The sequence below is a fragment of the Astyanax mexicanus genome, chromosome 2, assembly GCF_023375975.1.
Source record: "Astyanax mexicanus isolate ESR-SI-001 chromosome 2, AstMex3_surface, whole genome shotgun sequence".
NCBI lineage: Eukaryota > Metazoa > Chordata > Actinopteri > Characiformes > Acestrorhamphidae > Astyanax > Astyanax mexicanus.
In genome coordinates this window covers 60,048,944-60,111,572 of record NC_064409.1, presented here as the reverse complement: position 1 = coordinate 60,111,572, position 62,629 = coordinate 60,048,944, and the positions used below count along the sequence as shown (strand labels likewise).

Here is a 62,629-nt window from a genome sequence, read left to right as displayed (position 1 = left end):
CCATCTAAAGTTGTTCTTTTTTCCCAGCAGTGTTGTCTTATTAAGTATCACAATAAAGAATAAGTAATAATCAGTTCTCAGTTATCTCTTATTTACAGCATTACAGCAGTAGTTCTACAGTCTTCTTTTAGCATTAGCATTTGATTACATGACTGTACAGTGGAATTGGGTATAGGCAACAAACTGTTAGCATTGGTTAGTTTGTGAAGCTAATCTATATAACTTTAAGTGCTGTGTTGACTTTACGATCATTTTATTTGAATATATGTGAATAGTCTGTTTATTTATCTGTCATTCTGCAAGCCCTCGCTGGTTTAATGTTGCTGTTTATACTGGTCCATGTGAGCTGAGATAACGCACACACAACTCATTCTTGTGCATGAATAGCTTAGCTCATCTCCGACTTCTGATCAAGACCAAATCCGACCTCAGGAGACCCCTGCAACTCCAGCCTGGAGTCCATGGTGTTCTTTTCTCAATAGCACTCAATTGTTTGTTCCGCTTGTTCATTAGCACTGACCACTGCACACATTCCCCAACCACTGTTGGCCACTCAGCTAGCTTGTCCTGACCACACTCTCCATGCTGCAAGTGAAGTGGTTACGTCACTGAACATTGTCTCCAGAGTCTTGGTCAATGGCCAGGTCCTCAACAGATCTGTCATTATGAGCTTGCTGTATTTATAGCTAAAGCATTTCCTTCATTGGCTCTGTGCAGGATGTAGCTGCCATCCATTCTCATGGGCTGTTTAGATTCAGCCTACTTTGGGCCCATACGGAGAGTTTAACCACGGAGTCAACGTGGCAGTGTTAAAAACAAACAGAGGAAGGGGCATGGGAAATAAATGATGCTCTTATTGTTGTGTCTCCTCAAATGTTCAATTACTTCCTGTTTATCAGTTTGCTTTCTAGCACTCGTAGGTGTCTCACTGATGTCCTTCGTTGGAGATAGACAGCCCACATACTTAACCTTGGCTCACTGTAACAGTCTGCCCCATGTGCAAGCGGTTCTGCAATTCTGTAAATTCTGTTTTAAATCCGAACAGTAAGCATTGTATGAGTATGTAATAATTAAAACGCTAAATTGCAACCTTACTAAACCTTACTGAAGTCCAGTGATTACCTGTTCAACAGAAAAAAAGCTTGCCCGTTTCCTTGACTGCAGTCCACCATTTGTGTGCTATTGTTTATACCTGGCAACTCAGTGTGTGGAATGAGACTGAGTGAATGGCGGTGAACAGATTCTGAGGATAAAACCAACACAGATTTCCGTAATGTACCACACAGTTCAAATAAAAAAATACTTGCTGAAGCTCTGCTGACACCCAGTGCTTTTACTCACCAGGTTTCCTTAATATCTGATGATCGTGTTAGTAGTTACTAAAGAAAATATAATCCTTAATGGTTGTTTATTATTAGTGTTTACCATATACTTTCTAGTCTAGTTGTGATATTTTTAATCAGTGAATGGATTTGTTAAATCTCACAGGTAGATCCACACTTGCACTTTAACATTGTCCATTTGGGTTGCCAAACCCCAGCCTTTTTCATCCAGCTTAGCAAGAACCCATGTTCTCAACAGCCACTTATTGAAAAAAATCCAGTCTTTCTTAACCACACTGACTCTAACAAATAGGAAGACAATCAAATATTAATGAATCAAATAAGAATCTCAATTTCAGCTGAAGGTTATTAAAAAATACGTCAAACTCAAAAGCAAAAGCACAGGAGGTCCTTTCTGTGGAGTGGCAGGACAGCAGACAATTAAACCAAGTGTTCTTAAAGGCTGGTCAATCTCAGACAGAGAATCAGTCAGAATCTTATTTTTTGGAAAGAGCAACAGGAGAACTGCTGTTCACTTTTAATTTGATTTTAATCATATGTACAAACTATTAATAAATGTATAAATTTATACACCTGGTCGCAGTTTGTGTTCTAAAACTGTGTGGATTGTCCAGAAATAATACCTCAATAAAATAGGACCTGATATTCTCCAGAAATGTTAGCTAGCACTGTTAGAGCACTGTGTGAATTCTACAGGGTTAAAGCAAACATTAAACACTGACTCTGCTTATGAACACATTGGGATGCTATTATGTTATAAATAATATTATAGCTCAGGCAAAGTCTGACTGAACATACAGAGCTGAGAGTCAGAACAAGTTAGTCAGTAAAATACCTGGTTGTCTTTAAACAATCAGAGAAAGCTGTCATTTGTTAGTCTGCCAGTCACTGTTCCACTATCAGTCCACTTCAGCCAAAATGTGCTAATATTTCATTCTCCATTATTAAACAAAAGAGAACATATATCATGCTCAATGCTCTGTCCTCATATCAACTCTGTGTGTGCAAGTGGGTGCGTGAGAGAGGCAGAGAGATGAGTGTGAGAGATTGTGTGAAGTTTAGTGTTAAAATGAGATTCCTATTATGAACCCAGAGCTTACCACAAGAAGACTGGTGTAATTGGTGTTTATGACAAAAAAAAAACCTCAAGAGGTGACTCTGTCCACTGACCATTTAGAAACTGTTTATGAAATCTGCCATTTCTTCAGGACACGTATTTATATTTCCCAAAGTGGCACATTACCCTTATTATTATGAAATGAACAGGAGTGCTCTCTCTCTTTTTCTCAAGCCCAAACCTTTTCAAACTCTAATGTATTACTCAGCCACAAACACTGTCTTTAGTGAGACATTAGGCTCATTAGAAGAAGACAGAGGGCAGGGAGGATGCTTGCTTCTATCCCCCAAACACTGATGATAATTATTTAGCTAATGCCAGTGAGTGGGTAATAACGTTTGGCACAATTAAAACTTTTTTCCAATCTTGTGCAACTGCCTACATATTTTTTTCAGTTGTTGTTCTATTATTCCAAAACAGTTGGACAGTGTGGGTTAAGCGTACTTTACACATGAACATATAGCACACCTCACTAATGTGAGCTTTTTAATAGAGTGAAACACTTACAGAGAGAAGGAATATAAAATTAATTATACCACAGTTAGTCCCGACCCTACAATGTTCCCGACCCTTCTATGAGTGCCGTTATCAGCCAGTAATGCACTGTAACCGAAGCTCTCCATGTTTTTTTTTTTGGCTAAAAACAGCAAAACCTTGATGTGATAATTAGGGGTGGGTGATACGTCACGATATTTCAGGGTATAATATAATTCACGATATTCAAAAATGATGGCGATGTTATTGTGTACAATACGATAGTGCACACCTTTAGTAATGTACACAAAAAGGTCCAAATTAACCACAACACCACCTGTCAAAAAAGGCTGTTCTCAACATTCTGCTATGTTGTAAAGGTTTGTTAAATGACACAGTTGATTGTTAGTATATTGTGTTCTACACATCATCCACATGTGTGTGTGTGATCTTCAGCAGACCTGGATGCCGTTTAAGCAGTTGAGAGAAGTGTGTGGGCATGTCTTTATGCAAAAACTTTAACCAACTATTAACTTTTGTTAACAGCATTACCCGCATAGCGGTCCAGTGCATGACTTAAGGAGGGCACTACACATATCATGTCTTGACTGATCATCTACATCTGCAGTAAGTGGAATTTTATGCAAAATTTATATGTATTTTTTTTTTTATTACAGTACAGTATTTTCATAATTTATTAAATTATATAATTAATATTATTATTCATATTATAGTATTAGTATTATAATACTATATAGTATAGTATTATACTAACTAGAAGCAACTTATGTAGAAAACATTTAAGGGCGTTTTTATACCATGGTTCATGTGATTATTTTTATTGTATATATTTGGTTCAGTTAGTTTTGGTTTCATACTGCAGTTTAGTGAGCAGAATAAAGATTTGTGGGCTGCGTCTATTTATACTTTATTTTAATTGATTGGTAGAATGTTAGTTATGAGTTTGTCGAGTTACTTTTACAGGTGTTGTAATGATTTCTAGCTCTCTTTCAGAATTATGAAAATTAATCCCCGCAGTGGAATAAGTGTAAAATGCTATCCTCAGAATAGTTTCATTTCTGTTTATAAATAAGGGTTAATCTACTGTTACAGTAAATTAATGAATTCCCAGTCTAAGTGTTTATGTCCATACTGCTGCATGATGCACCTGCACGCACAAATCAGTTCAAAGCAGTTACTCGACAATTGATCAAACATTTCACTATTTTCTCTAAAAAGTAGCATCTAACCGACTTGTCCTACCCAAATGTTACTGGATTAATAAACTCCTTAATGGAATAGTTTAGTACAAAATCTACTAAAACTAATTCCTAGATGTGATCAAACAGCCAGATTATGTTTAATATGTTTAGCTTTTTTAGTTTAAAACAGCAGATTCTAGGCTAACATTGCTAAAAAAAATTGTCAAGGCTTGCTCTATTATCAATCTAATCTCTGTAAACACATGTCCAATAATGCTTCTCAACATAAACATGAGGATGTTGGTGCTGCAGCATTCTTTATGGAGGAGATTGGTGACAATATAAGTCTGCTGTTTGTTCACAGGTAAGGTTCACAGAATATCTTCCAACATAAACAGGAGCACAGATCAGATACCAAACATCAATTATAATAATGCTGTATCCAATAAAATCTGCTGTAGCACACCTGGCATTTTTTTTTTTTTTTACTTCTACTCGTGTGTGTTTTGCTAGGTTATTTTTACTTCTACTGGAGTCAGTTTTACCTCACACACAATTTTTTTCACAGATGTCCTTTTAACCTCACACATTTATCAGGAATAGGGTATTGCTACAGCATTCCAATGTGTTACGAGGTGCAATTCTGTCCAATTCAATGGAAAGTTCGATTCTGCACTGCCTCCCATAGCCGAGAGGAGGAGGGGAGAGGTGTCGGACTGAAAGAGAAGGTAGTGAATTGAGAGTAGATTCGCGAGGAGGCAATTACAAAGGAGCAGATGTGCACTTGGCTGATGCTGAGCACCTCAGCATTCAGAAGAGGGAAGCGAAGACAAAGAGAGGAGCATCAGAGGACGGAGAGAGGCTTTGACACAGACAGGGGCGAGAGACCTTAACCTTCACTGAAGAAATGAGAGAAGGAGAGAGAGAGAGAGGGGGAGAAGTGATTAAAGAGTGGAGTGGTTAAGAAGGCTGAGAGTCTTGAGAGTGAATAGGAGGTATGAGACCTTACCCAAGGCAGAAAGAGAGAGAAGAGAGATAGATAGATAAAGAGAGAGAGAGAGAGAGAGAGAGAGACAGGGATGGTGGAAGAGATATTGACCCATACAGGGTTAAGAGACCTTTACCTAGGCATGAAATGTAGAGAGAGAGAGACTTTGATGAGGCAACAGATTCACAGTGAAAGAGAGAGAGAGAAAGTGTGTGTGTGAGTGTGAGAGAGAGAGAGAGAGAGAGAGAGAGAGAGAGAGAGAGAGAGAGAGAATGTGAGGCAGATATATTGATTAAATTAGGGTTAAGAGACCTTTACCTAGACATTAAAACCAAAGAGAGAGAAATAGAGAGAGACTCCAACTGAAGGAAAAAGAGCCACAGTGAAAGAGAGAGAGAGAGAGAGGGCATGAGAAGAGGAGGGGGGAAGGTAGAGGAGAGTCAGAAAGAGAGAGAGAGAGGGAGGGGCACAAGGGTGTGTTCATGTATGCACCACCCTCTTCCTCTATCACTGCCGGTGATGGTGACACCATCTCCCTCTCTCTCTCACTCTTGCTCTCTCTTGCTTGCTCTCTCTCTCTCTTACACACACGCACACGCACACACACACCACTGAAAAGTTAGAGCAAAGTCTCTCCGCTCCAACAGGCGACAACCGCTAACTGCAACTCCCCTGCTCCCAGGGCACTGGACTTAGCCTACCTCTCTCACTCTCTCTTTCACTCCCTCTCTCTCTCTCTCTCTCTCTCTCTCTCAGCCTCTCATTCAATCCAAATCTCAGCACCCTCAGCTGTCAGAGAAGAGCCAGAGGAATAGAGGAGAGCCCCTCCAGCACGGTTTGTCTCCCTCGCTCTGCCACTACTGTCTACACTCTCAGCCAGCATGTCTACACTCTCAGCCAGCATGTGGATTGTGTTCTGCCTTGGACTCACCTTTGGATTACTGGCCTCCTCCTGGGCGAGCCCCACTCAAGGTGAGTGGAATCTTGTGATGAGAGAGTGAGATGTGTGTGTGTGAGAGAGAGAGAGAGAGAGAGAGAGAGAGAGAGAGAGAAAGAGAGAGAAGAATAGTATAAATATTCTTTGTTTCTGGATTTGATTTTCCTGTACAGTCATGATGTGGAAGTGTTTTTGGTGATTGTATATATTTGTATGTTTGTGTTTGTGTGTGCGTGTGTGTGAGAGAGAGTGTGTGTGTCTGTGAGAGTGTGTGTGTGTGTGTGTATGTGATGTCTGTGTCTGTGTGGTGTGTGTGTGTGTTCACATGTGGGTAAGTGAGTGACTATGGAATATATGGATGTCGGCGGCGAGGCAGCGTGCGTTTAGTCTGGCAGACAGAACAGACAAAGGAGACGGCTGCCGGCTCAGCAATGAGACAGACAGAGAGAGAGAGAGAGAGAGAGAGAGAGAGAGAGAGAGAGAGAGAGAGAGAGAGAGAGAGAGAAACAGTAAAAGAGAGGAAAGACAAGTAGCTAAAGAAAAAAGGAGATGAAGGACAGAAACAAGCAAGTGAAGAGAACGAGATGGATGAGAGATGGAGAGAAAGAGAAATGAGAGGGAAACCAAAAACATGTAAAGTGAGGGAGAAATAGAGGAAGTAAAAAGCAGGAATGATGGACAGCTATGGAAGGACAGTGAGAAATGAAAAGAAATGTAGAAAGAAATGACAGAGAAATAGAGATGAAAGACAGCAAATGTTATAGAAAGTGCAGAGAGAGAGAAAAAATCTAGACAGCCAATAAAAAGAGTGAACCGAGACAATAAAAGAGAAAAGGACAGAGAGAGATTGAGATGTGTGGAGAAATGGAGAGAAATGGAGAGAAAGAGGGGGAGGGACATTGAGATGGAGAGATGAAAGATTAAAACAACAAAAGAGTAAGAGAAATGAATGGAGTGAGACATGGAAGGTAGACAGCAGACAGCCAATGAAAGAGAGGGGAGCCAAAGAGACAGATTGAGAGAGAGGTTTAAAGAAATGGAGAGAGAGACAGCAAAAGAGATGTTGAGTTAAAGAAAGAGAAATGGAGGAAGGCGGAGTGACAGGAAAGAAAGATAGACAGTCAAGGAAGAGAAGGTGAGACAATGAGAGGGATTGAGAGTAATGAAAAGAGAGAGAGATAGGCAGGTAAAAAAACAATCAGTTAAAGAAAGATACAGGAGATACAGCAAAGATCCCCAAAAAAAGCCAAGTAAAAAAGAGAAGAGACAGTGAGACATAGATTAAAAGAAACTAAGACAATAGGAGATACATTGAAAAACTGAAAGATCTGAGTGAGAAGGAGGAAAGCTGAGACAGAGAGAAAGTGAGGGAAATAGATAAAAAGAAAGAGAGAGAGAGAGAGAGAGAGAGAGAGAGAGACTGGGAAAGGCAAGCAGACAGAGATAGAGATAAAAACCTAAATTGGTAGAAACAGACAAGAGAGGAAAAGAGAGAAACAGACAGGGAAAGGAATACAGAGAGTGATTGAAAGTGATAGAAATAAACATCGAGAGAGAGATAGAGGTTGGTAATGTGAGAAACAGACAGTGAGAGAAAAAGAGATAGAGTTAGGAAACGAGAGAAACAGACAGGGATAGAAAGACTGGACTGAGACTGGAAACAGACAGTGAGAGAGACAGAGACGGAGAGGGATAAAGATTGTGTCTGGAAGAGTGTGTCGCTGTCGGCTGTGGGTTAATCATTTAGTGTCATCATTTGTGCCACTTATCATTTTATTACGCCTCCACGTTATCATGCGAATAGCCCCGCTGTCTCCAGCTCTGCTGCTCTGCCTGCCTGAGTGCCAGCGTCTCTCAGAGCTTAGGCTTTGTTGAAGACTCGGGCAGCGTGCAGGCTGGTGGACTCAGACACACAAAGGAAACTGATCGACTGCGCTGCTATTGTACTTCTGCCATCTACCACGTCCATGTTTTTTGTCTGGGCTTTTTCTTTTTCTTTTAGCTTGGTCTCAGTCTTGGGTTGGGGGGAGGGGGTTTCAAGTGTGTCATTGCTGAGCATACAGGGATGGGGGTCTTGTGGCGAATCTAACAGGTCTTGCTGAGCTGGAGTGGGAAGTGTGCAGTGAGGATATTTGTGTGTACACTTTAAAAAATGGGTTGTTTGACTTTGGGGCTGAAAATATGGCTACGATAATTGCAGTCGCATTAGCTGTTGAGCTGATAAAGCATATGCTTAGAGCTGTGTTTGACTGAATGGAAATGTGTGGCATAATTGAGCAGTAAGATCATCCAGCAGTTGTGCTGTGAGTGTGGCTTGTGTTTGTGTATGTTTGAGAGAGATATATAGAGAGAGAGAATTGGGGGAGGAGGTGGGGGTAAGAAGGGGTCTGGCTGTCTGCCAGTGAGCCACCAGTGGGCAGCTGTAAATGTCTGTGCTGTACAGGAGCTGGGTTTTTTAGGATGGTGTTTGTGGGTTTAGGGCTCTGTACACATCTCTGTGTGTTAAAAGGAAAAATGAGAAAAAAACTGGACAGAACAAAGAATGAATGAAAGAGAGAGAATGAAAGAGAGAGAGAGATTAATTATGAGGCCAATAGATCCAGATGAATTGAGAGACAGACAGATCGTAACCTCTTGAGGTGAGTTGTGAAAATGAGCTCTGTGTTGAGATTTCCCTTGAGTAAAGTCCACCCCAACACTCTTCTCTCTCTCTCTCTCTTTCCCTCTCCTTTTCTCGTTTCTCTTTCTCTCGTCTCTCTCACTATCATGCCCTGAGGCAGCCTGGGTGGCATGGAGATAATACAAGAGCGTAAAACTGCACTGCATTCAGCGTGGCATCCAGCCAGCCTCACATAAACTAATTGGCTGTCTGGAAGTGGAAGTCATGTTGTGGTTAGACTGTGCCGTGGCTCGGGCCGGTCCCTATAAAGCCACAGTATCTACTGCACTTTCGCTCATTAAGAGCCAGGCCAGAGGCCACTGGAGCCACACGGGCAGGCTCCCCCTCATGCCTGCAGGCACATGCCTGATTCAGTCCATCTGTGGTGCTAAAAGTGACCTTGGCTTTGTAAGCTTGGAAGGACATTTTGGTGGATCTGTATGAATCTGTGGAGTGCAGTAGCATGCAGTAAGCTCCAGCAACAAACTTACAAACACTACATAACTTATACTGCTCATATTAATGCAGTAAAAACTAAATCCTAACAGTTACTTGAATTATTCAAAATATAATATCATCAGTAGTTATATCAAATATCTTGTTTCTCCAAAATGGCAACTTTTTCAATGGAAGTCAAGGTAAAAGATTTATTTAAAGTCGTTTTGCAGCATATAGAGCATCTACTTGTCCATTCACCATGAAATTTTTACATTTAATAGAACAACTATCAGATGTTAAAAAGTATCAAAAATTGCAGGATGGGATTTGCAGGTTTTCCATCTGCAGTCTTTTTGTACATTTTAAAATTGCATATATAAAAAATGAATAGAATTCAGCATTCTGCATTCTGCTCTCTTCCAGAACTATCTAGAGCTATCTATCATTGACCTTTATTTGATTGGCCACTGGTCGTCCTGCCTGGGCTTTAAACAACACAGCCATAAAGTCAAACAAAAAATCAAATGTTAAAGCAAAGACTACTTTGAGCAAAGACTAATGTTTTTTTGTTGTTTTTGTTGCCAAACAAATGGCCTAAGATGTGCATAAAAATATATAAATTGATAAGAATTTGTTGAGGTGAGTTGTTGGTTGAAGCAACCTGCCCTTAAAAGCTTGAAATGCTCCACAATTACATTTAACAAAATAACTCCATATTAATTTCCATTAAAAGAGGAAGAAATTCTCCTGTAAAGTCCCCCTTTTAGAAAAAGCATGCTGTTGACAGTGACACTATAGCATGCTTATTGTAAAAACATAACTTTCTTGAAATTTCTTGGATGTGATTTACAAGTAAAATACTTCAGTTTTATTTCAAGTGTAATTTTTGGGGGGGAAGTGAAATTAGAAAGCTACTAGCTGTGATTTAACATGATCCATTACCTATAATCATGTGGGCATACGTGTGACACCTGGGAAGTCTTGAAACTGTAGGGTTTTCCAGTCTATAAAAAGAAAAGGGATGTTTTTCTGGTGACTGTAAACTTTCCATGCTGCTCCTGTGTTAGTCACTCCATCTGCTGACATTTCAATCAGCAGTGTAGGATTTAAAGAGGCGTTCTCGTTTTTGTTTTATGCGTAAAAAAATCTTCCAGCAATCTCTCCACCAATCACAGATTGCATGTGTTAGAAGGGCAATTTTGGCCTTTTTCGGTTGTGTTTCCCTGCAGCTGTGTGAGGGGTGTGTGTGGGGTTTGTGTGTGTGTGTTTGTCTTTTGGCGAACTGGCATATGGCCAGCCTCACTAAACTCCAGCAGGCGGCCCAGCCATTGCTGTCACTGTAGACAAGGAGCATTTGATCAGAGCCTTGCTCTCAGGTATGTGCAGAGCAGGAAAGGCCCCCTACACACACACACACACATTCAAACACATACTCGCACACAGGCATATTTGTTCATATAAATTGAGGAGATTGGGCATAAATATATATTTAAATGATCTATGGCTGACCTAGGTCCTGCCTTTAATGTCAGGTAATAAAAAAATATATTTTTTCAGTGGTAAAAAATCATTTTGGTTCTTGTAAAAAAGCAAAGCTTAGCAAAGTCAATAGCAATTTGTTGATCTTAATGATTAACCCAGATTTTTGCAAACAAAAATGTACAAACACACTTGCGCACACACACACAAATACACATACACACACCGCCCCTTAGGTTCTCAATGTGCTCCAGCAGTGTGGCAGACCCTCACTCTACCTGCAGTGTCACGTTTCAAGGTGAGGAAGGCCATGTGGTTGTGTGGCTCGGGCCTCACAAAAGAGGGCTTTAATGCAGCTGGGTGGAGAGGACCATCACCTGCCGGCCCAGGTTCTCCACGTGCTGCTTCCAGCACACATCTCCTTTTAACTTTTATCCAGGACCAGCTGCCCCTTATAAAAACCTAAGCACGCTCACTGAAAGAGAAACTGCACAATAGAGTTTTGTGGGTTAACAACTTGCCACTTTCTTAAGACTTAAAGGTGCCAGAATAGGTTCTTTGGAGTGTTTCCATTGGACCAGTTTTGTTTTACTAAAGAAGTGGTCCTTTAGCCTTGTTATAAGGGCCCACTGCTTTGCATGCCATAGTGCACTGACTCCCTGCCCCAGTCCAAATGGTTTACACTCCCATTCCAACACACCTGACCCGGTACATGACGAGCATTTTAATCACCTAATGAGGTGAATCAATTGTGCTACATGATGGAGAACCCAGTGTGCACAGGGTACATGGACTAAGAATAGGAACCCATGGTGTACATGGTCCACCTACTGCTACACTATACATACTACTGGTACATTAATCTTGTGAGTGAGGGTGAACACTGAGCGGCATTCTTATTTTAAGGCCTGATGGTGGGTGCCAGAGGCATGAGACATTCAATTTCCATTCAAGAAACTTACGGTGTCATGTATGTAACAGCAATACATCATAGAAGGCATTACCACACACATCGGACAGCACAGTGGGTGGTGATGATTGTAACCTGCAGCTTCTGGCTGGAATTGTCCATGCACACAGACAAGTGACTCTGGCAGAAATCCTATGCCCATTTACTTGCTGAACGCCCTACACAAACACATATTCTGCAGGTTATTGCAGCATTCTTTAGCTTCCAAGGGATATTGGAAATAATATTTAGTTTTCTAGTTTGTTGTTATAGGTGCTGATAGGTTGTATGTACATCACACCAATGAGCACCTTACTGTAGAATGATCACATGGCCCTAACACACTTCTCCACAGACTTACTGATTTAATCAATGTTCTGAATGCAAACGTTTATAGTACGTGTCCACTAACGCTTTATCCTTATTGAATTTTTCTGTTTGTTTATTTTTAATTTGTATCCCATTTTCTCCCCAATTTACAAGGCCAATTATCCAACCCACTCATTAGGACTTCCCCTATCACTAGTGATGCCCCAATACCAGGAGAGCCACTGTCTCTTTTCAAACTGCTGCTGCTGAAGCATTGCCAAAAAGCATCACAGCATGCCAGGAGGAAAGCACATATGACTGGGTTCTGATACATCAGCTCACAGATGCCTTGTGTTAAGCAACATCACCCTAGGAGTGATGTAGGGAGATGCCATCTACCCACCCAGAAAGAGCAAGACCAGTTGTGCTCTCTCAAGGTTCCGGCAGCTGATGGCAAGCTACATGAACAGGATTCGAACCAGCGATCTCTGGATCATAGTGTATGAGTATGACTGCAGCACAGAGCTTAGCCAGTCAGAGAAGAATATGGTGGACCGTCACACACAGACAAGTGGCACACCACATAGAGCAGATGCCTTTTCCTAAGCCCCTGGCCTGGGATTCACCAGGGATCAAACCTGCTGTCTCCTGATGATAAAGCCAGCACTTAGACAGTAGCACTCAGGAAAATTCAGGAATCCACGCATTGCGTGCTTTAGATCGTATACTTTCTGTACCCTAAATGTTTCACACAAGACAACTTTTACACAGTTTTATAGATCTTCAGCCCCACCCACTCTTCCTCCATCTTTCTGACACTAAGCTGTGTTTAAAGTGATCTTAAATGGATGAAAGGACTCTCATATTTCAGCTGAACTGAACAGCTCCCAGAATGCTGTTAAACCTATTAATTACATTTTAAAGCCTTTCGGTGGGGCTCCAGGTCCCTGCTCGCCTCCCCTCCTCTCGCTCGTTTCATATACACTCAGCCCTTTGTAGACTAGAGAGCAGTGCTCCAAAACAAGCTGTGTACACATGCCTAATATTCCTGCCATGCCCAAATCTCTGTTTCTACAAGTCTAAGGCTTTTAGAAACAGTTCCCACACATGTTTATATGATTTTAAATATATAGGAGAGTTTTGTTAATATGGTCTACAAAAAACTCAAGGCTTTCAGTAAGCAAAAAAGGGAAACTATGGATTTTTTTTTGTTCAAGTGGCTGCTTTTGCTAAAAGCCCTCCTTAATGCCAGTGTCCTTCAAAAACAATGGAGAAGTAGAGAAAAAAGAGAGGAGAGTGTCCTTCAGGTGACTTTGCATGACTGAGTTGCATCTGAGAAGAGTCTCCAGTTTCAGAGGCACTGCCTGCCTTTAGACCCATGACTGGCAGTGGGGTGGACACTAGCAGCAGCAGTAATGACTGGATACTATTCATACGGATAAAATGTAACTAAATGTATGACCCTAAAACATTATATTACTGACCTACTGGACCACTCTTTACAGTAGCTTTGCTCAACTACGATTTCAATATGCACTGTAAATAATGCAGCATTCCATTTGAACTTGATGTTGGATGTTGGATTTCCGAGTTCCAAGTAGGATATTTCTGCAGGAATGCCTGCACAAGTCAGATTTCCTACTTAAAAAGTCAGGAGAGCCTTACCAACCCCTGGTTCCCTAGTTCTGAATCCAAGATGGCTGCACCCCACATGAACAGTAATAAATAATTGTTTGTCCACTCACAGTCAATAATGTTCCTTATTAAGCAGGTTCTCAATGTATGCTTCTATTAATACTGTTCTGGAAAGTTTTATTACTTTTCAACTGTACTAAAATGTTCTCTTGCCTTTACACGGTACTAGAATTTTTTGCTTTCTAACAGTCCTAGAATATCCTCTTTGGTTCTAGAATGTTGTTTAGCACCTTGTGCTAAAAGTACTCTTCCATTCACACTGTTCTAGAGCATTCTTCTCCATTGTTGCAACTCTAGAATGATTTCCTTCACCGCTATAGAATGTTTACCTCAATAAACTGTTCTAGAATATTCTTCTCTATTAACATTCCCACACTGCTCTAGAATGAACTACACTACAGTATTTGTCTGCTTTTGTTCTGCCTTAGAATTTCCTCCTGTGTTCACACTGTTCTAGAATGTTCTTCTCCGTTGACCCTGTTCTAAATATTCTTCTTCATTAACATTCCCACACTTCTCTAGAATGAACTACACTACAGTATTCTTCTGCTTTTGTGCTGTCTAAGAATTTCCTTTTCTGTTTACAATGTTCTAGAGTGTTCTCTTCCATTAACTCTGTTCCAAATATATATTTTTCTCCATTAACGTTCCCACACTGCTCTAGAATGAACTACACTACAGTATTTGTCTGCTTTTGTGCTGTTCTAGAATCTCTTGCTCTGTTCACTGTTTTATAACATTCTGCTCCATTGACTCTCTTTTAAATTATTTTCTCCGTTAACATTCACACACTTCTCTAGAATGAACTACACTACAGTATTCTTCTGCTTTTATGCTGTCCAGTAATTTCCTTTTCTGTTCTCACTGTTTTAGAACGTTCTGCTCCATTAACTCTCTTCTAAATTATTTACTCCATTAACATTCCCACACTGCTCTAGAATGAACTACTCTACAGTATTCTTCTGATTTTATGCTGTTCTAGAATTTCCTCCATTGTTCATACTGTTCTAGAACGTTCTCCTCTCTTAACTCTGTTCTAAATATTCTTCTCCATTAACATTCCCACGTTGCTCTAGAATACACTACACTGCGGTATTCTTCTGCTTTTGTGCTATTCTAGAATTCCCTCCTATGTTCACACTGTTTTAGTATGTTCCCCTCCTTTAATTCTGTTCTAAATATTCTTTTTCATTAACATTCCCACATTGCTCTAGAATTAACTACACTAGTATTCTTCTGCCTTTGTGCTGTTCTAGAATTTCCTCCTTGGTTCATAATGTTCTAGAACGTTCCATTATCTCTGTTCTAAATATTCTTCTCCATTAACATTTTCACACTGCTCTAGAATGAACTACACTACATTTTTTCTGCTTTTGTGCTGTCCTAGAATTTCTTCCTATGTTTACAATGTTCTAGAATGTTCTCCTCTCTTAACTCTGTTCTAAATATTCTTCTCCATTAACATTCCCACATTGTTCTAAAATACACTACAATGGAGTATTCTTTTGCTGTTGTGCTGTTTTAGAAGTTCCTCCTCTGTTCACACTGTCCTAGAATGTTCTACCCTTGTAACTCTGTTCTTAATGTACTTCTTTATTTAAATTGTTCTAGAATGTTGTCTTACATTCATCCAACTCTATAAGGTTTTTTCTACACTGGTCTAGATTGTTGCACTCTCTGCTTTCACACTATTCAAGAATGTCCTCGTCTATTCACACTATTTTATTTAGTCTGCCAGTTATCATCAGGTATTAGAAAGGTGGTGCTTGCTGGGCACTACTGAGTCAGTGTGCCAAAGTTACGAAATAACCTCAGACCAGCAGATACCTAGAAGGCTTCCACATGGTGTGCATGTCAATTACATGTCACAACATATTGTATTCAAATAGAATCTGGTGCCGTAGCTTGCCAGTTTGATCCCTGGTGATGCCACAGCCATCCATGCCTATGAGTATGAGACAGTATAATTGACCTCATGCTGACTCTGAGGGGTAGGATTGCCCTCTCTCCCTCCCCATTACTCTGCGTGATGCTCGCCAACACAGGCATCTGTTAACCACCATAGTAATTGGCAGTTTGTGTCCTTCTCCAAGTGTGTTCAGCTGTCCAAGGACATTGCATTAGCAGCAGTTTCTTGGCTGGATTTGAGCGTCCCCAAAGAAGCACATGTTCACATTCACCCTCCCAGTGCTGGTAGCATGGTGTGATGGGAAAGACCCTGCTAGCGTGTGGGAAATGTAAATGACTAGGCTGGTTAGAACCATTAAAGTGCTGCCAATGTTTCCCTCTCTATTGCAATTTACGTTTAATATTTTTTACTTTTTAATTTTATACAGTTTTTTTTATTCCTTTTCTATTGAAATTTTCTTTCTGATATTTTACATTGATCTCAATTCGTACAGTATTTCTTGTTTTTTATATATTAAAGTTAGACAAAATGGTGGAATTAATGGCTGTAAAAAAAATATGGTCAGTGCAATGTCTTCTAAAAATGAAGCCACCACAGGTCTAGCTCCTCTGCTGGCTGGTTGCAGTATAATTTATAGCAAAAACAAAAACAAAAGCCCATCTTTCATCTAATTTCTATCCTCCAAACTGTTTTTTCATCTCCAGCGTCTAATTCCAATGGAAGTTACGCTGGAGACTGTCTGCAGTATTACATGGTGTAGATGAGCTGTAGTTGAGCTGTCTAACTACCATCTAATTGTTTTGATCATGTAGTGTTGTGCTATGGCATTGGTTGCATTGTCAGACACTTTACAAGCGGATCATAGCAGCTTTGGATCATCTCAGCTGCAAATGGAGCAAACAGAGCTGAGTAAAAATGTAAATCGTTTCATAATAAAAAAAAAATATTAACTTACTTACTTTAGACAAACTGGATATCCAGTAAAACAAATCTGTAATGTGCTATAAACTCAATAAAGGCAGTCTGAGATGCTTAATCTGGGACTTTTTTGTTTACTTCTGTCTTTGTGTATACTGCAAACCAGACAAACTAGCAAAGGGACAGAGTATGAGCAGTGGGTGAGTGAAATTATAGAATATCAAATAGAAGTATCAGAAGCATGTCCTTATCTGATGTTTTCACAAGTGGATGGGATTAAACTTTTAAAAGACAGACAGCAGTTGCTGTTAAATCCCTTTTTTTATTGACACTCCCCGAATCTTGGAAGTCTGGTAAATGTTCATGTGCACTGTTGTATATATATATTAAATAAAACTGGACCAAAATTTAACCTTGTGGTACACCTTTAAGGTACAGATGCCAAATCTGAATAATTATTCATTGACATGCACTCTTTTGGGTCTAGTCCAGAGCAGTGTCATCAAAGCAAATAATTTGAGCTAATTTACGTGGAAGTAAAAAGGTGATAATGATGGTACTAAATAAAATATGTATACAATAATAACGAATAATAAACCATGGGTACTTGGTGCCTTGCACAGGCTTTCACAGTAAACACCAGTGTGTGAGTTTATGACGGTGTGACATACCTGGGTTTGCGCTCCCTAACGATTGCCCTGCAGGAACACTACAGCACTGAATGTTGATAGCACTCATCTCTTAAAACATTTCCAGCAGCATTAGAGTCATTGGGTGGAATGTTGAGAAATTCATTACAAAAGTCATCCAAAGTAAGCAGGACTCATAAACAGCTTCAAAGTTCAGTTCCCTTTGGTTAAATTCATCTTAGCAGGATGAAATTCCATGTAACTACGCCTCTCTGTACTAGCAGTAGACATTAGATTACATGCAGATGAGGCAGCACAGCTGGGCTGAGGAAGGTCAGTTATGTTGTTGTTGATGCTGCTGATCCTACTCTTTGTGTTTTAATTGGAAGCCCAGGGGCCAAAGCAGAAATATTGACAGTGCCTAGAGCAGCTGGAGGTGCTGGCAACCTCTCTATAGGCAACTCTGTACTGATCGCACTCACTCTCTCTTTCTCTCTCTTTTCTTTCTTTCTTTTCACACTACTTGTTTACCACCCCAATCCTTTAACTTCATTAGGTGACAATGGCTGCTTTGCAAATCAGAGCTTTTGGACTTGCTGGACTCAGCACTTTGTGTGGACCAGCTTGACTAGCCATTTTGCATGTAAATGTGGACACCTTGGATGGGGGTACAGAGTCGTTTTCACTCTGCACTCTCTTTAATCTCTGGAGTGGCTCTGCAGGGCTGTAGGCTATGCTTTTCCTTGAGGACACTGTGGTTTGCTGATCTGTTTGTAGCACTGCTGAGTTGCCTCTCAGAAAGGACCAGAATTAATGCACCAACACTCCCAACGCTGCCCAACCGCCATTAACGGTCAGTTGAAACACATCTTCCTCTTTGAGTTCCTCATTTGTGCCCAGACAGTGCAGCAAGCTGCAAAGGATGTACTGTATTTCCTTTCTTGGCCGCAGTGGAGAATAGTTTCCAGGTCTTGGTCGTCTTGGCTGCTGCTTTTGGCATATATTTCACCTAACTGACTTCCTTATAAGCTGTGATGTTTATAACGCTGATGCAATCTTGGGAGACTGCCTTTCTGCTACAATGCAGTTTTTAACGGATGAAGCACATTTTCATATTTTTTTTTTCTAACAGTTCACTATGTAGTACCAGCTGTGCCTCTGTGTGTTACTTTATAAATGAAAGGTCTAACATTGAGCTTAAACACAGTCCAATGTAGCTGAGCGTAATTATGAGTTTAATTGAAAACAAGTCTAATAAAATCTAATAAAACTACATTTTTAGTGTAAAGTAAAATAGACTGTTTGCAACATCTAAACCTGTATAAGTAGTGAGGTGTTATCCTTTGAGTGAGGTTGAACACTACCCTGGCAAAGCAACATGAATGAGTAAGGACTGATAGTGGGTGTCAGATGGATGGGTTATTTAATTCCTGATGGATGGGATATTCCATTTCTGAAGTTGTGCTTTTATTTAACATTCCTCCAGCAGAGTGGAGGTTAATGATTGTGACCGGTGCCATCTGTCTAGATTTGTCCATGCCTCTGGCAGACTCTGGCAGAAATCATATCCTCAGACCCCACAAAAATACCCTGTAGGTCAGTGTAATGCTCTTTAGCTGTCATGTGGTTTAGGAAAAAGTGATGGGACAACCCAGCGAAAGGAGAACATTATAAATGCTTTTACAAAATTTTGAAAAGGTTTCACTAATGTTAGCCTGCAATGTTACAAAAATAATTTTTCAGAAACATTCTGAAAACATGTAATATAATAAGGGTTTTCATCACAATGTACTAAAAAAAACAAAATACAGAAGTGATGTTGCAGAGCCGTTGCCAGAACGTTTCTAGGAACATAAAACTTTTTTTTTTTTTTTACAGATTTAACGTTCTAAGAAGGTTAAACCGTAAGGTTCAGAAAACCTTCTACTAACCCAAAATTTTTAGCTGGGAAGATACTTTTTTTTTCAATGATGTTTGGCTTTTGTCGATTTTACTGACCATAGAAAAGTCACAAAGCAATCAAGATCTGACTTTCAGATATATTCTAGACTGTACCATTTAGGAATTCCAGACCATTTTGCACGTGTTTATTTTAACGGGCTCAAAAGAGGTTGGTAAAACCTGATTAAAAATAAATGAATTATATTTAATATTAGGATGCTAATCCTTTGCAATCAATGACTGCCTGAAATCTGGAACCCATGAACATTACCAAATACATATTTTTTCCATGCCAGTCCTTCTTCAGTTCCTTCTGCAGGCATCCTTAGTTGTATCTTTATTTGTGAGTCATAATGCTTTCAGTTTTATAAAAAAAAAAATGTGTTTACTTGGTTTGAGATCAGATGATTGATCAGACCTTTAATTACACTACATTTCTTAGCCCTAGAAAGCTCTTAGGTTGCTTTATTAAGATGTTTAAATCATACTTTGGGCAGAAAGAATAGCTCTGTATTTCAGAATTCATCCTGTTATTCTGTCAGCAGTCACATCATCAGTGAACACCAGTGACCCAATTCCATTTCCAGCTATAAATGTCCAGACAGTATCAGCACCTCTATCATGTTTGACAGATGGTATACAGCTCTGGACAAAAATAAAAGACCACTTCAATTTCTGATTCAGTTTCTCTGATTTTGCTATTTGTAGGTTTATGTTTGAGTAAAATGAACATTGTTGTTTTATTCTATAAAATACGGAAACATTTGTCCCAAATTCCAAATAAAAACATTGTCATTTAGAGCATTGACAAAGTTTTAAGAGTTCAGAAATTAATATTTGATAGAATAGCCCTGGTTTTTAATCACAGTTTTTGTGCTTGGCATGTTTTCCTCCACCAGTATCCAGTATCCAGTGCATACACAACTCAGCCTTTACACCAGCTGCTACTTGTACAATCGATGTTAGTCATTCAGTACAAACCTTTCTTTGAGATTACAATAAAGCTCTTTTTACTATTTATAAAACATGTCTCTGCATGAGTAAACTGTAAGAGTCATCATCAATGTACATAATGAACAGTATTTATTCTCGTGCATTTAGGCTTGTTTCCTTTCAACTTTGCATGATCAGGAACAACTCAAGACTTACTCGGACACAGACTGTGGTATTTGTTGATTTGGGAGTATTTTATCCTCTTCTGTAACACAGATGCCCCCATAGTATCATTGAGAATTGTTTTGTAATATATTGAGTCTCTCAGAATCACAGTATTGTGATACTATTGTTATCCTAAACAGTGTATTGTGATAATATTGTATTGTGATATGCCTTGATAACCTGAATCATATTTGTATAGGAATCCTGTAAAATGTATCAACTGCATTATAGGGCTGCAACTAATGATTATTTTAGTAGTCAACTAATCTGTCGATTATTTTTCCGATTAGTCGATCAGTCAACGATTATTTCTGCCATGCCCTCCCTCTCTGCTTGCTGTGGGTACGGCTTCTGTTTCTAGCTTTCTGTTTCTAGAGTTTAGTGTAAACTGTCTAAAATATTGTGTTTTTGTCCCCAGTATTTTGTGACATGCTATTAATATTAGGTCGAATCAACAAACATTTGGAGTCATTGTCAATTACATCGACTAATCATTGCAGCCCTACTATATTGCCCGCATGATTCTATCAGTGATAGTTCTCTTTCCATGCTTTAGCGGTGTTTTAATGTCCAAATTTACTTTACAAATGTAGGAGGAGCTCAGAAGCAAGAAATCCCAATTCTCATATAATTATGCTTTAAATAACAGCTGTAATATGTTTTTTATCTGTTAGTAAAATATGAAGTGTGGTGAATTCAAATAAGGAATAGTGAAAATGTATTTTATTTATTTATTTTACTTTACCCATGACACAATTGGGAAAGAAAGTTTAGTTCAGGATATTTGTTAATACTAGTAAATGGGTAAATATTGTACATTACATGTTCACTCACATAGTTGTATGGTTTTCGAGGTTTCAGAGGTTTTTAACTTCCTACTGTCATCACAGGAAGGAACATGAAGCCTCTTGGCCACATCCTAACCATTGCGTCCTCTTTTTTGAAACCAAAAAATATGTTCACCCTAAATATGCACTATTTTACAGCCACTAAGAGGGAGATTCAAATAAAATTACTATAGCAACATTTATGATGATAAACAGTCTTCAGGGTGAATCTGGAGAAATAACCAGAGTTCTTGTAAAAAAGGCACAGAAGATGGTCTAATGGGAGCAACACAAAATCACATTTGACTTGAATCTGATTAACTACGTGCGTACTTTAGTTAATAAGATCCTGTGATTTACGTCCATGTCAGTGTAGTGGCCTCAGTGTGTAAACTAACTGACACCTCATAGTGGCACTCTACGTTTTATGACGGTGTCTAGTGTTTCCTCTTTTCTGATGGAAGGACTGATATTGCCACAGAGAGAGAGAGAAAGAGAGAGTGCTGGCTATCACTGTGTAGATAACAATGTTGCTTGCTTTTCAAAGTATTGATGCAATGCAGGAATTAAAGTGTTCCATTACGATGTTTTTGATGTTTATAAAACCATAACACTTCCACACCCTGGCTTTTAGGCTTGTTACTGATTACAGTCTTGGTCCTTTGCTCATAACATCAATTTCTTCCAAAAAAGAGCTGTAATATTGATTTGTCTTATCACAATGCTCGTTTACACTATGTAATAGACCATTTTAGATGCCTCTGAGCCCAAATATGTTTTGCACAGCAAAGTTTTCCAAATTGCGTTGCTAAACAAAGATTTGTAATCCCTTTCCCATGTAGTTCTATCAGCTATTGTTGAATTATGTGGTTCCATCAGCTATTGTTGAATGACAGTTCTGGATGTAGTGCTGTCTGAGATCACAGTGATCAGGGTATTCAGCTTAGGCTTGTGCTATTGCCCTTTACGCAGTGAAATTCCTCTAGATCATATATCACTATTGACTGTAATGTTTCTATCTCTACATGTCATATGACTTATAGTACTGTGCAAAGGTTTTAAGCATCTAAGCGTATATTTAAAACAATGTGTCTCTACAAAAGATCACATTAGAACAGATGCAAGTAAATATAAATAAAACAAAAAGTAAAAAAATAAATTCTCTTGGAAAAAAAAAGTAATTTTAAAATTTAACTAATCAAAATTCTCAGCTAGAACTGAGTTTAGTTCCAGATTTTACTTGATGTGAGACGTTATGATGAGCACATTGATGTAAAATCACTAAAATTGTTTATAGTTCATGGTATTTAATAAAAAAATAATGTTTTACTGAGGGAAAAATAAACACTTTTTGCTTATATATCTAGCGTTTCCATTTTAACTTTTAAAGGTGCCTAAAACCTTTGCACAATACTGTTTGTGAGTCACACGGTTGTTTGTAGGCAGTGCAGTGGCGTAAAGAACATTTCGGTTGTGTTTGCAGCGTGAAATAAAGAAGTGTTGTTTGTGAAAGTCACCATGGAAACGTACTGTCAACAGTGCACTGATAGGCAGATGAGAAAGGGTTTCCTTAGAACTGCTGAGATACTCACAGCTAAAGACTCATTTTCACCGGATGTATGAAAGGATGTTTAATGCAGAAACAGCAGGCAGACTTAGTCGTGAACAGCGCTGAACACTGACACTGACTCGTGACAGAGAATCAATATTTGTCCATCTCTTGTTGCCATGGAGATTGGAAACCTTGGTGAAATTTGGACTGTTAGGAGCTGTCTGACATTATGATTTATGATGGCAGTGTGTTGATTTATTATAGCTAGAGAGGAACAGTATGTGGATAATGATCTGTTTTGAGAATGGATTGACAGATCATCAGATCTTCAATTATAAAGCCAGCTGTCTGCATTTAACCAGAGAGAGTTGTTTGTATTATTATCCCTCCTTTTATATTAAAATTATTTGTAATGTCCTTTAACACTTCTAAAGAGCATGCAGACTAAATGACTTGTGCATTAGAAGCCATGAAGAGTTTCCACTTTTATTTATTTTTATTGATTTATTTTTGTATTTTTTTTAACAGATATTTTAATAAAATTAAATACCAATACAATTTAATTAAATACCATGGCAGGACTTCTAAAATTTTAAATGGTGTGCTTCAGAGCACTGTTTTGTTATTTTTTGTGCATCTTCAAGATTAATTTCAGTAGTGAGTTTAAATTCTCCCCCTGAGGCGAGTGTTAACTGTGTGTTTCCTCAGTTTAGCGATTGTGTCTAGAGAAACTGTGTATACAACAATCTGCTCAAGTGTTTTTGTTATGAACAAAGTCTGATCAGATCATGAGGACAATTTTTGGGGAAAAAAATCTTTTTTCATTTAACCCTCTATGGCACAAATTATATTTTTTTGGCGGAAAATTTACATTTTTGGAAGCTTAGGAGTCCCTATGAATATAAAAAAACCTAATTTAGATTTTGTCTTTTGATAATAAGCTGATCATTTGAATGAGATGTTTTAGAGCAAGGAAGCTCCTAAAACATTAGGGTAGGAGGAGGTCTCATGGACTAGACATGAGAACCACTGCTTTGTTATGATCAGTGATGGCATAGCTGTTTTCAAAAAGTTATCTGATTACTAATTACTCCTTTAAAAAGTTAGTAAGTTACTTTATGAATTAATTGATTTTAAAAATAACTAAGTTACTTTGTTAGTTTCTAATTGTTTTCTTGTTAGCTCAATAGCCTGTTGTTATTTTTTTTGTTGTTATTTTAGGGCCAAAAGCAACCATCGTAAGTTTTAGCAGGAAACAGGGTTCCCACGGGTCCTTAAAATGTCTTGAAATAAAATCAGGGTACTTAAGATCTTAAATTGTCTTACATTTTTGTGAAAGAACATACTAACTTTAGCGGGGAGTTAGATACGCTACCGGGGAGAAAAACAAGATTAGCGGGGAGCTAGCTAAAATTAGCAGTGAGCTAACAAACATACGTTAACAGCAAGCTAGCTAGCATACTAATGTTAGTGGGGAGTTAACAGACTATGTTACCGGAGAGAGAACTAAGTTTTAGCTAAAAGCTAGCTAACATTAGCAGCAAGCTAGCTAACATTAGCATAATAACGCTACTGGCAAGTTAGCTACGTTACCCGGGAGTAACTAAGGTTACTGTTTTTTTTTTCTTTTTAAGAAAAAAAATTATAAACAAATGGGAAAAGTTAAGTGTTTATTTCCAATACAATAAATAATTTATTGTATTGGAATTGTTACCAAAGAAATTATGACTACATTTTTGTCTGTTTCTTTGGCCGAGGGCTGTGTTCGACCGATAAATGTTCTTATATTATTAGCTAGCTAAGCTACCATTAGCTACCAAGTTAGCTCACTACTGTGAGTCTGTGAGAGAAGACATTAGCTATAGAGAAAACCTAAAAATGTAGGGAGACGGGGTGTGTAGCTGATAAACAACACAACACACACTTGCTTTACTGGAGCTTCATAAATCAGAACCCTGCGTTTCTCTGGGTTAGGATGTTCTGGTGTTGGTGTATCTTCTATGAAATGGTAAAAGCAGATGTGTATGCGTTTGGTTTAATGTGTTGCATTTAACTCTGTCAACAATAGACTCAGCTCCGTGGGAATCCGGCAATAGCACAGTGTACCAATCTCAAGAGTTATTTATACAATATATCCAGCTAGCTAGTGTAAAACATAACTATTTAGTAATTTCTTGAGTATATAATAAAACAACTGAGGTAATGAGAAGCTCTAAATATTTAGTAATTAGCTGGTTAGCTATTTGCCAGCTAATCTTCTGTGGAAGTGGAGGATGTAAGCTAAATGAAACCCCTCAAGACCCTGATATTTTTGTGTTGTGTTCAAAATACTTTTCTGAAATAATACAGCTAGTGGGCTTCAAGCCAGAATAAAAAAATAAAGGTTTATTTCATTAGGCTGTGCTTTGCTTTGCAAAGAGCCTTTATAAAACAAACTCCTGCATATAAAAAAAGATTTTACTGTTTTACACTATAATAATTTTGTATGGTAACTTCCTATATCATCTGTTTTTCTGTATAATATACTATATTATGTACCTCCTACATGAACTAAACTGATCTCAGCTCTTTAGCAAATAACATTGGCCTTATATCACCTTCTTCACCGAATTACATCAGAACTATGGTTCTGCACTGTCGGGGATCATCCAGGGAACAGGTGTCCATGGTGACAGAGCCCCTCACAGCCCCAAGTGTCTTTTTTTTTGCTGTATCTATATTCATCTAGTACGACTCCCTGTGGGTACTGTCTTACAGTAAACATGAGAGAAAATCTGAGAGAGAACGAAAGAAGAGAAGATTTGAATAATATTCAAAGTCAAATCCTGTTGGTGTTTTCAGTTGCTATTCTGATCATGTGCTTCATTTCACAATGTCTTTATGTCTGTCCCTTTTTTGTTGCGTTTTGCACACCTGCTCTGAGTCAGATTGTGAATCAGATATGCATCTCACTGAATTGATTTGTCTTGACAGCTGCAATAAGTCGGAGATACAGTGGTTGTTGTATTTCAAAAACTACAACTTCTTAATCTGAATATATCTGAATCTTAATCAACATCTTCTGAATGTTATTTTTTTCATTATGGCACTTCATAATCTGATTACAAACAGATTTCTGCAGTTATATGATAATTCAAGTATTCCATGAAAAAAATCATACCCCGATTTTCTCTGAGTAAGGTCTGAAAATCGTAATGGTCATCTTATCACAAGGGTTTTAATACAATATATCACAAAATATTGAAATACTGTAAGCATGGCAGAATATTGCAAATGTTTAAACCACAATGTACATTCTTAAAAACAGTCCATGGTCTTGGAAAAAAATAAACAGCATTTAACACAGCATCTGCAGGAAAACAAAACTCAAAACACTTACTGCCAGACTCATGTTAACTCAGAATTTCCCCATAATCTGATTACCCAATTTCATGTAAACATGTTGATCTGTTTACTGACAAACTCTGATGTTCTGCAGTAATCGGCTTATGAAGTGCATGTAAACCCATTCACTGTTTCAAGAATATGTTGAGATATTATGATTAATCAGATTTTTCTTAGTTTAAGTTTTATTTACAAGTTAAGATGTCGTACTGCACCAACTTTCTTCGTTTTAAGATATAATTTTATTTTTAAGATTCAGTAAATCTGAACACCATTGAATTAAAGATTGATAATTGTTACATATATATAAACAAAATGAACCTACTGTAAATGTATTAATATCCATGCAGTTTGAGCTCTGCTATTTTGCAATATACTTGAATGCCAAAAGTCATGGGATGTCATTATGTAAATGTATCCACAAGTGTTGCCTCAGGGGATGGCCTGGGAAACACCTTAACCTGTAAGAGTTGTGGGATGTTCACACATTTGTTAGTGATATTTAACATTGGCCTGTGTGCTCATGGCAAGGCAATGTGAGTTTGAATGAAGTGATGAGTCTTAGTGGGCACAGATGGATGGGCTATTCCATTCTCTAATAGAGTAACATTTAATATTATGTCATGCTTTTGCTACACTTAGAAAATACAGAATAATAAACATATTGTAGCATTGGGGGTGGAGTAACGAGGCCAAGTCATAGTCACGGTTAAAAACTATAAATCACATAGAAAGAAGGTGACTACTAAACATGTTTGGAGATCCACAATACAAATTAAAATTTCTGTTGTATTTATTTTGAATATTAACTCTCTCTTTTTCTCTCTCTTTCTTTCTCTCTCTCGCAGTTGCGAAGGTGAAGAGCTGTAGTCACAAGGGGGTATTCTATGTTCAGGGTGATGAGCGTCACTCTTTGAATTTTACTGAAGCCGAGGAGCTGTGCAAGGTTTTGGGTGCAACACTGGCCAGTGCTGAACAACTGAATGCTTCTCACGCCACTGGCCTGGAGATGTGCAGGTGAGTGTACTGTCTACTCAGTACTCCTGTAAGTTCATGAAATCAAACAAAATGTGAGCAAAAATCAACATGAAAATCAATACCATTACCATTATATAACCACTACATTATGACAACATCAAAGCCCAGTGTCTGCTACACTGGACAAATGATAAAACATAAACAAAGAACTTTTGTAGTTCATTATTCTACCCAATGTACTGTACATCCAAAACATAGTAGTCCTTAAGTCCTACTTTGTATGTAGTGAGTGCTCAGGCCCTAAACAAATGTCACTTTAATTGCCTTTATGCAAAACAGCTCCTCCACCTATTCTTACCTAGAAATATAAAGGCATTGTCTGAGTGGGTTATTACACTGGGAAAATGTGATTACAGAGGTGAGTGGTTAATTGCAAGTTTACTCAAATTTCTTAGTCAAGGCACAGTGATGTAAACACAGTAGATAGTAATTAACCTGTACTACTGTATGTGCACAGGTATGCCTGGATCAGTAATGGAGACATCGCCATTGTTCGCCAGAAATCAAACCCCTTGTGTAGAGCTGGCCTTACTGGAGTTATCGTTTTCAAACCTACGGACCCTGGGTACGATGCCTTCTGCTACGACAACACAGGTAGTTACACTGAAGAAAAAAAACAAGGTTGGGTCTGGAAAGTTACTATAATTTACTGTAAGTCGTTAACACTATGCTTACCCAGTTTGAGCTGTGGGATTGAAAGGATTGAAAGAGCTTCAGTGATTGTGCTGTAGCGTGAGAAGAGCTTTTGCTTTGGGACACATGTGTACACAACCGGAGCCGGTGTGATTGTTACTTTACTGTCATTAGAATAAAGGCAAATGAATCAGAGGCTCCATGTATTCCAAACCAGTACCTCTCTTTAAAAAAACTAACAATGCAATTGTGTCTCCCAAACCAGACGATGATAAAAACTGTAACAATACAGTGAACCCTGGTGCTGCTGCTGATCCTGTACCTAAACCAGGTAAGAACTTTTAGTATTAAAGTTCAATGTTAATATACATAATATAAGTGGTATATACTATTTAGATTATTTTAGATGTATACTTTAAGCTAAATGGGATTTACTTGAGTCATTTAAAACAATTTTAGCATGAAGTTATACAACATTGCAAAAGTTTCTGCTAAATGCAATGTAATTTAATGTAACTTCAGGCTAAAATGTATTAAATAACTTGTTTTGGTGCCAATTGAAATCATTTTGTAATCATTAGTTTTCTGAAGATCCCTTGAAGAATCACTATTAAAGGTTACAGCTCATACTACAGTAATTTATATCCACTTGTCACTGGGCACACTGGCCAGTGCTCAACCTCATTCACAAGATAACACCTCACAGCTTATACAGGTATTGTCATGACAGTTTATGATCACCTCTAACATTTACCTTATAACTTGTAGACAGTGATGAATAGAGTATACAAATCCATAAAAAGTCATTTAAAATCCTCTAAAAGTGCAGATTTCCCATATGGAATTTTATTCTAAGTAGAAAAATAGAAAGAAAATCGTCTGTTTAAGCTTCCCTTTGAATATTGACCATTTTTCCTCAAAATAGCAGCTTCAAAAGCATGTTGCTGCTCTACTGACCTACTCTACTCTGAAGGGAGATAAGTGCCGTTATTGTAGCTACTTTGGTCTCAGCCTGCTAGAAATTGTACTATGTAATTTTGTGACAGGACAATGCTCATGAGAACTGTAGATCGATGGATAACAATGGAGTCATATTAGTGTAATCCTATAATGCTACTGTACTACCTCAAGCCTTTTCTTTCACATTTGTTTTGGTTTTGTAAATGATTTCTTGGCTTGTAAAATGCAGATAAAGTGTGTGTCCTTTAGTAAGAACTTAAAGTGTATATTCCAGCCCAAGTAAAAATAAAACTAATGAGCTGTTGTAGGATTAGAGTTATTATTATGCTAGTTTAAATTCTTAAATCCTATCAAAAAACTAGGCCTGCTTGTGGGAGTGTATGTTCTTTTTTTCACCTAGAATTAGTGACTAGTCGTACGGAATACACTGAAAAAATATTTTTAAAGCTAATGTCCATAAGTTTTGTCAGTGTAAATGAATGAGCTACTGAGCTCTGAGTTTCCCCTTCTGAAGTCTCCAGTGCTCCACCAGCAGCTCGCGTTCAGTAAAACTGAGCTGAATTCTCTTTTAGAGGCTGTATATGTGACGTAAGCCCATAAAGACGCGAGAACGCGAGACGCCAGAAAATCTCCTGCGAAAAGCGACCCGACACCCCTGTTTTTAGAATGAATATATTAGCTAAGCAGGGATGGTCGTTTCAGCACACTGGTGCCATTAAACACAATGTTCTGTCCCTTCTCCACTCAGAAATGCTTCTGATTTCAGTTTGAAAACAAAATAATCTGGACTGCTACATTAATCCTTGCATCTCTTTTCTGAGGGAGTCTGTATCCCTAAACCAGCATTTACAGTGCTAATAATGTCAAACATGTCAATAATAATTCTTGCTATAATTTATTTTATGATTTATCTCATATATCATACTTTCAGTCTTTATTTGTGTCAGTTAATTTAATAAAATTTATGAGAAGTATTAACACTGCAACATAGCCTTAAAATGCCTCACTCATGTTTCTGGTGTAACCCCACACCCATTTACTGTTTTTGTCACAAAAGACAACCACACGGCAGAAGATCCAAGTGATGCTGAACCTAAAACTGAAGATCCAGATGATTCCTATACGACTGCTGGCCCTGAAATTATCCCCACTGCCCCACACACCTCAGTAAGTGCTCACAATGAGACAGATGCAGATGAAGATGTTGAGACCACACAGTCTACTGTACTGGAGACCACTGAGCCTGCTGGAAACACTGAAGTCCAGAGCACAGCGAGCTATGCTCAGCCTGAGCCCCAAACACAGCAGACCACAGAGGAGGATGAAGCTGAAAAGAAGATCACCACCAGAGTGCCTGTACAGGACACCCCAGGCTCAGGCATGGGGGAAACACACATGGAAACCCTGGATCACACTGAATACACACAGAGCACATCAGGGCACCCGGCTGCCACAGAGGAGACCACCCAGAGTCCAACTAGTAAGGCAATTTTTTTCTCTCTTCAGGCTATTTTCGGTTTCACAGCTTTGTGCACATCATGATATTATATACCAGTGGTTCTCAAACTTTCTAAACTTTCAAATTTCTAAATACCACCTTCTGGGGCCACTAAGTGTGCCTTGCCCAATGTTGCAATATGATAATAATTGATTATTGTTTCTGATTAATGGAGTAAGCTTGAGACAGAGGGAAATAACAGGAGTGTAAAGCCCTATATGGACGGGATTAGTTTCTCAGGGGGTGCTGGGGTAATTTTCTCTTTTATGGGGGGTCCTCTGTGATTTTATTCCCGTCCAGAACAACCATGTATATGTTTTTCTCAGACGACCTATGAGAAAATTACAGGCTGAATTACCTACCGTTTTTCTCCGTGGTCCTCCAGTAATTTTAGTCCTGTCCCGATACAAATGTTTGAGTTTCGTCTCCTCGCGTTTAATAAAATGGCTATTTGTCCACCATAATTACACTTTGGGCACACAACAGTGAGTGGAAATGGAGGAGCTGCTGAATGCGATGTCATGTGATCGAGAAAGCCAAAAAAACTCACTGGTCCTCCTGTTTTTTTCAATTGCAGTCCGGATGCAAGAGTTCTTGTCGCACAGACGTCCCCCTGAGAAACTAATCCCATCCTGATAGAGCTTAAATGATGATGTAGTGAAATACACGGTCTACATGGCATCCCCCTGAATCCTAAATTAATTATTTAGCTATTAATCCTAATGTAGTATTTCACAGGGTCCTGTGATAGAGCATATGAAAGTGATAATAATAATTATAGTACTGCAGTAATGGTTGTGAAAAGAACTGAGGTATGGGCTTACATACAGGTTTAAATACAGGTTAAATTACATTATTATTCATGAAAATGTATAGATTTTAATCCTTAATATAAAAAAGATCATCTGGTATCTGGTGTACCACATTGTGATGCTAGACCTACCACAGCTTAAAAACCACTGCTTTTCACTTATAGACGGTTCCCTCAAAAAAAATGTGTATAGAGTGTATCTTTGAAGAATCACATTTTTATGCAATGTGTAAAGAACTTTTTTAATGAGTTAACCAGCGTTTCATAGGGAAGAACTTTAATTCTGGTGAACTGGAGAAGAAACTTTAAAGTTCCATCGACTTCACTGAAAAAAAAGCATTCTGTGGACACACAAACACACCCTGCCGGCTACTGATATATTGGTGTCACTGTGAATTCTAAGAAGGATCCACAACCTAAATGGTCCTGTGGCCCTGTGGCCCTGTGAATGTGCTTTTACCTTGGTAAGAGAGAAACTGATGGGCTGCTTTAAGCTGTGTTCAGACTGCCATCCCGAATCCGATTTTGACAGATCTAGATTGTATCCAGATTGATTTTTTTAGCCTGGACAGCTAGAAACCACATAAAATCAGATTTTTGCAAATCAGATCTAAAGCACATTTGGGGGGGGGGGGGGTGTTAAAATTATGAGTACAATCCGATTTGGACAGATGCATCTCAGAATCCTTTTATCTTAACTCTTAGATGCACAATTGATTGGACCCTGCTCTCTTCTATGAGTGTGCCAGAAATATCCTCATTAGATGTTTATATATTTATGCTCATTGCAAACAGGGATGTTGCATTTCTTTCACCGATTTCTGATTCTGCTATCTTTGACCTGACACCTTGGTTTTTTGGTTCTCGCTATCTGCTTCTCTCTGTTGCTGGGTTGTGGCTTTTGGCACTTCACACCTCCCTGTCGATTCCCACACACAAGCACAAAACAAACATTACTGGGTAGATAACAGTTTATAATTAGGGTTACAAATAACAGTTACTACTAGACTTATACAGAGTAGAACTAGAGTAATACACATTATTTAATGTTAAAGTAATGTCTCAATTATCAACTGACATCAATTAAGACATTTCTAATGCTTAAGAATGTTGTAAATTATATTAAATTGTCATATTTGTTCAAAAATGTATTGTTGTAATGAATAATAATGTCTTGACTACTGTCAATTAATAATTACATGAGACATTTTGTAGTAAGTACTGTTATTGTAAAATGTTACCTATTAGTGTTCATTTTCTTCTGTAGTGAGGGAAAGCTGACAAATTATCACTAGTTTGTCATCTAGGCTAAAAACTTGGTTTTAAAAAATGGGGAAAAACAGCAAAAATCAAAATACAATACAATACATACTGTGTAAAATAATTGTTCTGAGCAATGGCATTTCTGATATAGTCTGTGTGGCCAAAAGGGCACCAGCTAACAAGTTTCAAATGTTCCTACAAAATTCCCTAAAAATGCTTATATTTTTAAGCGTCCATTTAAAAAAGATACAAACCTTTCCTTTGAGGAAAACCTACAATATAAAATTATAATAACAATTTATATTTTAAGCTGTCATCTTAAGATGTCATTTTAGAATCACTCATGCATCTAATATGGAGCTAAAAATAGAAGTACCATAATGGGTTTAATTGATGATTTTTGGTCAAATAAAGAACTTCACATTTATGTGAAGTACCCTTTAAAGGTATCAAGTATATAATATATGAGTTCTTCATGGTCTTCTGCAGCACTTTAAAGGCTTTTTTTTTCAGAACTAAATGTGGATTTTCCATAGTATCAAAAAAGAACCGTTTATAGCAGTGTAGCTCCGTTTGTAGCAGTGTAGCAGTGAAATACTAAAGTTCTAAAGTATTAAGATCAGTAATTGAACAACAATTACTGCACTTTAATGGGCTAAATGGGCTGAAATTATGGAATTTCATTACATGGTGAAAGACTGATGTATATAACACGCCTCTTGCTTACCATTAGAGCAGAGTTTAGTCCAAAGCCCCCTCTGCTGTTGGAGTGAAAGTTTAAAGATGCTGTAACAGGTGGCTCCTCTCAGTCAGCACAGCACACAGCTCACTGACTCACGCCCCCTGCTGTTCAACATCAACGATTCACTCAACAGCCAGAGAACCTCAGATTATCAGACTATCCATATGGAGACCTGCAAACTTGATGAATGTAATTCAAATCTACTAAGATATGCAGCCCAAACCAACTAACTAATTAGCTTCAGTTCCAACATGCATTAAACATAATTTTCATTTTGTTTATATATTTTCTAATTTTACACAAACAAGATAATGTAAAAGCCCCGTGATTATTATTTCACTTTTATCTGCTTTTATTAGTGAAGATCATTTTAAGTGTATGAAATACAGTTATATTCATTTAGATATGCATAATGTCATGTTTTACAATGAACTCCATCTCTTTAAAAGTTCATCTTTCTTATAATGAAAATGATTAAGTAACCATGTGTCTGTCTTTTGTGTCCTTCATCATATGTGAAGCACCAGTCTCTGAAGATGGCTATGCTGGATCAGTGGCTCCAGGTGTGGGTGGGAGAATGATGATTCCAAAAGAAGATGACAAGCCAAACAGTGGATCATCAGGTATACACAGATCCAACCAATACACCCATTCACAGTCAATAAACTAATATAGACATATTTATTAATGAAAATGTATTTACTGAAGTATAAAAGCCACCAAAAGATAATAAAAAAACAATCTGTAGGTGATTACAATTGTTCATGAGTAAAACTATATGACACAAACATACATTTAAAAGAGAAATGTTTAATTAGTGTAGTAAAAATGTTTATATATATATATATATATATATATATATATATATATATATATATATATATATATATATACAGTATACAATACCTGAACTGCATACAGCGCAGAGTACAGTACAGTATAGTACAGAGTACACAAATACACTTTTACTGTCTGAATGGACATATGTTTTCACGTTATTTTTTAATATTTTAAATATTAAAACATTTTAATTGTTATACAGATTTCCCTATTTAGCAATTTCCGATTACAATTGTTTTATTATTATTCATGCAATAAAAAGTTAATCTTCAAAGACGATTAGTAATGATAATTAGTAACCTGGCTCTCTCAAAATAAGAGATTTGATTCACTCTTCCCTAATCACTTCCTGTTAGAGAAATAATACTCTATAAGGTGGCACCCTTAATTCAAAGTTACTATGAACAGCTATGCCCATAAAAGGTGACATGACTTCCAAAAGATATTTCTGGATTACATTGTAAACTGAGGAAAATGATCGACATTAAAACATTTTCTTCTTCATCATCTTCTACTCAATTAATTATTCTCAGTAACAAAATGTTTAAAATGAGAGCCGAAACTTTTGCAAGCCACTGTGTAAAAGTTTGTTGGCTGTTTTGTAATAATGTTAAGGGAAATATTGACAAGTAGCAGCTTTATAATTGTGAATTGTGAAAAAGTGACTGTAAGGGTCCATTAGCACAAAATATTGTAAAAATAATGGTTTGATATTTTATTATAATAGAATATTGAACCACACTGCTGTAATTATTATGTCTATGAAACCTAAATATACTGTATATTCAGAAACACTTTGAAAAACAGAAACAGATGGGCAGGAACACTCAATGTATCTACTCTTTCTCCTCTGACAGATTGGCTGATTGTTGTGGGCGTGATTGTGGCTGTTGCTGCCATTCTTCTGGTTTGTGCTGCTGTGGCAACAAGGAAAAGGTATGCCTCGTCCATATTACTGTTTACACTGTAGTGTGAATGCATGTTTTTATTCAAAGTATATTAGATCTTAGGATCTGACACACATTTTATTATTAAATATTGTGTCAGCATTTTATATAAGAATCATTTAAGGCCTACTATAAATCAATCAATTTGAATGATAGTTTTAGTAGATTTTTTATTTTTTTTTGTCCATGTCTGCACTGTTTTACAATAAAGAATTAGCCATGGAGGCATGGAAAAGTCATGAAATAAATCACGGAAATGTATTGGTTAAAAAGTGTATAAACCCAGAAGATAACACCTCAAGCACCCGTTGATTAAACAGTTACAAGCACAATACAAGCACAAGACCTGTTTAGTCCTTGTAGGGATGTATTGCCAGTAGGATAGGACTCTCTCGGGCAGATAAACATGAACCTGGAGCAGTAGATCTGTATTTTCCAGTATTTTTTGAGATTTTTGCGTTGAGGAGTTCGGTATAAGGTGAGGTGGTGACTCTAACTCTACTTTTGTTGCCGTATGCAATCAGATCCTTAGAGTAATGCTCTAAAATCCTAATTCAAAGTACTAAAAACACCTTTAGAGACAGTTACTCGAACAAAAGCTGGATAAACTCTTCTTTAATATACAGTAACAATTAATGAGCTGGTGTCACAGTACTTTTGTCCATATAAAGTTTGTTTCAAGACATTCTTGACAGTGTCTGCTGTCTCGTTCCTTTAGGTGGTGTGGAAAGCGTCAGACTCTGATGATCACCTCGAAGAGCAGCAGCGAGGGGAACGGGGCAGCAGCTTCAGTGGCCAGCTCTCGCGCCCAGGAGCGAGAGCAGGAGATGGTCACGCTCATGAACAAAGAGAAGATCCAGGAGAACGGCAACACCGAGGAGTTCACTGTCATCACTCTGGAGGAGTCGCCAGAGAAGAACCAAGAAGCATGAGAAAGAGAGGGAGATATAGACAGAAAGAGTGAAATAGAGAGAGAGAGAGAGAGAGAGAGATAGAGAGAGAGAAAGAGGCAGGGTGTGAGAGATGGAGGGTATGGTTTAAATAAAGAGAAGCTGGTAGCTGGTTGGTTTTGCACATTGGTAGACTGGCCTGGGAAGCAAATGGACACTCTGGTAGTGCTGGTGTGATGGGAGTGGGAGTGTCTGCAAAGATGGGGCCAGTGTTTTTCTTTAGTTTTTTTTTTGTCTTTTTGTATGTGATTATTAATTAATGACATTTTCTATTCTAGAACTGTGCTGTTTTTTCCCCCTGTGACAAAAGGGATAGATCAACAATGGCGTCAATTTGTTTGAATGTCAGGCAAAAAGAGAAAAAGCAGAAGCTCTCCACAGTCTCGACAAAGGAGAGAAATCCTTTGTTGCTCCAGTATTTCAAAGATTAGCCTGTAGGGACAAGTCCATGTCGTTCAGCTGAATGTACCCGAATTCACCAATCCGAAGCTTACAGAGATAAGACACAATAATTTAAAAGTGAGTAGGGCCAGGCCCCAAAATCAGCACTTAATTAATTAAGTTAATTAAGTTATAAAAGGCAGAAACATATCTGCAATGAATGCTACCTGCATACAACAGAAGCTGCCAGATGCTAACAATATTCTTATACATATAATTTTCATTATATTTATATACACTCATCGTAAAAAAAATTTATAGTTGCACCCAGAAGGAATCAACCTACAGGAATGAAACTTGGTGGGTCGCTGTGCCAGACATGCCAGTCATGGAGTGAGTAATATTCAGTGACGAGTCCAATGAGTTTCCCTTGACTGTGAAAATGACCAACAAATCTGTGTGTGGAGGCACCATGATGAACAACTTGTGGTTACACATCACGTCATGTCTAGAAGGCCTCGTGTCATGCTTTTTTGGTGCAATTTCGTACAATTCCACATTATCTTTTGGACTTAAATGCAGACTACTCTTTTGACAGCCCAGTGTTCCGTTAATGAGGTCCTGCAACCAGTGGCCCTACCTCTAATTTACTCATTAGGACTCCCCCTATCACTAGTGATGCCCCAACACCAGGAGGGTGAAGAGTAGCACATGCCTCCTCCAGTACATGTGAAGTCAGTAAACACCAGCGCTCGGAGGAAAGCGCAGCGACTCGGTTCTGATACATCAGCTCACAGATACCTAGTGCTGAGGACATCACCCTTTGTAGTGATGTGGGAAGAGAGTGCCATCTACCCACCCAGAGAGAGAGAGCAAAGGTGAATTGTGCTCCCTCAGGGCTCTGGCAGCTGATGGCAAGCTACATGAACAGGATTCGAACAGGCGATCTCCCGCTGGACCACTCTTAGCCGGCCCTACCTTTTCTGAACGTACACGCCAGTGCTCTGTTTTAATAGGACAATGCTTGTCCATATATTGCTGCTGTCTTAAAAGCTTGCACTGAAGACAGATGTTATGCCATGACCAGCTGCATTACCAGAATAAAAATGTGTTGGATGCTATTGGACGTGCTATCAACGCTCGATGGCATTGCAATCAGTCACTTCCTTCTGAGCGCAACTATTTCTGCGACTATTTCTTTAACGATGAGTGAAACTCTCACTGTTCTCTAGGTGTCAGTATTCATGCTGGTTTTATTGCTGAAATCTAATTTAGTTTGACAATCTATTTACTATGATGCTCCATACGAATTAATTTCAAATCTAAACTTATGGGTTTGGAGAAATTCCTTTAAAAATGTTACTGCAATATTAGGGAATATACGGTGTTAGGATACACAGAGGGCGGGGTTCGAGGTTTGGGGAGGGGGATGTAAAACTGTAAATATGAGTCTGGCAGTAATTAGTGCTGGACTTTTCTCTGCTGTGGGTGATGAGAAAAAAACACACACACAAACAAACAGCAAGCAAATGCAGAAGACTGCCAGTGGATAGAGGTGTGTCATTTTGAGTGGACAGGGATGATGCAGGCCGCTGATGTGTGTTTTGAAGTTGTTATGTATCTTTCTCTTATTTTTCTTTCAATTATAACCTTATATGTTTTTTCTTTGTTTTGTTTCATTTTTGTTCTGTTTACTGTTTGTTTTGTTTCATTTTTGTTTTCCTGTGGATTGGGATGTATGCATTTGTTTTTTCTTTTAATGGAATAAAATGTTGCTACTTTAATTTATGCTTTTTTGAATGTTGTGTGTGTATATACCATTGCTTGTTTATCATAGCTTTTAAAAGTCGATGTCCAGAGAATAGATTTATTCCAAACATTCCTTCATCTTTCTCTTACTGTCATATTAATTGCCTTAATTAGTTTAAATATAAACTCATTTTTGGCTCATGTTGATGATGCAATGTTTAAGAACTCACCACTGATTTGTTTGTATTTTTAAAACCGTGAATGTATAGTATTAAAGAACATGCTGGAAGAGAAGTAGTCCAGGAAATGCTATCATAGATTCATGCAACATCACTCTTGTCTTTCATATGCAATTTACAATATTTCTGTTTACTTTGATGAGAGTTTAGCATAATTTGGTTTAAAATACGGATAGCGGCGTGTGATCTTCTTTGCGAATAATGCAGGACGTGATGGTTCATAAAGTAGTAGAATTGAATGATTCTGCTTCTGCTTATTCTTGAGTTATATCCTGCAGCGTCTCCACAGCAAATATAAATCTTTCCATGCATAATCTTTCAGATTTGCTTTCCCTTTTTTTTTCATTTTTTCAAATCTGTGTGAAATATAATCAAATGGGAAAAAGGACATTTCTCCATTTTTTTTTTTCATTCTGTCTTTTTGTGACATGCATCTCTTGGACTTGTTCAGTTTGATAAAGATTAGCATTAGAATATGAACATTAGTAGTAGTGATAGGAGTGTGTAAAGAGTGTGAATAATGATTAAATAACACATGATTGTCAGTTACCAAAATCAATTTGTGAAGTCCCGGATGGAATAAAAAGGTATAGATGTTTTATTTGGATTGTTTTTATTTATTTATGGCTGAAACCGGACATTCTGAATTCCAATGTAATGGAAGGACTTAGAAACGAACTTGTAGGAGGGGGAAGCAGGTGAGAGGGGGTGGGGAGGAGCGAGTGGGGAAAATCACATTTCTTTAGAGCAGGAGGGAGTGCAGTTGCCATGGCATCCAAGTCATGATGGAGGAGGATATTAATTCTCCAGCCCAGTGTGAAGAGACAATGGGGGAGACATTAGCCATTTTGAGAGGGAAGAATAGAACAAGGCCTTTTTGTTCTTGTTTGCACATCTAGACATTTGAATTCACACGAGTTACTGTGGGATGACAAAGGTAAATGCATGATAGACAAGTCAAGATCTGAAGAAATTGCCATCGTGATGTTGGAACATTTTATGACACCAAGATCAGATTGCTCATGTTGCACCAAAACACTCTAATCTCTAATTAAGAGAGTTAGACAACATTCCCAAAATTTCCTTGGACTCAACTTGAAGATACACTTGCTGTTTGGCCATGTGTTTGTTTGCGTAGACAACCTACTTACTCGAATATGAAGGCTTCACCTAGAGGCCTCTAATTGCCACAGCAGCCAGGACACATCATACAGGTTTATCTAGATGTTAATCTAAATATTGTGTCACATTTATGCTGCTGAGTGTCTGTACTGACCCTAGCTTTTGTATGTACTGCACCTCGCTTACGCTGCATATTCATTTCTGAGGACATGCACAAACAGCAATGTTATCTCTACCCTTAAACCAACATTGGGTTGACATCAGACTCCAAAGTTAGACAAACTTTCAATTTTGGTTGGAAATCAAAGTCAAACATCAATCAAAAACCAAATTAAGACCCAAAATTAAACAGATGGTAAAAGTTGGTTGGAAATAAAAGTTTAAGGTAAAAAATGTTTTGATGGGGCTTTAAAGGAGGTTAAAGAGAAATAGTGGGATAGAGGAGGAAAGGGGGGGGGGCAGGACAGAGCAACTGAGGACACATGGTGTTTGAAGGATCGATGGTTCTGGCGAAAAGTCCAAAAGTCACATATCAAACAAAAAGCAACGTTAACTCCAAGATCCAAAGTTAGACAGATGTTGAATTTTTGTTGAAAACAAAAGTCAAATATCAATCAAAAACCAACACTGGGTCAACACCAAACTCCAAAAGTTAGACAAACATTGAATTTTGGATGGAAATAAAAGTTGTGTACCAGTGTGTTTAAATATTATGTTGCAAGAATGTTAGTTTAAAAGAGTTTAGCAGACGTTGAATTTTGGTTACCTTGCATTACATAAATGTTGGTATTTTTAATGTCAATATCACCTAACATTGATGTCACAAGCAACATTAAACCAGATAACATCTATAGCAAGGGTATTTAATTAGAATTCAGTACGGTCCAATTTCACCAGGCCAAGATCCGGACTGTCCCCATTTTTAACTTGCGTTATGATTCAGTATTATATACTGTATACCAGGGGTGTTTATCTAGAATTCAGTACGGTCCAGCTAGAGAAAATTTCGCCAGGCCAAGGTCCTATGCACTATTGTCTCTGTTGTTTCTCTTTAATTCCTCCAAGTAACACCGCGAGGTTACATTACTGTTAATATGTTTTATAACTGTAGTATTTTTATTTTTTTCTCGTGCGCACCATCTGTATTAGCTTTCCTCACTTTATTCTCCGACTTCTCACCGCCTGCTTCGCCTGTGTGGCTCCGCGCTCCCGCATCTGCACAGATCTGATTGGCAGAGGTGAGCGTTTGGTGATCTTACAGCACACGTGATTGGTCTGTGAGTTTACTGCGCTGTAAAGCACGTAAACCATAAAGACAATAAATGTTCCACCGTTTTAAATAAACACGGTCAGAATTAATTACTTCTCAGTAGTTTATCGGTTTGGGTCGGGATTGGACAGCGTCTGGGTCCGGATCCGGACCGTCGACCGAGTGACCTCTGATCTATAGACATCTATATTGGTGGCCAGCTGGGCTCATTTCGTCATAACATTTTCTTATAATGCAAAAAAAATGAACTGCTTCCAACACATTCTTTACTACTGTTCTTAGACCTCCTACAGTGGGTGAATTTCTTCTACTCCCCACATTTCCAAACAAAGTTCTCAATCTACACAAAGCCTTCTCCACAACCTGAATACCTCAGTTTATCACTCCATCGTGTAATAATCAGACAGGAAGTCACCTATTCAAAAAAAAAAGATAAGAATAGTCCTTTCAAACACATCCAAACAACTAATAAACATCAGTGTCTGATGACAGTGTGTAAATGAGATTCTTTAAAACTTCAAATGTATGACTGCACCGAGAGTGAAGTATACAAATGCAAAAATAAACTCAAAATCTGAATTTAAATACCTGAACTGTAAATTACATACCAGAGCCAGTGCAACTGTGAATAGCGGCAGATGCTTTTAATGGAACAATCAATATAAACAAATAAAAATATATTTACTGCAAATAAATGAGATTACTTAACTGTAACCAGCAATAATAAAAGCAGAATAGAGCTATGGAATACACAAAGAAGAAATTAAAATCACAAAAACAATGCTCTGGTAAATTGAATTGTACATAATCTTTTGTAACATAGTAGGTTAAATATGACTCACTACAAAAGAAAAGTGACATTAATCAGTGAACATAAATTGCATACACCTGCTAACTTGAAGAGGATGAAATGCAGACCTAAAGAGCTAACACTGAACACTAATACTAATATGTATTTTTCTTACACTAGTGAATAAATGAACAAACAAACAGCATATCCAAACATATGTATATGTAGCATCTGAAATATTGATCTCTAATACCCTACTGTTTGGATTCAGGTTAACTAAATTAATCTTAGCATTTATTATCATGGAAGCTGAACGTATTTCCTCTGGTTGTTTTCAGGCCTCAATAACAGGAATCTTCTCGCAGGCCTGGTTCTTTTTCTTCACATATTTGATCTTTTCTTGCTGGTTTGTGCGAGCAGCTATCTCTTCCCGAAACTTTGCCAGCTTGCGCTCCATCAGATCTTTTTCGGCGGCTGGAAAAAGAAGTGAATATTAGTATGTACCAGAGACTGTAAAAAAAGATGGACGCCGTGTCTCTGTTCCCATTCATTCAATGAAAATGAAGCCAAAATCTTCCGCCATGTTGGCGATCCTGACACCTGATTCTGCGCAGTAGAGACCAGAGGAGGGAGAAAGACTGTGGATAGCAACCTACTCATTTGAATAACCCCGCCCCTGAGGGCTGCCTCGCGATCACAGACTGCAGAGCAGGGGCGGAGCGGAGCTGACGGTCTGTTAATGGTCCCGCCCATAAGCAGCCCTTTTACCATAACCACACCTTTTTTGAATAGAGCTGAATAACGTTTTAAAAACGAATTCTGTGGGGATATAAAAATTTGACAATATAAGCAGAGGTTATACTAACTGTTGCATTTAAATAATGGAGGTAGAATTACAGTATATTAGAAAAAAAACGTGACTGAAAGTCTGTTTTGCCATTGAAACCTATGGGGATGGGTGGAGTTACACAGCTTTCTGCAACCGAATAGCAGGGGGCGCCCCACCTGTGGTGGCTTCACTTTTAAGAGACGATGCTCTGTCCAGCTATACACAGTCTATGGTACGTACTTCATCAAGCGGTATTTCTGGCTCCTGGCCTCCCCCTATAGTTAGGAAGTGGAATTCATGCTTTAAGCTACCACCAAAAATTAAACTGCTTTAAACAAGCATTTCTGGACAAGCTGAGAGATGCAAAGCAGTCATTGTAAAAAGCATGTGGCCAGATTTTAATATAATATTACAGTATTTTTAAGACAGCAGTGACAAATATCTTGTCAACTACACCAAAGTTACATAGTGCAGCTAGGGTATTTTCATATGATTAGAATATCCACAAACATGCCACGGAACAAGAATGGGTTTTGTGTTCCGTGATTGTTTGTTCCATTTTTACATTGAATATGGATGTGTTTTTGCCAGAGTTGCTTGTCTTTTTGCATGTAGATGTTTTAGCTGGACATCGCCAGTTACCAAAAATACCACCCACTGCACTGTCCACTGTGGGTTGAAATGCCTTCTACAATGTTATCCTAATAAACACGGCGTGTATTGAGAAATGTTAAATGCCCAAACAACTATTGAGTCTCTTTATACACTATAAATCATTGTGATCACATTTTTTCTCCTGAACTCTTTTGAGATTGAGTTTTGTAAGCTTCTTCAGCCGGATGAGCATCAACAACTCATTTTCTCAGGTCCTCAAAAATCTCCTTTGTTCATGCCATGATACACTTCCACAAAATGTGTTGTGAAATGCAGACAAAGATAGATCCCTATTCTTTAAATACACAGCCCACTTACACCTGATTGTCGTCCCTTTGATTGAAACACCTGACTCTAATTTCACCTTCAAACTAACTTCTTATCGTAGTGGTTCACATGCTTTTTTCCACTTACAAATATATAATATTGTCCTCTATAAATAAATTACCAAATATAATATTTTTGTCTCATTTGTCTCTTTATTTGCTTTTAAGACTTAAAAAAATCTGAGGATATATATATATATATATATTTATATACACAGAAATATAGAACATACTAAAGTTTCAAGCACCACTGTAATTTCATTAATGAAAATGTGTATGTTGTTTATAAGGGTTTGTAAATTATATACTAAGAAAATAAAAATACTTACAAAGTCTTTCATGCAGATAGTAATGGCCTCTAAAGCGATGTGTGCAAACAGAGTATTTCTTGGTTTCTCCACAGCACTGGTATTTACCATCAGAGTATGCTCCCTCATGGTTGATGATGGTCTCAAACTCATGCTCTAGGCTGTTGGCATTCACCTGAAACACTTCCTCGTTAAATTCCTTTCCATTAACATGTATGCAAAATTGTGACTTGCCCAGCAGAGTTCCATAGTTTTCATAGAACTCTAAAGTCATGTGTTCATAAAAGATGTCCTCTGTACCCAACAGATGCGAAACTTCATGGATTAGTGTTCCAGGCTTTGAATCTTCACACAGTGTGTCTCCTGCCTCCCAGAACGCTTCACACAAATAAATAATGCCATCGTTATCCTGTGGAGTGACATAAGCAAAGGTTTCACTCTCTGCAGGGTCTGTGTCCTCTATGAAACGTGCTTCACTGAGCTTGGCTAGAAGATTCTGCAGAAATTCCTTGGTGGGAATGCAGCAGAACGTGTGGGACTCGAATGGTTCTGGACAATTAGTCATATGGAAGGTGACTGGGAGGCCGTAACACTCTTTATCAATAGCATCCTGTATTATCTCAGAGGTAGCCTTTCTTGCTTCTTCTGCAATCCTCTGCTTTTCTTCGCTCAGATCCATTAAATAGTTGGCCATTTTTGTGAAGAAGGCTGTCTGAATAAAGAGAATAAAGTCAGAATAATGTAGCTGTTTTTTTTTTCACTTTATAAATTTTCACTTTGGTTATTCTAATGGAAATCCATTTCTGCCACTTGGAAAAAAAATAAGGGTTCTCGATTAAGTAATAATTAGGAGATAGTAAGTTAGTAATCTTTTAGTTTTGCACATAGTAAATACACATAGTAAAATACTTTAAATACTGTGTAGGAGTACAAAGTAGGAATACATTTCCCAAATACTTGAAATACACTTTATTTTTACACTGCGTTCCAAATTAACATGCAAATTATATTTTTCCCTGATTTTCCTAAAGGGTCGATGCAAATGACAGTATAATAAAAGTCATAACCCGTTAGAGTATAAATCAAATTTTATTGAACAAATCTGCCGATGATAACATTATACTCTTCATTAAAAAAAAAAAACTAAAAATGCACTGTTCCAAATTACTATGCACAGCAGAGTTTCAAAACATTTTATAGGTTGTAAAGAACTGAAAATGGTCATTTGTTGAATTTGCAGCATTAGGAGGTTCATTCACTGAAATCAAAAGCGATTTTAATCAAAAACATCCTAACAAGCCAAGTTACAAGTTCTTTGATATCACCTTCACAAATCGTGCATCCATTTAACTGGTGAGTTTTTGTACAGTTTCTGCTTGAATTTCTTTGCATGATGTCAGATGTTTTGATGTCCCAAAACATGACTCCGCCCCCTCCTTGCTGACGTCGCAGCCTTGTTGGAACATGGTGGCCATACACCAACCATCCACTACTCCAGGGTCACTAATAGGCGGACCGCAGTCTGGATCCGGACCCAGACGTTGTCCAATGCGGATCCAAACCGATAAACTACTGAGAAGGATTTAATTCTGACAGTGTTTATTTAAAGAGGCGGAACTTTTCTTGTTTGTGATTTGGGGCATGGTAAACTCACAGACCAATCACGTGTGTTATAAGATCACCCAACGTTCTCCCCTGCCAATCAGATCACCACACAGGCGAAGTACGCAGTGAGAAGCAGCAGTCGGAGAATAAAGCGAGAAATGTTGATACAGATGGTGCGCACCAGAAAAAATAAATAAATAAATACTACCTTTATAAAACATACTAACAGTAATGTAACTGAGCGGTGTTACTTGGAGGAATTAAAGAAAAACAACAGAGACAAGAGTGCAAAATATTCCACTTTACTCCACCTGATCAAAACTCCTCAGCAAGAAAAAAAATCTCTCTACTCCCAAAACAGTCTAAAAGAGTCTAAAAGCGGAGAGAGTGTGCATTTCTAGCGCAAAAAAAAAGGGTCTAAGAGTCTAAAAGCGGAGAGAGTGCGCATTTCTAGGGCAGAAAAACGGACAAAGAGTCTAAAAGTGGAGAGGGTGCACATTTCTAGCGCAGAAAAACAGGGCAAAAAGAGTCTAAAAGCGGAGAGAGTGCGCATTTCTAGCGCAAATTAAGGAGTTTAATATTAAGAGACATCATGAAATTAAACATCAATTTGAAAAATCTTAGTTAACACAACACTGTCAAAGATAAAGACCAAGTAAAATGTAAGTAAAGTAAGTCAAGTAAAATGTAAGTAAATGAAAGTAATCAAGAAAATGTATTATTTAAAGTGGTATATTTCATTATTTGTTTTATTACAGAATCTGTGGCTCGTGACTTCAAATATATTTCTCCTTTTGGCTCCCAACAAAAAGTTTGGACACCCCTGGTATACAGGATATGGCACTGAATAACACAAGTTAAAAATTATGATTTAGAGAAACTTATGATTAGAGAAACTTGTGTTAGGCCACGGTCCGGACCGTCATAAATTTTAACTTGTACTGAATTAGAATTAAAGACCCCTGCACTACTTCATCCATCTGGACCATTCAGGGTTGCACAACACTCATCAGTAAACAAGACAGTTTGGAAATTAGTCTTCATGTATGCCTGGGCCACTGCAACCGTTTCAGCTTGTGAGCTCTTGTTAGAAGTGGCCGAATAGTAGGTTTATGCACCACAGCAAGCCTTTAAAGGATCCTACACCTTGAGGTTCGTGGGACTCCAGAGGCACAAGCAGCTTCAAATACCTGTTTGCAGATTGTAATGGCATTTTAGCAGCTGCTCTTTCAATCTGATGAATTTGCCTGGCAGAAATGTTCCTCATTTTGCCTTTATTTGCATGAACCAGTCTGTGCTCTGTATCGGCCACAAATCTCTTCACAGTAAGATGATCACGCTTCTGTTTTTGTGCAATATCTAATGTTTTCATTCGTTGTTCAATGCATTGCGCTATCTGACGCTTTTCGACAGCAGAGAGATCCTTTTTCTTTCCCATATTGCTTGGAACCTGTGGCCTGCTTAATAATATGGATCATCCTTCTTAAGTAGTTTTCTTTTAACTGGGCTCACTTGGCAAACTAATTATCACAGGTGTCTGAAATTGATTTTAGTGATCCAAAGAGCCCTGAGACACAATACCATGAGTTTAACTGAGAAACAAAATAATTCATCTTTTCTTACTCTCTTACTCTTACTACTCTGGCTCTGCTGCTGTTTGCAATGTTGGTCTGCATTGCTCCAAATCGGAGTGGATGGAGGCATGCGGTTACCTTGTGTTTACACAGTAAAATGTAGTAGTGGTTCCATTATACTGTGGGGCTGTGTGGCCAGTGCAGGTACTGGGAATCTTGTTAAAGTGAGAAAAGTTGAAGTTGAGAAATTCAGTTAAAAAGTTGAAGTTGTGCCAGGGCTGGATACTTCAACAAGAAAACACCCCTAAATACTGCTCAAAATATACTGAGACATTCATGCAGAGGAACAAGTATAACGTTCTTGAATGATCATCTCAGTTCAGATATCGAGTCATATAAACCCAAATCGATCTTTAAAAATATCCCATTTTCCCGTTTATCTCTTGAGACCATCCTCGCGAGCACCGCCCTCTGGCCGGGGTGTGCTGGCAGCTGGAGCAGAGGAGTCGCACTGCGAGGAGTTTCTGTAAAAATCTAAGTCATTTTCTTTGGCATTTCCACTCATTGCTGCCTGTGTTTCTCACATTAGTACATTTAACACTGTTTAAAGTTGTTTTCGCCTGTACCTTATTTAAAGTAAGACCTGACCAGCTGAATCCACTGTTAGCTTCGCGGTTTAGCCGTTTCACCCGGAAGCTAATCCCCCTTTAGACGGGTTTCCGAGCCTTACACGCGTCCGGCGCACTAAACTACACCCTCCTCTCCCCCCATCCCGGCGGTGCGCTATAGCAGCATCAGGAGGTCTTACAGTGTAACAGGTTTAACTGTTAGACAGAATAACTGTATATTAACCTTTAACTTGATTTAAGTGATTTAATGTGTAAATAGTGGAATTATTATTGTGTTCTCTGTGAAGCGCTGGTAATAATTCAGATTATTTTGTTCATGAACGCGATTACCGGCCGAAGAAGAGGCTCTTATAACAGGGAGCTGAACTCCATTCAGACCGGCTGCTTTTTCCTTTAAATTTAAGTTTTCTCTCTTTACATTATTCTGTTTGATTGTTGTCTTTTTTATATTTATATATATATATATATATATATATATATATATATATATATATACAGTGAGTCCAAGAAGTATTTGATCCCTTGCTGATTTCCTTTGTTTGCCCACTAATAAAGACACTATCCTTCTGCACTTTTAATGGTAGATATATTCTAACATGGAGAGACAGAATATCAAGACAAAAATCCAGAGTATAATTTTAAAGAATATATTTTAATTAATTTGTATTTCAATGAGGAAAATAAGTATTTGATCCCTCTTGCCAAACACACTCAATACTTAGTGGCAAAGCCTTTGTTTGCAAGCACAGCGGTGAGACGTTTGTTGTAGTTAACCACAAGTTTAGCACACACACCAGGGGGAATTTTGGCCCACTCTTCTTTGCAGATCCTCTCTAAATCATGAAGGTTGGTGGGCTGTTGCTTGGCAACTCTGACCTTCAGCTCCCTCCATAGATTTTCGATCGGATTGAGGTCTGGCGACTGGCTGGGCCACTCCATGACCTTAATGTGATTTTTCTTGAGCCAATCCTTTGTTGCCTTTGCTGTATGTTTAGGGTCGTTATCATGTTGGAAGACCCAACCACGGCCGATTTTCAGATCCCTGGCAGAGGGGAGGAGGTTGTCCCTCAGGATTGTGCGGTGCATGGCTCCATCCATCTTCCCAGTGATGCGGTGAAGTAGCCCTGTACCCTTGGCAGAGAAACACCCCCAAAACATTATGCTTCCACCTCCATGCTTAACGGTGGGCACAGTGTTCTTGGGGTCATAGGCAGCATTTTTCTTCCTCCACACATGGCGGGTGGAGTTGAGGCCAAAAAGTTCAATTTTGGTCTCGTCTGACCACAAAACCTCCCAATAACTTGGTTCATCTTTCAAATGATCATTGGCATACTTGAGGCGCGCCTCCACATGTGCTCTCTTCAGCAGGGGTACCTTTCGGGCACTGCAGGATGTGAATCCATTGTTGCGCAAAGTGTTGCCAATTGTTTCCTTGCAAACTGTGGTCCCAGCTGCCTTCAGGTCATTTGCTAACTCCTGCCGAGTGGTTGCAGGACGATTTCTGACCGTTCTCAGCATCATTGCCACCCCACGAGGCGAAATCTTCTTTGGAGCACCGGGCCGAGGTCTGTTGATTGTCATGTTATACTCTTTAAACTTTCTGATAATTGCACCAATAGTTGTTACTTTCACATCCAACACCTTACTAATCTTTTTGTAGCCCATTCCAGCTTTGCGAAGGTCAACAATTCTGACTCTGAGGTCCTGTGACAGCTCTTTGGTTTTACCCATGTTGGAGACTTGAAATCTGTGTGATCTGTCTGATTCTGTGGACAGGTGTTTTTCACACAAGTGATTAGTGAGAACAGGTGGCTTCAGGTCAGGTAACAAGTTGATTGGGAGTGTCTAACTGGTCTGTAAAAGCCAGAACTGCTAATGAATACTAAGGGATCAAATACTTTTTTCACTCCATGAAATACAAATCAATTAATATATAGGGCTGGCCCGAATAGCGTTTTTTGAGCTCCGGATATTCGGCACTGATTCGAAGCGAATATTCGAATATTCGTTTTTAAAAAAAGAGGTAAAAAAATAATAATAAAAAAACCAAATCACGGCCCCTTTAATCCACTGAAAAATGTTCAATTTGCTCTGACCGACGAGACATATTCACCCCGGATTTTTGGTGTTTTTATCCCGGATTTTTGTGTTTTCACCCCATATTTTTTCTGTGTTTTTAGCCCAGATTTCTTTGTGTTTTCATCCCGGAATTTCTGCTGCCCCACACCGCGGCTGCTTAAGCAGGCTAGGAGGCTGCTGCTGCACGGTTTCTCCGCTGCGCAAACCAGCCCAGTAAATTGCTGTTTGTGTTTTCACACTTAGGCTATTTGCTTAAAAAAACAAACAAAAAAAACGTTTGTTCAGGAAGTATTTTATATTCTTAAACATTGTTGATTATATTAGAGGACAGTCATTGTAAACTGTATTTCGGTTAAAGGATTGTGCAGGGCATATTACTGATTTTGTATTTTTGCACTTGGGCTATAAGCTCAATATTAAATATTTCGTTTGTTTAGAAATTATTTTATATTTTTAAACCATGTTAAATTATATTAGAGTAGAGGAAAGTCATTGTTAATGACGTTATTGTACTTGGTCTGTTTCGGTTTAAGGATTGTGCAGGGCATAGCCGTATTACTGATTTTGTATTTTTGCACTTGGGCTATAAGCTCAATATTAAATATTTTGTTTGCTTAGAAATTATTTTATATTTTTAAACCATTTTAAATTATATTAGATAAGAGGAAATTCGTTCAGACATCATTTTTGTAGGCCAGGCTTTTGTAACCGATTTAGCCCCTACTGTTGCCACATTACCCCTTACGTTTTATTATATAAATCAGTTTCGAAGAGCCTGCATTTTTTTATCATGTATAATAGAGGTCTGCGCGAGACTGATTTTTAAACCCACTCTTTCACGCTCCCGCGTTTCTGTCTCGTTACCTCCGCAAAAAAATTGCTTCTTTTAATCCCGCGCCCGCCCGCCACATACACATTTCTGCCGCTCCCGCCCCACGTTCCTAATGTAAATTAAATAAACTACATTTAATGCTTCAAATTTACTTATATATTTATTAAAACAGCAGCGCTGAATAGTGCGGTCCCATTCCTTACCCCAGTCCAAACACCATCGGTGTGTGCGTGTGTGTGTCGGTCCATCCTGCGCGTTGAGAGTTTTCTTTAGGTTTTTTTTTTTTTACAATTATTACAGTTTTCTTAACTATTTATTAATTTGCTCCCGCATCCTCTGGATTAAACTCCCGCTCCAGCCAATAACAGTTCAGTTCTGTCCCGCGCGCAAGATATTCTGACGGGACCCGCGAGAACAGAAGTGGTTAGAGTGAGGTGGAACTCTGGAAAGGAGAAAAAAAACGAATATCCGAATACCAAAATTAAAAACCGAATACCTACTCAACGAACGAATATCCGAATACCCGAATATTCGGGTCCAGCCCTATTAATATATATTCCTTAGAAGTATAGAATGATCATGTCTTTATTAGTGGGCCAACGAAGAAAATCAGCAAGGGATCAAATACTTCTTGGACTCACTGTATATATATATATATATATATATATATATATATATATATATATATATATATATATATATATATATATATTATTTTTGTTTTATGTAACTAAAATGTCAGTACAGCATTGTTGAAAACGATGGCTATGCTGTTGCTATGGTTTACCAAATGATTGTTAAGGTGTTGTTGCTACAGTTTTTGCTAAGGTTTTACTAAGCGGTTGCCAGGTGGTTGCTATCATATCTGTGGTCATTGCTAATTAAAAGAGGAATTAAAAAGAGGAATTAAAAAGACACCCAATGCCTTTGAGTAATGTTATTTGAGAGCAAGCATTTAGACAAATCATATGAGTATCAGTTGAAGATAGCTCGGCCCCAAAAAGGGGAAGCAGTAGATTATTAATAGCAGGGCGTCTTCCTGCAAATTACACCGAAAATGGTCAGATCAGTTTAGTGTAGCCAATAGCAACCGAATGTTTCTGCGTACGTGCTGAGTTACAAACACGCTCAGGCCACGACCGACAAAGAATGTATAGCTTCCCGTCGAATCTGTGGTTAGAGGTTAGACCTTTACCTCTGCTAGAAGTACAAGAACTTCAGCAATGATTATACAGAATTACACAGTAACATACAATGATCACAATTATGTTATATGTACTTATACAAGCATAAGGCATCAAGCTAATTAAATAAAATATGCTGCCACATTGCTTAGGCGTTGCTTTGTGAATGCTAAGATGTTGCTATTATATCTACAGTTGTTAACAAGATGTTGCTTGGCATTGCTAAGGTACTCCAGGTGGTTACTAAGGTGTAGTTAAGTGTTGCTATCTGTTCTGTGGTGGTAGGTAAGGTATGTGTGTATTCTGGTGTGTGGGGTGTGTGATGGGGGTGAAGAGTGTGTGTGTGTGTGTTGTAGTGTGGGGTGTGGAGTTTGTGTGTATAATGTGGTGTAAGGGGTGTGTAGTGTAGGTTCTGTGGAGAGTGTATTTGTGTAATCTGGTGTGTGGGTGTGTGTGATATGGGGTGTAGTGTGTGTGTGTGGTGTGTGCAGTGAAGTGTGTGTGTGTAGTGTGTGCTGTGGAGTGTGTGTGTAGTGTTATGGGTAGTGTATGTGTGTGTGTGTGTGGAGAGTGTGTAGTGCGGGTGTGTGTGTAGTGTGGTGTGTGGATTGGTGTCTAGTGCGGGTGTGTGTGTAGTGTGGTGTGTGAATTGGTGTGTAGTGCAGGTGTGTGTGTAGTGTGGATTGGTGTGTAATGTGGGTGTGTGTGGTATGGGGAGTGTGGTGTGTAGTGTGATGTGTAGTGGGTGTGTGTCTGTGTGTGGAGAGAGTGTAGTGTGGGGTGTGTGTAATGTGGTGTGGAGTGCGAGTAGTGTGGGGTGATGTGTGTGTGTGTGGAGTGTGATTTGGGTTCTGTTGTTCTATCAGTTTATCGTATTTCATGGTTCTTACTAAAAAAAACTTTTCTTTTTTTTTGCGGACATTTTAAATAGATCCCTATGGAGAAATCTTCAAGCTTAAAAAAGTCAACTGTGTGAAAACCGTACAACGTAACACTCTAAAAAGCAAATTCATTCATTATAGGTCCTACAATCTGGCAAAAGATTCTATGTGAAAATCTGTGGGAGGAGTACCATAAAAAAACTAAATAGAACAATAATAAGAAGAAGATTACAGAACAGTGTTGGCTTTTCCAAGCCAACTTAATACTAATAATAATAATAATAATAATAATTAAAAGAAGAAGACAATTACGAAGAAAAGTAACAGCAACTTAATAAAAAGATTAAAGATAACAATCATTTGGCTTTTTTCAAGCCAACTTAATTGAGATGTTAAGAGACATTGTCATTATTTTGAGATACTAAGGCATTCTTTTAGACAATACCTCCTGACTTACATAATTATGACTTAGTGGAGGACCCCGAGTTTTTTTTCCAAGTGGTGGACATATGCTTTTTTACATTCTTGCCCTCTGAAAAGTGCAGCAAAATTATGAACAGAAAAGGTATAAGTGAAATCTAAAGTAAATACATCATTTATACAACATTTTTTGTGAGATAAGATCTTCTTTTTGTTAAACCCATGGTACCTTTTGTATTAAATAGAGAATCTATGTTCATATTGCTGTATAGTACAGGAATATGCTTAATTCTTGCCTGGAAAACCAGTTTGATCTGTGATATTCAGCGATACTCGCGTTTCCGCAATTCTCTTGCTTACAAGCAACCCCCTAAACACTCCCAAATGACATCCTCAAAACTACAAAAGGAACACAGAACAAAAATGTAAAACACTCCACCCTTCCCTTTCTCTGAAGATATTTGCTGAAAACTGCAGGAATTACTGCATTGGGCACAGAAGCTCCTAAGGGGCTGTTTGTAAAGTGAGGGCCCTGATTAAAAACGTAAACATCCACAGCGCATTTAAATGAGATAAATTGCTACTGTGACACACAAATACAGACACAGACACATCTGGAAGCATACTACAACTTTTACTTAAATACAAATATGTATTGAATTTTTATTTACAAAATCATAAATTTCTATTGTATCACGCCCATATGAAATATAGATATAAAATCACTTGTAGTCTTTAGAAACACATCTGATGAAAATACAACTTTTTAGTTGTGAAAAATATACCATAGTTAGATTTTTTTTAGGAAACAAATTACTATGTAAATAACTCATATGAAATATAGATAGAAAATCACTTGTAGTCCTTAGTGACACACCTTATAAATGTACTACAACTTTTTGTTTAGAAAAATATGACTCGGTTGAAACTGTATACATTTTTAAGAAAATAAACTGCTACTGTAACATGCCCATATGATTTCTAGATATAAAATCATTTGTAGTCTTTAGAGAGACACCTGTTAAAAACACTGCAACTTTTAGTTTTGAAAAATATGACTTGGTTAAAATCGTATTAATTCTTTAACAAAATAAACTGCTACTGTAACACGCCCATATGAAATATAGATATAAAATCATTTGTAGTCTTTAGAGACACACTTGATGAAAATACTACAACTTTTATTTTTGAAAAATATGACTTGGTTGAATGACTCGGCTTTAACACCCTCATATGAAATACAGACCTAAAATCACTTGTGGTCTATAGAAATACACCAGATAATCATACAACAGCTTATATGCCTTGGTTGGATTTTAATAAAAGAAACTGTGACACACCCAAATCTAACACCTTTTTTGTCATCTACAGTCTACTTGTAGTTGTATATCTGATATCTGACATACTACATGTTAATACCACCGCATGGCCAATTGATGTCAAAATGTATAGGCTATTAGAAAGCGCCTATGTGGACACATTATTTAAGTTTCATGATGATTGTTTAAATCCATCCAAATATCTGTTGGAATGGTATATGTTGGAGTGATATTTTTCAAAACTAAAAGTTGTAGTATTTTCGTCAGGTGTGTCTCTGAAGACTACACGTGATTTAATATCTGTATTTTATTTAGGCGTGTAACAATAGCAATTTATTCAAATTTATTCAATCCTTCAAAAAATTATAAAAAAATTGAACTGTGACATATTTTTAAAAACTAAATGTTATAGTATGTTTATCAGGTGTACCTCTCTAGACTGTAATTGATTTTACATCTATATTTAATATGAGTGCATTACAGGGGCAATTTACGTATTTAAAAGAAAAACAAATCAACTGTCGCATATTTTTTTTAAAGCTAAAGGTTGTAGCATGTTCATCAAGTGAAGATACTACAACTATTAGTTTTGAAAAATATGACTCGGATTAATTTATATTATTTTTTTCAAATGAAAAAATATTGCTACTGTAACATGTCGACATGAAAACTTTGCCGACTTTGTTTTCTTTTCCTCTGTGATTTGGAAGAGAATGGCTTTAACTAGTACACAAAACCACATTATACTCACTCAGCTGAGCTTCAAGATGTCTTCAAGTAACCTGTGAGATTCACATATACTGGTCCTCAGGGCGTTTTGAGTTCTCTAAAAGTTGCTGTTAGTTTTGTTGGCTGCTAAAATGAGTGAGTAACTGTAAACTACGCGGAACTCTTTGAGACACGTTCACTGGTCTTGCAGAAAAAAGACTATCCAGCGAGTAAAACCCGCCTTCTGGCAAAGGATTGGTCGATGTCTAGTTAGCTACTGGCCAATCCTAGCAGAGAAAACAGAAAACTGGCCAATCCTAGCGCGGGATCTGCGGCTTACAGGACTCATTGCATTTGTAAGCAGGCTGTAGTGGAACGTTAAGCCAACGTGGCACAGCTGTGAGAAAGGCTGCCTTTCCTTATATTATCTATACTAAGTTACTGTGAGTATTACTAACCTTCTATTAATGTAGCACATTAGGTTTATATTCACCGCAAATGTGGTACCTTTAAAAAAATCAGGTCCATTTACCAGATATTTTGATTTTCAATAGAAAATTGCCAGGTAAATTCTTAGAGAGGCAAACCTATAGAGTACCAGTTAAAAAATTGAACACACCCCTTCTTATTTAATGTTTTTATTTGTATTATGGTACATTGCAGATTAACACTGAAGACATCAGAACTATGAAGTAAACAAAAAATGTGTCTTAAACGAGTCAAAATATGTTTTATTTGATTAGATTCCTCAAAGTAGCACCTTTTGCCTTGATGCCAACTTTGGCTTTGATGCTTTTCAGTCAGCTTCATGAGGTAGAACCTGTCTACTACCTTTATATACATATTTATATTACTATATTTTATATTAGATTTTTTATATATATTTTATATATATATTTTTAAATTATATTATATTTTTATATTATTTTATATTATATTATATCTAAAATGGTCATACTTAATCCTTAATTTTTTGATCAATTTTACACATCTAAACAGATTCAGATCAGATTTCATACAAACATTTAATTTTATAACAATATCCACATATAGATCAGGGGCACTCCAAACCAAAAGCACGTTCCTACAGCATTAAAACTGCTCCCTGCCTCCGTCCCTTTCCACCCTTCCGTTTTAATTCCCCAGGTAATGATGAAACATCTGGAACATTCCGCATTGCAAGTTCACAGAGTAAATCATATATATATATTTATATTTATGTACAATGAGAACGAATGCACACATGACTGACATGATTTTTTCTGTAGGGAATAAACATTCAAAAACTTGCATTAGATACAAAAAGGATATATATCAGATATGAAACATTTTTGTGAGACAGCTCCAAAGTTAGACAGATGCTGAATTTGGGTTGGAAATAAAAATCACATATCAATCAAAAACCAACACTGGGTCAACACCAAGCTCCAAAGTTAGACAGGTGTTGAATATTTGTTGGAAATAAAAGTTGCATACCAATGTATCAAAATCTAATAACATTTGGATATTATGTTGTATGAATGTTAGTTTAGAAGAGTTTAGCAGACATTGCATTTTGGTTACCTTGCATTACATAAACGTTGGTAATTTATACCAATAACACCTAACATTGATGTCACAAGCAACATTAAACCAGATAACATCTATAGACATTAGTGACCAGCTGGCTCATTTTCTTACAATGAGTCATCATCCTACAATGCCAGCAAGTCACCTATCCACATAAAAAGATAAGAATAAAAGTGAAAAAGTGAAGTAAAAATGCTAGTACAAATGCTAAAATAAACTCAAAATCTGAATTTAAATACCTGAACTGTAAGTTATGCATCAGAACCAGTGCAACTGGAAATAGTGGCAGACACTTTTAATGGAAGAATCAATATAAACAAATGGAAAAATGAAATAGATTTACTGCAAATAAATGAGGGAACTTAACTGTAAGCAGCAATAATAAAAGCAGAGAAGTGCTATGGAATACACAAAAAAAGAAAACACAAAAACTATGCTCTGGTAAATTTAATTGTACATAATCTTTGGCAACACAGTATGAAGGTTAAATATGACTCACTACAAAAGAAAAGTGACATTAATCAGTGAACATAAATTTCATACTAACTTGAAGAGGATGAAATGCAGACCTAAAGAGCTAACATTTAACACTGATACTGATATTTATTCTTCTTACACTAGTGAATAAATGAACAAACAAACAGCATATCCAAACCTATGTACTATATATAGCATCTGAAATATTGATCTCTAATACCCTACTGTTTGGATTCAGGTTAACTAAATTAATCTTAGCATTTATTATCATGGAAGCTGAACGTATTTCCTCTGGTTGTTTTCAGGCCCCAATAACAGGAATCTTCTTGCAGGCCTGGTTCTTTTTCTTCACATATTTTATCTTTTCTTCCTGGTTTGTGCGAGCAGTTATCTCTTTCTGGAACTTTTCCAGCTTGCGCTTCATCTCATCTCTTTGGTAGGCTGGAAAAAGAAGTGAATATTTAGTATTTACTTCATTAAGCGGTATTTCTGGCTCCTGGTCTCCCCCTATAGTTAGGAAGCGGAATTCATGCCTTAAGCTACCACTAAAAACTTAACTGCTTTAAACATGCATTTCTGAAAAAGCTGAGAGATGCAAAACAGTGATTAAATGTGTAAAAAGCACGTGGTCAGATCTAAATATAACAATACAGGATTTTTACACAAACATGACTTGGTTACACAGTTAGTATTTGCAAATATCGTGTCCCTATTTGTCCCTATTCTGATGGTTAATATGAACATTCACCTAAAGTAACTGACCAGTAATTGAACGATTTTATGCACTGCACTGATGCACATAAAATTGCTGATTAGGTACAGTGGTGGTTGAAAGTTTGTGAACCCTTTTTATTGTTTTTATTGTTTTTTATTGTTATTCAGTTGCATTGAAGTTACCCTGGGGTCCTTTGGGACCGACTATTACATGCCTTGCTCTTGGAGTGGTCTTTGTGGTTCGACATCTCCTGAGGAGTAATAATAAAAGCAGAGAAGTGCTATGTGATACACAAAAAAGAAAATAAATTGCAAAAACAGTGCTCTGGTAAATTTAATTGTACATAATCTTTGGCAACATAGTATAAAGGTTAAATATAACTCACTACAAAAGAAAAGTGACATTAATCAGTGAACATAAATTTCATACTAACTTAAAGAGGATGAAATGCAGACCTAAAGAGCTAACACTTAATACTGATACTGATATTTATTTTTCTTACACTAGTGAATAAATGAACAAATAAACAGCATATCCAAACATTAGCCAATGTGAGAGAGGCCTTCAGTTGCATAGAAGTTACCCTGGGGTCCTTTGGGACCTTACCAACTATTACATGCCTTGTTCTTGGAGTGGTCTTTGTTGTTCGACATCTCCTGAGGAGTGTAAAAATGTTTTTGTTTTTTTTTTATTTCCTACATTTGTACACAATCTGTCTGACTGTGAATTGGTGGTGTCCAAACTCTTTAGACATGGATTGGTAAGCTTTTCCAGCCTGATGAGCACCAACAACAACTTCTTATCTGAGGTCCTTAAAAATCTCATTTGTGAGTGCTATGATAAACTTCCACAGATACGTTGTGAAGAGCAGACACTGATAGACACTGATCCCTGTTCTTTAAATAAAACAGGGTGCCCACTCACACCTGATTGTCATCCCACTGATTGAAAACACCTGACTCTAATTTCATCTTAAAACTAACTGCTAATCCAGTTTCACACATTTTTGCCACTCAAATATGTAATACTCGATCATTGTAGCTCCTCCATTTCTACTCGCTGTTGTGTTTACGTGGATCCCCGTTTAAAAAAAAGAGCACCCAACGCGAATTTACGGTGCGTGGCAGTGGACAAATAGCATTTTTATTAAACACAAGCTGACAAAACTCCGGACCAGTGTTGCCAACTTAGCGACTTTCCAGAATAAAGAAAAAAAATATATATATATTTTTTTTAAGTAAAGAAAACTTGACAAAACAAAACTAAAAAAAATAATAAAATAAAACAAACAAAAAAAAACCCTAAAAAAATACGTGGTTAATGAAGTTATTGTAAAAAGGTGACTGCCTATTTGAAAAGGAACAGAAAATGTTAATTTTTTAGAGTTCATTTCTAACATATTTAGAGTGTTTTTTACTCACTTTTTTTCTCCCCCACAACCTTAATCCTTTACAGCTTCAAAAACATGTATTATGCAAATTATGCGATTACGTCATTTAGCGACTTCTAGCGACTTTTAGGACAGCCAATAGCTACTTTCCTTACTGAGGAGTTGGCAACACTAGTCTGGACAGGACTAAAATTACCGGAGGACCACAGAGTTCAGTGAAAAACAGTAGGTAACTCAACCTGTAATTTTCTCAGAGGACGTCTGAGAAAAACACATACATGGTCGTTCCAGACGGAAATAAAATCACATAGGACCCCCCATAAAAGAGAAAATTATCCCAGGACCCCCTGAGAAACGAATCCCTTCCGAATAGGGCTTTTATCTGCTTTAGGATTATTTTTTAGGTCATATTTATGCAGAAATATAGAATATTATAAAGGGTTCACAAACTTTTAAGCACCACTGTAATTTCATGAATAAAAATGTGTATGTTGTTTATAAGGGTTTGGTAAATTATATACTAAATAAATACAAATACTCACAGAATCTTTCATGCAGATAGTAATGGCCTGTAGAACGATGTTTGCAAACAGAGTTTTTCTTGGTTTCTCTGCAGCACTGGTATTTACCATCAGAGTATGCTCCCTCATGGTTGATGATGGTCTCAAATTCATGCTCTAGGCAGTTGGCATTCACCTGAAACACTTCCTCCCTATGTCTCTCTCCATTGAGATCCATGACAGATTGTGACTTGCCCAGCAGAGTCCCATACTCTTCATATAACTCTACAGTCATGTGTTCATAAAAGATGTCCTCTGTACCCAACAGATGAGAAACTTCATGGATTAGTGTTCCAGGCTTTGAATCTTCACACAGTGTGTCTTCTGCCTTCCAGAACTGTTTACACAAATAAATAATGCCATCTTTATCCTGTGGAATGACATAAGCAAAGGTTTCACTCTCTTCAGGGTCGGTGTCCTCTATGAAACGTGCTTCACTGAGCTTGGCTAGAATGTTCTGCAGAAATTCCTTGGTGGGAATGCAGCAGAACGTGTAGGAGTCAACTGGTTCTGAACAAGTGTAGTGGAAGGTGACTGGGAGGCCATAACACTTTTTATCAATAGCATCCTGTATTATCTCAGAAGCAGCCTTTCTTGCGTCTTCTGCAATCCTCTGCTTTTCTTCGCTCAGAACCTTTATTAAGTTGGACATTATGTGAAGAAAACTGTCTGAATAAAGAGAGCAAAGTGAGACTAATGTAGCTGTTTTATTACTTTGTAAATTTCCACGTTGGTTATTTCTATAAAAGCCCTCTACAAAGTCTAAATTATACTATGTCCTAATGACAAGATAGATATTAAGTCATTATTTTGAGATACTACGGCTTACAGAAATACTAAGTTTTTATTTTGAGATACTGAGTCATTATTTTTAGATAAAATCCCCAGACTTACTATCTCATAATTAGGGGTGTGTTAAAAAAATCGATTATTCGATTTAAATCGATCCTCATTTGAATGATCCGATATCGATTTATATAAACCCGAGATCGATCTTTATAACTAGCCCCTTTTCCCCGTGTATGCGTAGCTTTAACGTCTCGCGTAGATCTCGCGAGACCATCCTTTTTTTCCGAGCAGCGCGCTCTGGCTGGGGTGATCAGTTAAGCATGGCTGAAGCAGGAGTGCAGGCGCCCAAGAACCTGAAGGCAGACGTGTGGTTGCATTTTGGATTCAGAAGCTATGGCGGTAGGGAAGAGCTGGATAAAAGCAAAGCTGTGTGTAAACTGTGCAACAAGGAGCTGAAATATTGTGGAAATACCACAAATCTGAGAAATCATCTAACGCGACACCATCCTGATACTCAGAAAACGGCAGAACCCACACAAACTCCACTAGAGAAAGCATTTGCGATGAAACTACCTTCAAGTTCTCCTCGTGCTAAAAAAATATCTGAAGCTCTGGTAACATTTATATGTAAGGATATACAGTTCATAAGTGAGTGTTCATAATATAAACTAATATTTTAATAATGAAATTTGAGTGTTCCTTGTATAATTACATTTCATATTCAAACTACAATTTTTATGGTAACTGAAATTTCCCTAAATTAATCGATGTTGAATCGAGAATCGAATCGAATCGAAAATCGATTTGAAAATCGAATCGAGACCTTGTGAATCGGAATCGAATCGAACTGGGAAATCAGTGATGATACCCACCCCTACTCATAATTATGACTTACTTTCTCATAATTACAAGATTTGAAGTCATAATTATGAGATACTAAGTCATAATTATGAGATGCTAAGTCAAGAGATACTAAAGTCAATTATGAGATACTAAGTCATAATTAAACCATGGTTACTAAACCATAACTATCAGATACTACTGAGCAGATACTACTGAGCAGATACTACTGAGCTACTTATGTCTATTATGAGATACTAAGTCATACGTATGAGATATTCATTAATTATTTAGAGATATTAAGTCATAGTTATGAAATACTAAGTCATCATTACAAGATATTAAATCATTATTTTGAGATACTAAGTCATAATTTGAATTACCAAGTCATAATCATGAGATACTAAGTCATAATTATGAAATTCTAAGTCATAATGACAAGATACTGAGTCATTATGTTGAGATACTAAGTCTTAATTATGAGATACTAAGTTATTATTTTGAGATATTGTCTTTATTTTCAGACACTAAGCTGTTATTTTTAAATAAAACCCCCATCTTATAATTATGAATTAGTATCTCAAATAATTAATAAATATCTCTTAATTATGACTTAATATCTCTTAATTATGACCCTTATTTCTATGCACCTGCATAATGGGCTTTCATACATTCTTGCTCTTTGTTCAGTAAAGTGCATTAAAGTGCAGTAAAAGTGCACAAAGGCAGAGAAAAGGTGAAAGTGAAAGTTAAAGTGATCATGTGACCATTTTTGTGCGTGATAAGATTTTCTTTTTGTTAAACTCATGGAGTTAGTTTACTGAACACAGAATAAACACAGTTCTGGGCTATATGTTGTATTAAATTGATAATCTATGTTCATATTGCTGCATAGTCCAGGATAAGGTTTAATTCTTGTCTGTAAAAGCAGTTTATCTGTTAGATTAGTACACAGAACCACAATATACTCACTCAGCTGTGCTTCAAGTGCTCTGGGGTCTTCAATTAACCCGTGAAGTTTATTAATACTGCTTCTCAGAACTGAAAAAAGTTCTGAAAAGTTGCTGTTAGTTTTGTTGTCTGTTAAAAAGTGTGAGCTGCGTGTTTTTCTCCTCTTTCTACCTCCACGACTTTCACGGGTCTCACAGAAATATGTTTTCCCACAGTCTATCGAGGAAACCCCGCCTTCTGTCGTAAGATTGGTGGATGTCTTATCAGCTACTGGCCAATCCAAGCAGAGAAGACAGAAAACTGGCCAATCCTGGGGCAGGGCCTTCGGCTATACAATAAACAGGAATCCTTGCCCTTGTAAACAGACTGTTTGTGGTACAGCACATAGACCATATCCACAGCTGTGAGAAACACTGCCTGTCTTATGTTTGGATAAAATACTATATTGACTAATGGCTAATGTACTATTTGTGTATTCCATACTTTTAATGAAATTAAGTAAGAAATGCTGACTACCAGATTCTGAGACAGTCACGTCTCAATTATGTCTGACTATTAATGTAGTAGAAAAAGTTTAAACTGCACATATATACCGTTATTTTAATGCTACCCTACATATGGTACATAAAAAAATTCCAGTGCCATTTACCAGAAATGGCTTGTGTTTTAGAAATTTGCCAGACAAATTCTGAGATAGAGAGGCGAACGTATTAGATTCTATACTGCTCATCTGAATTTACTGGTTTCAGATTTTCTAATATAAGCATTTGAAAAAAAAAGTTTTATCTTCTGATCACTTAAGCAAAGCTATTTGCACTTCGGGCTTATAGGTACTTACAGCTCTGGAAA

General features: G+C 37.6%; 3 protein-coding genes across 5 annotated transcripts; 1 reads left to right on the top strand and 2 right to left on the bottom strand.

Annotated features, from left to right (window-relative positions):
• The first annotated feature begins 5,599 nt into the window (after nt 1-5,599).
• On the top strand, nt 5,600-38,560 carry cd44b (CD44 molecule (Indian blood group) b). 3 transcript variants are annotated; one of them, XM_022671916.2, is made up of 8 exons: nt 5,600-6,096; nt 26,757-26,925; nt 27,404-27,540; nt 27,845-27,910; nt 29,612-30,019; nt 33,375-33,476; nt 34,551-34,629; nt 35,359-38,560. In XM_022671916.2, the coding sequence occupies exons 1-8, from the start codon at nt 6,006-6,008 to the stop codon at nt 35,570-35,572; spliced, it is 1,266 nt and encodes a 421-aa protein (XP_022527637.2). In that variant the 5' UTR covers nt 5,600-6,005; the 3' UTR covers nt 35,573-38,560. The 3 variants fall into 3 exon arrangements, with proteins under 3 accessions (XP_022527637.2, XP_049331183.1, XP_049331182.1); XM_049475226.1 differs by having other exon boundaries at nt 5,601-6,096; nt 29,615-30,019; XM_049475225.1 differs by having other exon boundaries at nt 5,601-6,096; nt 29,597-30,019.
• Nucleotides 38,561-41,056: 2,496 nt separating this feature from the next.
• LOC103022766 (uncharacterized) lies at nt 41,057-54,708 on the bottom strand. The gene is made up of 3 exons (XM_022671890.2): nt 54,533-54,708; nt 43,280-43,970; nt 41,057-41,615 (listed from the first exon to the last, which is right to left on the bottom strand). Exons 2-3 carry the CDS (start codon nt 43,950-43,952, stop codon nt 41,476-41,478), a joined length of 813 nt encoding a protein of 270 aa, XP_022527611.1. The 5' UTR covers nt 43,953-43,970; nt 54,533-54,708; the 3' UTR covers nt 41,057-41,475.
• Nucleotides 54,709-56,259: 1,551 nt separating this feature from the next.
• LOC125799169 (uncharacterized) lies at nt 56,260-61,992 on the bottom strand. Its single transcript, XM_049475230.1, has 3 exons — nt 61,802-61,992; nt 59,183-59,869; nt 56,260-56,976 (listed from the first exon to the last, which is right to left on the bottom strand). Exons 2-3 carry the CDS (start codon nt 59,850-59,852, stop codon nt 56,837-56,839), a joined length of 810 nt encoding a protein of 269 aa, XP_049331187.1. The 5' UTR covers nt 59,853-59,869; nt 61,802-61,992; the 3' UTR covers nt 56,260-56,836.
• Between the last annotated feature and the right edge of the window lie 637 nt (nt 61,993-62,629).

What these genes read in the sequence shown, in the direction of transcription:
- cd44b (XM_049475225.1), top strand. Translation starts at nt 6,006, where the DNA reads ATGTCTACACTCTCAGCCAGCATGTGGATTGTGTTCTGCCTTGGACTC. An exon ending in ACTGGCCTGGAGATGTGCAG is followed by an intron (nt 26,926 to 27,403) that starts GTGAGTGTACTG and finishes GTATGTGCACAG; the next exon opens with GTATGCCTGGATCAGTAATG. An exon ending in GACCACCCAGAGTCCAACTA is followed by an intron (nt 30,020 to 33,374) that starts GTAAGGCAATTT and finishes TCATATGTGAAG; the next exon opens with CACCAGTCTCTGAAGATGGC.
- LOC103022766 (XM_022671890.2), bottom strand. Translation starts at nt 43,952, where the DNA reads ATGGCCAACTATTTAATGGATCTGAGCGAAGAAAAGCAGAGGATTGCA. An exon ending in CTATCTGCATGAAAGACTTT is followed by an intron (nt 41,616 to 43,279) that starts GTAAGTATTTTT and finishes TTCTTTTTCCAG; the next exon opens with CCGCCGAAAAAGATCTGATG.
- LOC125799169 (XM_049475230.1), bottom strand. Translation starts at nt 59,852, where the DNA reads ATGTCCAACTTAATAAAGGTTCTGAGCGAAGAAAAGCAGAGGATTGCA. An exon ending in CTATCTGCATGAAAGATTCT is followed by an intron (nt 56,977 to 59,182) that starts GTGAGTATTTGT and finishes TTCTTTTTCCAG; the next exon opens with CCTACCAAAGAGATGAGATG.